Below are 72,089 nucleotides of genomic sequence, written 5' to 3'. Positions count from 1 at the left end.
AATATGATAATTTTGAATTCCACTAAACTTATCTTATGGCATTCCAAACCTATATTTTTCCAGAGGGGCTCCATTTGGGCTCGTAGGGTGCAAAGCCAAGAATGAAGGCCTCTCTTACTGCTTTGAAAGCGTCTTTGTACTACCGAGGGTCCAAGGATTGGAACCATTGCACTGCCTTCATTGTAACTTCCTCGTTGTAAACCATTCGGAATAAAGTAGGAAAACATGGCATTATAATAGCAGAAACCAGGGATTCATCGGCGCCCCGACATATCCACATCTGCATATGAAATAATCGACGTCTCGAGTTACCCATATCAACATAGAGAGTCATCAACGTCTCGATGAGTTACATATGTCCATCCGTAAACCTATCAGGTTAACTATATAAATCACCTAAAGTACGGAACTAGAGAAAGAAATGCCAACAAAGGAAGAATCCAAATTTCCTTATCCGAACACAACAAGATAAACTTGTTTGAACTTTAAAGAAAGAGACAACAAGTGAAAATGCCGATGAGATTACCCTCATCAAAACATGTAGGCTATAGATAAAAGATGTTTATCTAGAGAATGCCCACACTATAACTTCTAGTGAATTTAGAAAATAAGATTGTCTTTGAATGTTGAGGTCAACATACTAAGTGATGTAAGCAAAGCAACAATCTTGAGCCCAAATTATCCCATAAGATAATATATGTGAGGGATCACTAGCGTCCCATACCACCATGATACCACCTATACATACCTTAACAATTTGAAACTCCCTAATATGCCGTCTAGGAAATATGAATAGTATAAAAGGAATAAGATGGCCTTATCCAGACTTTCACATACTAAAAACCTGTCTCTATATACCTGAGACTACATCAAGGAATAACTCCTTCCGAGTACATCATTAGAAAAGAAATTGAATTATTGGTGCCTTTCTAATGATAACTACCAAAAACACAATAAAGTTAGGGTAGAAAAATAACTCACCTAGATATATAAGCAACTAGGTATCCGAGTTGGAATATGTACAAGAGTACATGAAATATACTCCAAAATTACGTGCAAAAAACGAAGGCAAATGCTACCTTCAAAGCACATGTAATTATTCAAAAGATCAAAAGATCCTTATAAAACCATGGATAAAAGCATAGAAGCTCCTCGAATCCATAAAGACCATAGTTGATCATAAAAATCAATGCATACCATCTAATGGTCACATTAATCATGCCAAAAGAAGCATTAAAATTGGTGGCCAACTCATCAATCCAGAGTATATGAACATTGTGTTGTTCAAACAAAACTCCAAAGTAAGAAAGTGAAACACATGTGTGTAGCACTCAATAAAAAAAACCCTAGCCATAAGTGATCTAGGCAGAACCTGATGAGTCCATATAAAACTTGGAAAACATCCAATAAAAATCCACCAAAACAAACTGATCAACTAACCCATGATAGAATTTGTCTTAGGCTTAAGAAATTAAGCACAGTCCACACTTAAATAAGTGCAAAATAAATTATCATGGAAAAGTGTCAAAGGTGAAACACACTTTGAACGTAAATTATAGCCATCAAAAGAAATTAAGAAACATGTCCAAAAAGAATGGCTAAACAATGGTAAAAAATCATGAATACATCGTTTAGAATCAATCGAAACATAAATATCCATTAATACGAGGTATAATCGTATTAATAATATGCGAATAACCCGCATCTATCTAATATCAGCACGAGAAAATGTACTTCAACATTAAATAACTCTCGAAAATATTAAATTCTTGAGAAAAATAATTATCATGATTTTTTTCTAATTTTCCCTAATTTTATAGGGCCTCAAAATATGATAATTTTGAATTCCACTAAACTTATCTTATGGCATTCCAAACCTATATTTTTCCAGAGGGGCTCCATTTGGGCTCGTAGGGTGCAAAGCCAAGAATGAAGGCCTCTCTTACTGCTTTGAAAGCGTCTTTGTACTACCGAGGGTCCAAGGATTGGAACCATTGCACTGCCTTGTCTTCAAGGCTGAGTCCAAGGAGATGGACTTTAGTTGCACATCATCGAAACTGATAGATTTGGTTAAAGACCTCTATGTGGAATACGGGGTCTCCAACTCCATGGAATTTCGATAGAAGTTTGAAAATTTTCAACCACATAGGTTTTATATGTGATGTTTGTGGGTGCAAGTGTTGTGACACTCCCCTTCCTAGAGCTTGTGCTAAGCTCAGAATGTCAAGTTGTGACGCAAGGGGAGGTGGTGCAAGGGCGAGGTTGGGAATAGATCTATGGATAGAGAAGAAGATACATGAGTGTGCTCAGGGCGTCTATCCACGTTGGGGTGCATGTATGTAGGGGCCCCACTAGATCATAAATCATTTCACCCTCACACGACCAAACATGTGTGGCGTAGCGACCACATGTGAATGTGCAATGGTGGCCGGGGTGCCGCCAAATGGAATGGAGGCACTGGGGGCATGTAACCATGATCGAAAGAAGTCCATGGTGTGCGGAGAAGCCTAGAAAAGTTTCACTGGTGCACGTGCATGCCCAAAATAGGAGTTTTGACTCCATGCATGAACGCATCCCCTTAAGGTAAAAAATGGTCTTTTGAGGCACTTTATGCGTGTAAAAATGACTCTACTGAGTCGGGGAGGTAGACCATAAGTACCACTAAAGATTTGGAAAATTTTTGTTTAAATTTTTAATTTTTTTTCCGAGATGGTACGTCTATATGCTTTAGGTTAGTAAGGCCATGGCAAGTTTGGTACGATTGTGGCACATGTGGTATGGCCGTGGTATTTTAAAAAAATTTTGAAATAAAAAGTTTTTTTTATGGTACGCCCGTACGCTTAGGTTGGTACACCCATGAAGTTTGGTACGGCCGTGGCAGTTTTTTTTGAAAAAAAAGGTTTTTTTTAATTCTTTTGGGTACGATTGTATGCTTACGAGCGTACGCCCACGACCTTAGGTGTGAACGGTTGTGGCACTTTGGAATTTGAATTTCAAATTTGGAGGGACGTGAGTGGGAGACAACTAAGATTCCCATTAATGCAAGCAAGGTAGGTGGGAAAAGGCTAAAGTTAGAGGTTACCTCTAAATTAGTGGTTTTTTACTAATTTAGAGGCACTCTAGCTTAACTAAAAATTAATTCTCTTAATCCCACTATTAATCACCTTTTAACCCTCTTCTTTGCCCCCTCTAATTACTCCTAAATGGTGAGGAGTTTATGGATGGGGATTTGATAAGTGGATTAGAAATGTTTAATCTAATCCAATGATGTGCTCACTCTCCCTAATTAGGTCTCTAATTAACCCACTTAAAAGAGAAAAAATTAGGCAAATGAGACCTATTTAATGCTAATTCTTGCTAATTGAGGCCTAATGGGAGTGGACCAGGCATGAAATTAGGTCCAGACAAGTGTTTAGAACACTAATGCCACTTTAACTAGTCAGTCTAATTGTAAGCAATTAGATTTAATTTTTTGAGTTTTTAGCTCTCTTTAAGTTTACTAACCAATAGATTGGTGAGAATTAGTGAAAATTAAGAGATGGCTTATATTTTTTTGGGTGGATTAGGGTTCTATCCTATATTCCTTAGCTACTTATGTACACTAACTTAACACAAAACATGTTTGAAAGTAAAAAATTAGCAAAGAACACTTTATGTTTAAGCAAGAAAAACTCTATGTTTAAGCAAAAAAACACTCTACGTTTAAGCAAAAAACCCTCTTCTTTGAGCTCTCTAATCACTTAAATGTCAAGATTTTTGGCTCAAACTCTTACTAATCCTACTCTCAACTCCAATCTATGCACAAAATCAAAATAAAAACAACAAAAAGACAAACAAAAATTTAAAAAAAAACACAAAAACCAAAAGTCATATCTAATTACTTTGCACCGAGCTATGGAGACTCTGTCGGATTCAAATCAAAGAAGGCTTTGGACAAGTAGCGGATTGGCACTCCCCGACAGCAGTGCCAAAGATGTTAAGGAAATCTTACCCTAACTATCGCGGGAAGTTGCTGATCCGCCGAGCTCGAGCTATCCTTAAGAGCTCCACCGTCTTCCCGCACTCATTGTTACCCCGAGGCGGTTGCTCTAATCCAACAGGTAGTGCAACCTCTCTCGCAAAGATCGTGTGGGATCTTCAGGACGACCATCGTGTTGGTAGCCTAATCACTCAAGCAAGAGGGACATAGAGGAAGGAAGAGAGAACAAGTGATTAGCACTAATCAATCCCAAATCCTAACCCTAAGAACAAGTGATTAGCAGTAATCGCTCCCAAACCTAATCCTAAGCACACCACACATGTTAGATTAGAGTTGCAAGAGAGAGAGAGAACACTCCATTTCTATTGCACTAATGGGAGAATGAGTTACAAACAAGAGAAATTGGCTTTTATAGTTCCAAGCCTTTTCCCACTAGGCCATAATGATAAGGCAAGAGGTTTAGAATAAAAGCTCATATGATCAATCCATTAGATAGAGCGCCTTTTTATAGGCTTGAGTAGATCTCCATTAGCCATTAATCATGGCCCATAAGCTTGATTAAGTTCTCCCTAATCTTTCCTATATTTAAGTCCCATCTCCCTCTTAAAGTGAGCACCCACTTGGCATTTTTGCCACCTTCTTCTAGGTGCCCACTTTTGGCCTCCACAAAAACTATCTCCTAGCCCTACTGCAATAATGGCTAGAGCTCTCTCATCTCTTCCAAACCAAAACCTTTTTTCTTTTCGTTTTAATCCTGAACATTTATCCCTTCCACTTGCTATCCCCCAAAGCCCATCTTTCATGAGAATAAACTTAAGTTTTACTTGCCATGTATAGAAACCATCACCATTAAATTTATTAACTATGAGTGTATTTGCCATGGTTTCCTTAAGGGAATGGGAAGGTCTTTACAATGGGATTACCCAATGCTGGTGTCTAGTCCCTTACAAAGCTGAAGATATGCTTTTCATATGATTAATATTTCCCAGTTAGCTGTAAACTAGAAAATACCCTGATTTGAGAAAGGAATTTGGAGTACGAAACTAAGGGGCAAAAATTGATTTTGATACAAGTGTTGCCAACACCCCAATGGTAAAGTAGAACCCTCGATGACTCAACTTGATTGTAACTAATGCTAATTATCTTGTTAATAGAGGTAATTTTGATTCATGATAGCCCCCTTTGATGCTTAACAACTTTCTAGCTTATTAAGGAAATGATACATAAATAGCTGCTTAAGAGATGATGGGTGGCTTTGATAACAACTTATGATTTGTATCTAAAATGGATTAGGGTGTGTAGAATCAACATCTTAACATGCTAGAAATATAAGAAAGAGATTAACACTAATGACAAAAATAAAGCATAATGACAAGGCAAGATGTTTAGCATAAAAGCTAATATGATCAATGCATTATATAAATTACCTTTTTATAGGCTTGAGTATATCTCCATTAGCCATTAATTATGGCTCATTAGATTGATTAAGTTCTCCCTTATTTTTTCTAGATTTGAGGATCATCTCCCTTGAAGTATGTAAGCACCCACTTGGCATCTTTCCCACTTGGCATCTTTCCCACCTTTTAGGTGCCTACTTTTCACCTCCACGTGGGCTGCCATTCCACATATTCTTCTATCTTTGGGCTTCCTTAACCTTTGAAATATAGTCTATGACTTATGTAACTCATACAAAATTTTGGCGGTTACATACCACTCCCCCTTACTTCTAACATTTATCCAACATCACTTGCTATTTCAACATGCATGTGCCTATACATCCCTACCATCCCATCTATCTTGTTCCATTGTAGGAGGCAGAGGTAGATGCCACAATTACATCTGAACTAGTATCACCATCCAAATTACCTATACTATCATGTGCTAGCAAGATATGGTATACCTCAATGCTAATAATAATATTCCAAAGCCCTTTGGTAACCAATAGATGATGCATCATATAGGACCACAACGGGTAGTTGGTCTCATCAAGCTTATCCTCAGTGGGTGAAAAGAATCCCAAATACATCACTACCTTCCATTTTAGCCCTGCAAAATAACACAAAATACAAATATCCCAACTACCTGTAGGTATTATCAATGCCCACTAAATGCAACCCAATGCAATCGTAGATGGTTGTGCCAGTAGATCATTGATGACAATGGAAACTATCATGTAGCCTATAACGGCATGTGTGAGTTGCCCGTAGTGGCAACGGAGCTTTATTAGGACGCAGAGTCCACATACCGGAGTGTGTGTGGCGAGTGTGTCTGGTGTTCACGAGTGAGGCACTCGGGTCGGAGGACCATGGGTGACCGAGCTAGTGTGGGCAGGCAGGCCACGATATAAGCTCGACAGTGTGGAAACTTATCCACAATTCCTCTACGGTTGGGTGGTGACCTAGAGCTCCTTTCCCTCCTTGGCTATGGTGATGACTATCACGATGTAACGTTGGTATCAGAGCCAAAGAGTCTAATAGTGCTTGTATGGTCCTAGATTCATGAGACGATCTCTTGGATGAGGACGTACTAAACAACCGCAATATTGTGCTACTTTAACAACCAAAGTATATTATGCTTGGTCCGCAGAGATGCAAGTGCTCATGCATGGTTTGTAGAGATAAACTGTTCTAAGATTTGTAGTAATCTTACGATGAGATTCGTAGCGTGGTATCAGAGCCGAAGAGTCTGACAGTGCTTGTATGGTCCTAGATTCATGAGACGATCTCTTGGATGAGGATGCATTAAACAACTGTAGTGTTGTGCTACTTAACAACAAAATTATATTATGCTTGGTCTACAGAGATGCAAGTGCTCGTGCATGGTCCATAGAGATAAATTGTTCTAAGATTTGTAGTGATCTTAGAGTGAGATCTATAGTGATCCTTAAGTTTGGACGTAGAGAAACCTATATTGATGACTTAAACTTGGTTCAACATGACTTCTAGAAAGTACATAGCTACTTAACCTACCTATGGAGCATGTCATTGCTCCTTTTGTTTAAAATGAGAGTATCCTTAAGAGGTCTTGTTCTAAAGCTAGCTTTTCTGGCTAGCCTAGGGAGCATGTCATTCCTCCTTTTGTTTGAAATGAGAGTATCCCTAAGAGGTCTTGTTCTAAAGCTAGCTTGTCTGGCTAATCTTTAATATCTTAAGAGCTTGGCTTGACTACCAATTTAGGTAGCGACCCATTGAGATCTTACCGGATTACTTTATAGATTGAGTATTGGAGGCTGTGGAGCTTGTTATCTCTCCTTAAATTATAGCCATGTTGAACTTTGGGATAAAATGTATGTCATATACAGTGTTACATAGTTCATATAGTGCAAACACCCTTGGTTTGGATGCGCAGTCATCCATATTCTTGAGATCTTGTAGCTATTTCTCAGGGAGAGGAAAAGAGTGCACGTGTGGCACAATGAGCTTCATGCTCACTTGATGGTATGGGACGTCAAGTTCTCATAAAGTTCATTGTGGTCTTGGTGGTATGGGACACACCAAAGCTCGTACACAGAGGTTGACCCTTTGATTGGTTGTTTATACGCTTGTTCCGTAGTGATCAAGTTTTGGTATACTTGTTCCGTAGTGTGATCAAGTGTTTGGACAAGATTGAGCTTTGAAACTCACTTGATAGCCTTTGTTGGAAAGAAATCCAATGATAGAGTTCGGAGAAGCTCTGGGTAGCATAGCCATGATCAAATACTAGTGCTGACAGAGTGGTTTCTAGTTTGAGAATCCTATAGAACCATTGGTGAGCATGATCAAATTCTAAGTGAGAGCGCTTAGCGGAGTATTTTAACATGTATGGTGAGTTTAGGATTGAACATGGTGGTTTAGAAGTAAACTCAAGGTTTGAAGCTAATCTGGAGAGATTAGAGGTAAACCACACTAGATTTGGCATTAATTTAGAGTGATTACACAAATCTTGATCTTGATGCTATGCCTAGCAGTTATTTTGATCATTTTTTATACTTTGGCATGGTATTGTTGTATGCGCACACACTTTCCAACAATCATCACTTTCCTTGTTAGAAAGGTGTGCTAATCCGGAGAGATTAGTCAAGGTTTCTATGAGAAGAAGAGGAGGACTGATCTAGAGAGGTCAGAAAAATATCTTGGGTTATGTACTAAGACAGAGCGCTCAGGGATAGACCCTTCATGCCCGCTTGACCTTGTGTCAAATGGGGGTGATAAATTTATCGGAATAAAGTGATAGATTCATTCTTAGAGTTTCAGCTCCCATTGTATAAGATTCATAATTGCCTTTGCATTCTGGTAGTGCATTGTGTAGGAAATGAATGGATAAGATTTGTGTGGAAGTAAAGAATCGTGAGAAATTGGTTGTGTTTGTTGTGTATGTGTGTGTTGGAGTGGTTTTAGAATAGAGCTTCACTATTTTTTCTAGTTAATTTTGATAATTGCATCACTGGAATCATCAACATGAACGAGCAGGTTGGTGTTCTGTGTTTCTTCTTTTCTAAAAATTAACAAAAATCTAAAAAATAAGAAGCTATTGACTGTGCCTTGAACTTTTATTCCACTCCTTAGACGTGGCACAATAATTTTGGGAACTATTAGATAAGTATTTTGCACCTAGAATCACATTAGTCGACGCGAGAAGTCCCACGTGAAACTGCAAGAAAATGTTCACGCCGTGAACCATTTTCTACAACTTCACGCCGTGAGTTGCTCCCGACATCAGTGTCGCGATTAATGCCGCAATTCACAGGATTACCTTGCCAAAAATAGGTAACCTTATCCTGACACCTTTGACGCCACGAGCTTTGACAAAATTAAGAATTGTGAAAGTACAAACAATCATTCACGACGTGAACTATTTAAAAACTCTTCATGGCATGAACCAATTTGTTCACGACGTGAACCATTTTAGAAACTTTCACGGCGTGACTCATTTTTTGTTCACGACATGAAACCTTATCTTTTCACGGCATGAACTTTTTTCTACAATCTAACGCCTTAATCCAATCCAATGCATGAGCTTGGTATAGTCAGGTTAAGGCTATGAAGGTCTTAAAAGGATTGACACCCACAACAAGTAATGAGGAATTCTGATCCCAAGAGAAAAAGAATTTAAACATGTGAAAGTGCAAAAAATCATTCACGACGTGAATTGTTTTCTGACAATTCACACCATGAACTGTTCTCTGCAATCTCACGACCTTAGAAATAGGTCAACAGAATCAGATCATCAAAACTTAATTGGGACATCAAAGTAGCTTATTAAATCATACATACATGCACTTAAGATCTGGAAAGGCCGCATCAAATTTGCCCAAACAAGAAGTGGTTCATACGCACCAACCCCAACAAGTGATGACTGCTTCGCCCAATGACATGCCAGTACTCACTTGTACTAAATGTGGTATTGATCATTTGATCAAGGATTATCCATACTACGTAAGTGGTTCAACTTCCACTTCTAATCAGGCCACCATCTGAACCATTAGTGTGCAGCTTGGAAATATCACACCACTCAATGTCCTAACACGAGCCGAAGCCCAGTTGTTGGGAGACAAGGGGAAGAACCGAGCAGGTGCAACCATTTCCAGAACTGGCCGCAGGAGAAGAGTGAAAAAGTGGGTAAGGGTGACACAAGGGTCACAATCCAAGATGGATTCGAAGAAGATACGATCGACACCGAAACCACCCAATCAAGAGACGAAGGGGATCAAGGGATCAACCACCACAGAGCCGGACGTAGAGAAGCAAAGGGAGCAACCACCGACTCCTAAAGGAGTCGATGAGTACCCTAATGCCGATAAGGAGATAAGAAATCTTGAAGATGCCAGGGCCTTAGTAGAAGAATGTCAACAGCTTCATGAAGCCAAGCTAAGAGCTAACCGGGTCAGGGATACAATGTATGCACGAAACGAGACAACAAGGGAAAGGAAATTATACGTACCTACTCCAATTCTAGAAGAAATAGAAGAGGGATCTCAAGCAAACACAATGTCCAGGATGTTTGAGAAAAATACGCTGGGTGAGTCCATCCATTCCTTCCCTAGGGATGAATACGAGACACACACCTGGGGAGAACCCTCAATCTCCAAATAACCCAGAGACATAGGAAGTCTCACGGCGGCTGTATTGTCCATGCCTATGCAAATGCCATTGGGGCAGCTATTACGCGGTTCACCAACCCTATGGACAGACATAAAGGAATGCATAGAAGGCGGACTAAAGCCAACCAATACTACAAAGGAGGTTCTGCCACCTCTGGCAGAAAGAACCCTAAGACACACAAGGAGAACCCGAGTCGTCAAGATACCAGTTAATCAATTGGGGCGTTATTATGAAAGCGATGACACAAATGCTACAATCTCGATTCATCATGGCGGGCACCAAGCACTGGCTATCTTGGATGGTGGGGCGGGGGTTAGCATTATCACAAAACGTTGCTGGGAGAATTGGGGAAAACTCGATCTAAAAAGGGTAGATCTAATCATTAAAATGGCTGACAAAACATCTTCAAGACCCATTGGACTTTTGGAGAATATGAAACTCAAACTCTTTACGTTTTGCTACCATCATACATTTGTGGTAATGGACTTCTTGCGCCAACCTAACTCATATGACATAATATTGGGGAGACCCTTCATGAGGGAATCCAAATTGGTGCATGATTGGGCATTAGATCACGTGTATGTGCGTAGGGATTCACAAAATTTTAAAGATAGATTTGAGAACATGGAAAGCACACCCCATGGAAGAGCAATTGTTTGATAATGATTCGGTCACAACAGAGCGGACCACATCTATACAAATATGCCAACCCACAGTGGAAAATTCCAATGAAGAAGAGGAAACATAAATGTATGTATCACTTCCTCCTCCGGACTCCAGTGAAAACTGGATGCTTGTGCTAGCTACCATAGATGTGATGGGACCCAGTTTGTGGAATCTGGAATTGTCCCTACTATGACCTCTATCTGTATGGTTAATTGGCAAACCATTGATGAAGAATTAGAAGAGGAGACCTCTAGCATAGAAGGGACCATAACACGATGCCGTACCAACACTCAACGCCTAAGAAGATGACGAAAATAGAAACGATATATTGCCCGACGAAATGCCCTATTATGAAGAAAACCCACGGATGCCCAGTGGCTGAGATACCTTGAGGCCACTAAGGTACACGATGAGTTTTCCAAGGATTGGGGTGAGGAATTGAGTAAGATATCACTGGAGGGAAAACACAAGGAGAAAGTCACCCTTAAAGAGCCAGAAACACCTAAGCTTACGAAAGCTAGGCATCAAAAACAGAATAAAGCTTTGGTAGAAGCCGAATGTGAGGCTATAAAAGTCATGGCTAAAACAAAAAGTGAGAATGAGGATAAACCAGACTTGCTCTCAGTACCAAACCACTTCAAAACCTACACTGTTGAGACGAACGGAAAATGGTTCAACTGATGGCAACAAGGGTTAAGGAGGATGGGCTATCCACATTATACGATGGCCCGACGGAAGTCAAGGAAGTTTACATTGTGGGACCAGGGGAGGAAGACAAACCCATATACATTGCTAAGGACTTGACTTCGGTTGAGGAACATGAGCTCATTGCCCTCCTTAAGGAATTTAAGGATTGTTTTTCCTGGAATTACAAGGAGATGAAGGGTGTACCGCCAGAGGTAGTGCAGCATACGGTTCCAATCATGGAAGGATCAAGACCAACCAGGCAGAAACCATACCAAATGAATCCTAAGTATGCGGCAATTGTAAAGGAGGAAATAGACAAGCTCATTGCTGCGGATGTGATCTATGAGATAGAACACACGGATTGGTTGTCACACCAATCGTAATAGTGCCAAAAAAGAATGAAAAACTTAGGGTATGTGTCGATCTTAAAAAGGTCAACGTAGCTACTAGGAAAGAACATTATCCATTACCCTATATAGAACATGTTTTGGAGATGTTATGACTCACCCTAATCCTCCTTGAAACACATCCAAAAAGAGATTACCTGGTGAACCATTGCAACTCTCGTGAGGATCTTTCCAATGGCCGAGCTCGTGACCCTTGAGGTCTCCAAGCTCTACAACTCCTTGAGAAGCAATTCTATTGCATCTCTTATGAGTGTTGTCACACCGCTGCAACTCTCATGAGGATCTTTCCAATGGCCGAGCTCATAACCCTTGAGGTCTCCAAGCTCTACAACTCCTTGAGAAGCAATTCTATCGCATCTCTTGCGAGTGTTGTCACACCGCCGCGTTGCACTATGGGTGCTCATCCCTCCTCTCACCTCACTTCACTCACACACACTCACTAGGGTGTCCATTGAACATGGGGTAGGTGATGTAGGGGCATCGATGGGTCGGCACATGACAATATACGATGACTCATATGCCTATGTGGAAAACGTGTCATCGTATTCATGTGGCCCCAATGAGGATGATGAGTGATGCTTTGTGTTGACTCTAGCTAATGGTCAAATGATGTTTGATGTTTATGCATCAAAGCTTAGAATGATGTTAATGCAATCTCTGCAAATTTATATTTGCTATTATTAAAAGATTGCTTATGCTTTCTCAATATAGTTTGCGAAAAAGGTTGAGCACACATTTTGTTTGAATACCACATTTTTGCAAATCTCCCAAGATTACTTGTGCCTACTCGTATGTAATGTACAAAGGATTACTTGCATGAGACATGGAGTGAGTGTAACAATCGTTGACATGTTCGCAAAAAACAAAAAATGCATGTTATAAAAAAAGATTTACACATGCTCATCAAAGGTAAGTATATAAACATTTATGTGAATTGAAAACATCACATTATCTTACAATTTCAATTAAAAGTATGTAGCTTTTACAATCACATGAGTTTAAATGTACATTAGTTAAAAAGAAAATTAGATAAGGTAGAACAAGGCGCAAAATTTTGATTTATATTTCAAAGTTTGAGAACGATTACAAAGCCAAAACTAGAGTGTGCATACACATCTACGGTTTCAAAGGCACAAATACAAGGCTCACTGCACCAGTGTTTTCAGTAACCAACCCTGGATGTCTACACGTAATCTCGCCACATTCTCATTTGCAAACCTGTCACACGACCAAGCTGCAAAAAGCAAGTGAAGAATAAGAGTTAGCAACACAAAAAAAACTATAGCAAATAGAAGGCTTACCCAACCCCTAGGCATCTTTCGAGTGAAGATGTCCTCTGCCAAGTGCTTCATTGCCATCATGGTGTAGAAGCCACAGTCAATGGCATTGGGTTGTTGGGGCCCCTCAATGGTTTGAAACTCGAAGCCTGATGGGGACGCCAACAAAGCTGCAAGTGATGGCTCCGAACACATCTTGGCCATGCTTTCCATCACCCTATACCATAACGGATGTGGGTAATGTTAAATATCAACTCGAGCATACACTAACACACGGCACGAATATGCACAGACAGATGGTGGAGACACTTACCAGTGGGAAGGCAGTCTTTCAGATTAACAAGGCTGATAGAATCAAAGAAGAGAATCTCGGGGTTCACCCTGGGAATCCGTGGGACCCTCTTATGTGAATTGTTATATAGTGCAAACAAGCACCAATGTCCCCTGCATAGAATCGCAAACCTTGCATTGAACAAGTGACACAAAGTATACAAAGAGAGTACAAGTTACCTCCACAAGGCCCTTACCGAATCAAAACTGGCAAGAACATAAACACATAGGACATGAAATCGATTCCCTCAAGCATGCTAACCGATTGCGCCGTTGTTATCTTCTGTGAGTTTGATCGAATCGTCACGCCAAACCACAATGAGCCGACAAAACAAACTCTTCGGAAGGAGGTCCACCACCGCAAGGTATTCATCATGCATAGGGCAAACAAGTTCGTTGCCTTGGTGCTAGCCTCACACCCCAACAATATATTTATGAGGGCCTTGTCAATCTCCACCCACAATGGGAGGCATCCTCGTGCCCTCAAACATTATGGAGCAAGCCACGTCCAACCTGCATGTAACAAAAACCCATGATCAATGTGATAGGTAAACCCGAGCACATAGGCCGAATTACATACAGTGTGCCTTGCTTGTACATTGAGAAGCGGGAGTCATATACTCACCTCCACTTAGCCAAGTGCTCCATTAGTTGGCTCACTTTATGCCCGATCTCCATGGGATCCACGGCTTGCCCTATGTGGAAGGAAAAGTTGAACCCGACCTCAGGCACGAGGAGACTCATTATCGTAGGCGAGGGGCACATCATTCAAGTCCTCCTCAGGCTTATGGAGATATAAGCAACCACGTTGTTTGCCTCCTCCTCCTCAATCCCCTTGTCATTGCCCTCCTCGTTCGCATCCCTACAAGCCTCCTCATCAGCCTCATCAGCCTCATCATCCTCTACGATGTAGTCGTCACTCATCACCCTGATCATCCTCCTCACTCTCCTCAACGTCCTCACCCTCCTCACCCTCCTCACCCGACACCCTCATCAACGTCCTCCTCCTCCTCACCCTCATCCTCACACTCCTCATCACCCTCATCAGCCTCCTCATTGGCCCCCTCATCATTGTCCTCATCACCCTCATGGTCCTCACCCCCTTCTCCTCCTATGCACTGTCCATCATCCCCATCAGCCTCCCACCCCTGACACCACCATCACTCTCCTCCATGGTGCCTCCACAATAAGCTCATGACCCTGAGTGTCCCCCTCATCATCCTCGGAGCTAGATTCTACATTTTTGGTCCACCTTATATGCCTCTGCAATCCAAAAACCCGAGGTTATGAACAAATCACACGACACATGCAAGCATTCCAACAACATTTAAAAAGAAAGTGTTTTCATACTCACATTGGCGTCATACCCATCCTGTATACGCCTTCGTATGGCCTCCTTCTTCTCCTTTTGCCTCTCTTCATACCAAAGGACATGCCTCTTCATTTAGCCATCGATGAATTTTCCCCGTAGCATAACGCACTGCTCCTTGGGGATTTCATCCCATGCCTCGATTGCCCTAATACGACCCCTAGCCTCCACTTCATGAATATTTAGTTCACATTTGCGATCCACATTTGTAAATCGATCAATTTCCCATGCTTGGTCCCTTGTTGACAACCTTGGGCACCCGCAAGCCTAGAGCCAGTGGGTCTACCGCCAATCTTGCATAGGATGTCGACATTTAAGCCATGTGCACGCTTTACATGTTAGACCATCCTCATGCGCTTCTCGATGCACGTGTTTCTCTATGGACACGTCGAGGTGGCATGACATTGCTTGACAATTTTACCCCAGAGGTACAACTATATATAGGGCTGTAAAGTAAACACAGTTTCAATACACAAACCAGTAGTGGAAAGAGGAAGATAACCCAATCACAACAAACCTTCTCTTCGTGCGGGAGGATGGCTTGCAAAATAGTCCTCTTCATCGGGCATGGCGTCGGCTTGCCTCTCTGAGTGCCTTCGTGTGTCATAAGCTCCTTCCCCTTCCCTTGGCCCGGCTGCAATAAAGGGATGTACGGTTCAGTGGGAGAGAGAGGGGGGAGGGGAGAGAGAGAGAGAGTGGGGGGTATCAAACCTTTTATTGAACTGTTTTTTATTTAGCTTTCAAATTCCCTTCTTGGACAGTCGAGACTCCTTCTCCTCTTTCTTTTGTTAATTTCCTCCTCCTCTGTCTTTATGCCCCCTTCTCCACCTTCTTCTCCTCATTAGGCTTCTCCACCTATAGCACAATGTGGACCCAACATCAAATCCATTGTGTACAGATAACCCATGGCATATACAGGTAAACCATGCACCAAATAGTTACCATGGGGGGTGTGCCCTCCATCCTTGCTGCCCCCGTTCCCTTTCTCTTTTTTCCACTATCACCCATCTCCTTTTTTTGCTTCTTCACTTGTAGCACAAGCACAACTCGCATCTTATCCACTATGCACAGGTAAAGCCGACCAAACTCATACACCTTAAACTCAGGCATTTACAGGTAAACCCGAGCATTTACACGTAAACTCGGGCATACACAAGCAAACTCGGGCATACATAAGTGAGCCTAGGCATCGAATACTTACCATGGGGGGTGTTCCCTTAGTCATTGCTACCCCCACTGTTCGTTCTTTGGGCCCACCATCACTGTCTAATTTTCTGAACTTCACCACCTACAGTTTGTGCAGCTCATACACCCTAAACCCAGGCATACACAGGTGAACCCAGGCATCGAATACCTAATATGGGGGGTGTGCCCTTGGTCATTGCTACCCCCGTCGTTCATTCAGTCACCTCACCATCACCATACAATTTTCTCAACTTCACCACCTGCAATCCATCCAAGCAAAAACCCAAACATACAGGTAAAACCCACGGCCATATAGAAAAATCCAAACATACACAGGTGAACCCAGGCGTCGAATATGTGGGGGGTGTGCCCTTGGTCGTTGCCGCCCCTACCATTCATTCTCTAGGCCCACCATCACCGTCTAATTTTTTGAACTTCACCACTTGTAGCCCGTCCAAGCAAAACCCAAACATATAGGTAAAACTCGCAACCATATAGAAAAACCCGAGCATCTATAGGTAAACATGCGCGTCGAATACTTACCGTGGGTGTGCCCTCCGTTGCTACAGTAGATGCTAGTAATTTTTTTCTCTTTGCAACATCATCGTCTAATTTTTTAAACTTCTTCACAAAAGTAGAACCTAACATCAAACAGTGCTCATACACAAAAACACAGGCATGCAGAGGTAAATCTGGGCATGCAAAGGTAAACCCAAATCCAAACACACAAGTAAAAACCCGTGGTCCCAAAAACTAGGCATATACAAGTAAGCCCAGGTGTTAACATGTAAAGTTGGGCATCTATACAGGTAAACACGGGCATCGAATACTTACCGTGGGTGTGCCCTCCGTTGTTGCTACAGCAAGTGTTGGTCCTTTTTTTCTCTTTGCAGCATCACCATCTAATTTTTTAAACTTCTTCATAAGCAGAACCCAACATCAAACGACGCTCATACACAAAAACACAGGCATGCACATATAAACCTGCGATCCCACCCAAAAAAACCGAGCATTTATAGGAAAACCCTTCTAGCATCAAATACTTACCAAGGGGGGTGTGGCCTCCATCATTGTACCTCCGCCATTCGTTTTCTCTCTCCACCGTATATGTCCAATTTTTTGAGCTTCTTCACCTGTATGCAGCCCAAGCAGCATTCAACTCGTGGTCATAGAAAAAACCTGGGCACAGACAAGTAAACTCAGGCATCGAATACTCACTGTGGAAGCCTCCTCATCCATTGTTGCTTCCCCTGTTAGTTTTCTCTTTTTTCTAGCATCACCCGTCACCTCCTTACACTTCTCTACCTGCAGCACAAGCAGTTAGTCACAGAAAAACCCGGGCGTGCCGAGGCGAACCTCGGGTTGTGAATACCTACCCCAAGGGGTTTGTCCTTTGTCGTTGTTGTCCTCGTTAGTTTTCTCTTTTTCCCAACATCACCCATCGCCTCCTTACACTTCTCCACGTGTAGTACAAGCAGTTAGTCACATCAAATCTATTGCGTACAAAAAACAAAAAAACCCGAGCATATACAGGAAGCCTATGGGGTTGTGAATACCTACCGTGGGGGGGGTTTCCCTTAGTCGCCTCCTTAGACTTCACCTGCAGCACAAGCATTTAATCACATCAAATCCACTACATACAGAAAACAAAAAAACCCAGGCATATATAGGAAGCCTATGGGGTTGTGAATACCTATTATGGGGGCTTTGCCCTTAGTCATCTTGTTGCCCCCATTAGTTCTCTCTTTTTTCCACCATCACCCATCCCTTTTTGAGACTTTTCCACCTGCAAGCACTGGTAAACAAACCCAACATCAAAGCCACTATATACAAGTAAACCTGGGCACCAAGTGCTTTACTGATGCTCTTTGGTCTACGGAACGTTTCGTATTGCCCGTTTCCACCTTCATCGTGGGGGGTGGGTCCTCCGTCCTCGCAGCCACTCCTTTTCTCCTGCCAGACATAGTGCACACGCCTCGTGGGACTTGAGCGTACAAGGGGCAAAGGGCGCTGATCTGCACCCAGCAACCAAGCAATCCCTAGGGATCTAAGGTGCCCCGCTCAAAATAGCCAACCTTTTGAAGTTCGCAAGTGAGAATGAAAAGCAACACAGAATGAAAAGCAACATAGAATGAAAAGCAATGCAGAGATCTAAGGCACACCGCTCAAATTAGCCAAGTTGCCGAAGTTCGCAAAAAGCAAGAATGAAAAGTAATGCATCTTGCCTTGGGTCTCAACCCAAGCACAGACGCTACGCGAAGATCGCCTTGGTTTGCACTATCATGGCATGTGTGGGTCCCATGTGCCTACTCATGCCCTCATTACTCCAAGCAGCATTTGGTAACTGGAACCGAAGTGCTCGCATCTCTTTTTTGGACCGCGTAGACCACAGGCCTAGCCCACTTTTCGACCCCGTCCCGCTTTTTCCGACGAGTCTCCTATGCCCGGGTTTGCAGAAAATGTAAACCCAAGCCACTTGCCATGTGTACGCTGGTGATCTCCCCTCTTTCCATGCCCCGCTTCCATGCGGTTGATCCCTTCATCGGCCACATTAAAGCCTACGTGGAGATAGTGCTGAGGGGTGGCGAGACGGCAATCACATAGAAGAGCCAATCATGGGCGTGGCGGCAGATTTTGATAGTGTGAAGATTCAATGAGCTGCATGTTGTCCTTAAGCTCGCAGGTTCAGGTTTAAAAAGCTATGCAAATTTCCCTAACTTGAGCTACATACAAGAAGCTCTATAAACAAGCTCAAGTGTCAGGCATTTTGTATAGTGTTTAAAACGTTGTGCAAAATGCCTTATTAACTTTTAGTTTGATGAGGGTGTGAGCTTCAATGAGCCTTTAATGAAAAGATTCCCCGAATAACCCCTAATTCTCAGCAAGACCTCCATCCCTGCACACATCGCAGTGTCATGAGATGACTCTCACTTGCCAACATTGCACTGTCATGGGTTTAAAATGTTTCAAGTGTAAGGCATTGGCATAACATTTTAAAACATTGTCCAAAATGCCTTACTCACCATCAACGACCGGCATGACTCTCAAACTACCATGACTCTCATTGCCCACATCGCACTGTTGTGGGGGGTATAAAGCATTTCACGTGTAAGGCATTTTGCATAGCGTTTTAAGACTTTGTGCAAAATGCCTTACTCATCAACATATATCAAATCTCTCTCTCTCTCTCTCTCTCTCTCTCTCTCTCTCTCTCTCTCTCTCTCTCTCTCCTTAAGTTATATTAGAGCACTTCAAGTGTAGGAAATGTATACAAAAAGCACATATTCGAAATGGAATGATACTTTTTGTAGTTTATTCATGGGAGAGAGGAGACTATACTTTGTTTTTTTAATCCACTTGACCATGAAACGCATAGATTTATCTACCTATGTTGATCTCTGCACCGTTATGCACCGTCGACATTGACATCACCATTGCGCGTTTTGCACCACTGCATCGCGCTGCCATAGTGAGCCACTACATTGTGCCACCGCATTGCTATATTGCACCATTGTAGTGCGTTGTCGCACTGCGCCCTTGACACATGTAGTTATGTCACCACCGTCGATTGTCATCCTCGTCAGATCGTTGGGGAGAGTCATCATCGTCTCGCAGAGCATGCTTTTTCAACATAGGCCGACACAACTCCAGGATTTTCGGGTAGCTAGTTCCAATTTCTTTATTTATTTTATTTGTATTGAATATTATTTTTCATATACTCAAAATTTAAAAAAATTAAAATTAAAAAAAACATGAAAATGACATCTAGTGGGGGTATTCCACCACTTATCCCACTCTCGCCATGATCTTTAAACTTTATTCACTCGCAGGAATTCCCTTCGAAATAACATTTCAAACGTTGCCCAAGTACGAGGATGTGTGGCAATGTCGACCAAGCTCATCCACCTCTTGTATGCCTTACTTATCAATGACAGGCTTGCCTCTATGGGCCTTACCTCATGTGGCAAACAACTGCCTGAGGTTATGAACATCCGACCACTTCTACAGGAATATATTCAGTGCATCCTTGTTGCGCTCTTTCTTCTCCCCCCGAAGGTTGGCGTCTTTAGGTCCTTGAGGAAATTAGTAGATGCTACAAACTACTTCACAAGCATTGTGACTTGATTACCATCATAAGGCCCTGTAACCTCTCGAGAAGTAAATTGCACCCTCCTCTGCATGTGGATTTCTACGCAACAGTGCTACCCATGGGTGTGGCCAGCGTGGCATCCAAGTGAGCGTGAATGCTCCTAAGCATGGCTAAGATCTCACCCTGATTTTTCTCTAGGAATAGACCTAGACTCATGGGAGATTTCCATCTCAAAAATTTCCACATCCATGTCTGTATATAGATAGCATCGTCTCTTCATTGTACTTCTCCTCATCGAGGAGATCATCTTAGTGGAAGGGGATCCATTGACTCACACGAAACCAACAGGGCGGGCTACTGCGACTTGGTGCATTCACCCAAGCTTGGCCTACGAGAGGTCGAAATTCAGTCTGGGTCCAATGCCTCTCTGTTTGACCTTTCTAGAAAGTCAACTATGCATGGTTGTGACCACTATATCTCCCTCACCCAACATATCTCTAACTACCGTGAAATTGTCTTGAAGTTAAAGGGAATAGATGAATTCCAAACTCTATACGGGTTCACAAGGGGCTTGCCCCCTGATTATGAGGTTTATGTTGAGCCTAAGCAGCCCAAAGATTTCAATGAAGCAATTAAATATGCCCATATTTATGATGACATTCTACATTAAACCAAATGCGGCCTTAGTAAGACAATTGATGAGACGAGAAGGGTGGTAATTTTAAAAGAAAGTCATTTCGCAAAGTAACAACAGGCAGGGGAGTCAGAGCAATCAGAAGGGATAAGGTGTGCGTTGGTTGAAGAAACCATGCCAGAGAAAACCAAGCAAAAATCCAAAAGCACCAATAATACGTAAAAGCTAAGAAGGAAAATTTGTGCTTTAACTTCTTTGAGTCGGGACATAGGAAGGCATCATGTCCTAAGTTGGACACTGGGGAGGGAGTTTGAGTGATGCCAAAAAGGATGGAAATTCTTGAGCCAGATTCATACTATCCAGTGATTACCTCTTAGTTTCACAGAGTTCAGAGAGGTCATGGTTTATCATATGGATAATGCCCATGCTTGCTACGTGATACAGTCTATGTGGTAGCCATCATTCGGACCACATGATTTGGTTTGATTATGTGGCAGGATAGGTGGCCGTAGAGTCACCATCATGATTGATGATGGTGACACACGCAACTTCCTTAACTGTGCATTGGTTAAGAAGTTACAGTTACCTGAGACTAAGAGTGAACAAGACCATAAGTATATGGTCTTGTTAGCTAATGGTCACAATAATATTGTTTGGGACACGTTGGTCTTAGGGGTGTCACTAGCTATGTGGGATTACGAAACTTCATTAGACTTTCAGGTCATGCATTTGGCTAGAGCCGATATTTATCTAGGCAGGGAGTGGTTATACAACCTGGGCTCTACCCTACAGCATAGCTACTAGGATAATACCCTAGAGTTCATGCATGAGGGGAAATTAGTGAGGCTACAGGGTGAGCGTGAGAGGGTGAGCGTGAGGTACCAGCTACTGCACCCGTTATTTCATCCCTAGAGTTGTGCCATGCCAACGAGTTGATAATATTCATGAGGTATATCTTTGTATCCTCTTACATAATTTTGTTTCCGTAGATGAAGCATATGTTGATAATGTTGTTTCCGTTGATGAAACAAGTGTTAAAGTTAATGTTTTCGTGGTTTAAGCAATGAAAATGTAAACAGCCTTGGAAGACACCCCTATTCGTTGAACACTATTTTGTCATCATTGTGAACAAAATCTAAAGGTCGAAACCAAGTGAATAAAAACTATCAAGTATGGAGCCATTTTCAGTTCTTTATTGTGAGAGTTTAGGGATGTTTTTCTCGATGATTTGCCAGATGGTGTTCCACCATCTAGGGATATTGACCATAGCATTGAGGTGCTCCCTGGTTTGAAACTTGTAAGCAAGCCTGCTTATAAAATTAGCCACTCTGAAGTATAGAAGGTGGAACGATAATTAGTCAAGTACGTGAAGAAAGGGTTCATAAGACCAAGCTCTTCACCATGGGCATCACCCATTCTTTTGGTAAAAAAGAAAGATGGGTCTATATGGATGTGCATAGACTATCGTGCTCTAATTAGATTACGATTAAGAACAAATACCCAAATGCCACACATTGACGAGTTGTTTGTGATAGAATGTGCAGCAGAAGAAGGAAAAGTGGAAACACAGGAGAGAGAGTGAGAGAGAGAGAGAGATGGAGAGGACACACAGGTGAGAACCTGCTCTCAATATCATCATCCAAAGGAATACATGTCTCGAGCAAGAGGGGAGAAAACCTCGTATGTGAGGGACTGTAGCAAACAATGCTAAGCAAGCAGTGGAGAATGAGGGAGGCAAGCCACCTATATATATGCCCATATGAAGGCAGCCGACTAGGGAAAAAGTCCTCCACAACTAGGTAAAAATACCCAAGACTCCATAAAATGGGGAATAATATGGGAAAACATATGTGGGGCGTGACCATCCCCTCTAGTTAACATGGTCAGCCCTAGAGGCTAAAATAGGACACCAAACAAGAAGCCAACAAGAAGGGGATGATGTCTAACACCCCCTCTCAGCACTGGGGATGCTGAGTGAACTCCAAGAAGCAAGAGACGCTATCCTCGATCAAAGATGAAAGACTACAGAAACAGGTACCAAGAAAGCTCCACAAGCAATCCCCTCAGCAACTCAGCTCTACAAAAACAACAGAACAAGCTGCCAGGCCCTGGAAGAAAACAATCATGTAGGCTGCGACGTGTTGCTCCAAATAATGGTTCCAAACCCAAGTGTAAGAACACTCCGCAAAGTCGAATGTCGTGTGCCAACCTGGAGAAGGTATGAAAAACCTTAAAACCAACCAAGACCAGATCTTGTTGTATATAATCAATCCTAGGAGAAGCAAACTATTCCTCACTGGAACCCTCAAAAGAAATAGAGTCAATCTACTCCAACTCTGTACTAAGAGTAGCCAAATGCTGTACAAAAGCATCCTTTGAAAAGGTCGGCATCACAAGATGTAAAGACTATGTAGAAAAGATGGGGTCCATCTACTCAAACTCCGTACCATGAGTTGCCCAATGCTGTACATAAGTACACGCCCACTGAGGTGGGCATCGCAAGATGAAAGGACTCCACATCCCCCTTTGAAAAAAAAAGTCGTCGGACTGGTACAAGCCCAACCTGATTCTGATCCAAATCCAAAAACTCTGGAAGTACCATTGTGGGCTAGGCACAGTTAGCAACCACAACATCCAAAGCATCCCACCACTGGGTCCAAAAAACCATCCTCCAAAACAACAAACCTACACACTGCAGCAAACCAAATGCTGAACTGGCAGAGGGGCATCCTTAGAAGCATCACAAAGAGATGTAGAGATAGACTCCTCACAATGAGGAAGGGAAGCAGGAATATAAACTGCAACGGTAACAAAGTCCTCAAAAGCATCACTGAGAGCAGAAGACTGTTCCATAAGTAGAATCAGATCCCAAGAATCAGATCCCAAGAATCAGCAACAAATAAATGATCCATGTGAAAGGATCACACCTCAAGGGAAAAAACACCCTCCTGGTTCTGCAAACACTACAAAGAACACAGGCTTAGACAAAATAAACTCTGCTAAGGATCTTTGAAAAGATCACTGCTCTCCTCCAAAATCTGTAAACTCCTGTTCACAGAAGAAAGTCTCCACAGATACAAAACAGCTCCCGAAACTGATCCTCAAGTGAAGTAGCTGGAGATGGGCCCCCTTTGAGTGTAGAAAACTCTTTTGGGAAGAAAACCGCAACCAAAACACTGTTGTCGAGCAAAAATAGCACTCCATCGCCAATAGAAGGCAAGGAACATGAAGAAACTGGTAAACTGTGTAAGCCAGGAACAAAACACAGGTATAAATGCTCCAAAAATCAGCAAAACGCTGCTGAAATCAGAAATTTAGTATCCTCCTCAAGTACCAAACTACCTCCAAAGTCACAATGCAAACAAAAACCCCTCTGCTGGTGATATGTGTCCACTAGAGAAGAAAACGAAGCCAAACAAGGGCTACAAACCTGAAAATTTAGGCCAACCAGTGTCCACACCTCCTATGAGGAAAAACGCTGAAGAGAAGGTACCTTCGGGTCCAACAAACAAAGCCCAGATGAAGGTAGAGCTGCCAGCAAGATCAGTCCAGAAAAACGTAGCAACTATGGCTGCAAATCTGAAAACGCAGAATGATTTGGGATAGTAGATAGGGCAAACTTTGGAAATGGAGAAGAAATAGGTAGATCCAAGCCTTAGATCAACAAATCGACATCAGAAAACCTGTAAGAGAAAAAACACAGCATGTAGGCTGCTGCTGTCCTGCATAGAGTAGGCGGCCAGCACTACAGGGGGGGTAGATGCTGCTTAATACTGAAGACTTGCTGCAAAACTGCTGTAGACAACACCTGTAGAAAAACGCAGCACTCCAAGGTGCTGCTGCCCTGAAAAAAGAGCAACCGATGAAAGAAGGGAAAGTGGAAACATAGGAGAGAGAGTGAGAGAGGAAACACAGGTGAGAACCTGCTCTCAATATCATCATCCAAAGGAATACATGTCCCGAGCAAGAGGGGAGAAAACCTCGTATGTGAGGGACTAAAGCAAACAATGCTAAGCAAGCAGTGAAGAATAAGGGAGGCAATCCAGCTATATATATTCCCATATGAAGGTAGGCGACTAGGGAAAAAGTCCTCCACAACTAGGGAAAATACCTCCACGACTAGGGAAAAATACCCAAGACTCCATAAAATGGGGAATAATATGGAAAACATATGTGAGGGGTGACCAGCCCCTCTAGCTAACATGGTCAGTCCTAGAGGCTAAAATAGGACACCAAACAGGAAGCCGGCAAGAAGGGGATGACGTCTAACAGTTTGACCAACTTAATGGTGCACGTTACTTTTCTAGGATTGATCTTAGATCGGGGTATCACCAAGTTAAGATAAGGGAACATGATATTCCCAAGCCTGCATTTAGGACTGGTTTTGGACATTATGAGTTCCTAGTTATGTCATTCGGCGAATGTGCCCGTGACGTTTATAACACTGATGGACAATGTGTTACGTCCATACTTAGGAAAATTCATAGTAGTTTTCATAGATGGAGCATAGATGGCATACTAGTTTACAGTAAATCCAGAAAGAAACATTTCGAATTACTTAGAAAAAATAAGTTATTTGCGAAGGAAATTACATGCACATTTGTTGCTAAGGAAAATTAATATTTGGGTCATATTATATCCACAGAGGGAATGTGGATGGACCATAAGAAGGTGGAATCCATTCTCAAATGGCCGGAACCAAGAAACCTAGAATAATTGAAGTTTTTCCAAGGCTTGTCGGGGTTTTACCAATAGTATGTCAAGGACTACATGAATATCACAATCCCCTTAACGGATTAGTTAAGGACAAAGGACAAAACTATTCGTTTGGTAGAATCCTCAACAAAGAATTTAAAAAAAAACTCAAAGTAGCCAAAGCCATGGCACTTGTTTTTAGTATTATAGATCCCAATAAACCGTTTATACTAGAGATAGAGGTGAGTGGGAAGGCCATAGGGGTGGTTTTAATGCAAAGGGGACCCTTGTTGCATTTGAAAGCAAAGGCTTAACCACACCCAGCGTAACTACTCGTCGGCCTAGGAGCAAGAGTTACCAGCTTTTATTCATGCTCTAAAAAGGTGGCAACATTATTTGTATGGCACTACTTTTGACATCCAAATGCACCATGAAATTCTGAAATAGCTTTCCAATCAAAATGAGAAAAGCTCGGTGGTGGGCGGAGATCCTACAAGAGTTTGACATGTAGCTTTGTAACCAGAGAGGTAAATTTAACGTTGTAGCAGATGTGCTGAGTTGAATGCCAATGGTGAACGAGTTGAGTTTCACCACAATCACTCCGTGGTATGTGCGAGCATGATCCAGTCTTTTCAAAGGTATGGCTTGCTATATGTGGCCACACTTGTTATCACCTTCCTCGTTCGAAAGAAGTGCTAATCTAGAGCGATTAGCCGAGGTTTTGACGAGAAGAAGAGTGGGAACTAGTTTGGAGAGACTAGATAAGTCTCTTAGGTTATGTACTGAGACAAAGAGCTTAGGGGTGGACCCTTCACAACCACTTAACATTGATTCACTTGGGGGTGATAAAGTTCGTCAGGGGAAAAAGTATAGACACTATTCCATTGACAATGAGTACCTTCTCTACGAGGTTAGAGTTTGTGTACCAACCATTCGTGAATTTGAGTGCCAAATTCTTATTGAAAGTCACAATAGCTTGAGTGTTAGTCATGCTCGGATACAGAAGACCTATGCACTAGTTAAAAGACAGTTTTATTGGCCAAGTTTGTTTAAGAACATCCAAGACTTTGTTCTAAAATGCAAAAAGTGTTAGGTCAATAAACATGATCGCCTCAAGATTGGAGGTTTGCTACATTTATTGGATATTCCCAAAGGGAAATGGGAGAGTATTTCCATGGATTCTGTCACTAGTTTACCTAAAATGACTCGAGGGAATGATTCGATTTGGGTATTGGTTGACAGATTGACCAAGATGGTCAAATTTATACCTACTAAAAAGGAGGTGAAAACTCCTGAGCTAGCTAGGTTGTTTATTGAACATCTCTTGAGTTAGCTAGGTTATTTATCAAACATCTCTACAAGCTATATGGTCTGCCCGTAGATATAGTTTCGGATAGGGATAGAAAATTTGATAGTCACTTTTGAAGGGAAGTCTTCAAAAAGTTAGACACTCCTCTGAGTATGAGTATGGATGATCATTCGTAGTCTAATGGCCGGACAGAGAGAGTCAACCAAGTGTTAGAGGCACATGTTTCTAGTGTATGTTAGTAAAAAGCAATCCACATTTGGAGTTTACTTATAATAGTTCAAAATATTCAGCAAGACGACTAGATTTAGTCCATTCATGTTAATGTATGGTTTCCACTGAGATTTCATGTGGCCATAGGGCTACAAAAGGAGAAGATTCAGTTTATCAAGGATTTCCTTAAAGACATGCAAGATATGCTAAAAATAGCAAGAGATAGCATTCATAGTGCACAAGCTTGTGCAAAAACGTATGCTGACAAGAGCTGTAGAGAAGTGACCTTTGAAGAGGGTGACTTTGTTTTCTTGAAAGTCCTACGAAGTCGGAGACTTAAGATAGGAAAGTGTCAAAAGCTTTCTCCTAGATATTGCAGTTGTTTAAAATCCTTAAGAAGATTGGTAGCGTAGCATACAAACTTGACTTACCAGAGAGCTCTCGAGTACATCTTGTTTTTCATGTCAGTAGACTCTCAAATATCATCGACCATAAGAAGAACATAGTCACTCCTAACATTTCGGTGGAACTTGTTAAATCCCGTGTCTCTTCCACATGAAGTCGAGAAGATTCTTGAATTTAGAGAACAGAAGATGAGGCATATTGTGTATCGAGAGGCACTTATTAAGTGGAAGGATAGAGAGGATGTAGCATCCACATGGGAACGCTTAAGTACACTTACTATCCAGAGTTTGTTTTCGCAAACGAAAACTCTTCTTAAGGGGGAGGTAATGTCACGTAGCGTGTAACACATGTAAGTCTGGACTGGTCTTGGAGTACTCACGACGTCGAATGCGAGCGACAAGTAAGTCGAGGGTTCAAGGGTGAGTCGTTTGGGTCGGAGTACTGCGGGGGGCTAGGCTAGTGTGGGTAGGTAGGCCATTACATATAGCCCGACAAGATGGGGGGATCCCTCATTCTGCTCTATGGCTAGGAGGTGAACATGAGCCTTCTCCATCTCCGCGTAGTCAGAGTGTGTCCCATGTGTGTCCGTAGCGACATCCCAGTAAGAGTGCTTTCATGTGTGGATCAAAAAAGAGGAAAATGTTCATAGATTTTGGCACCCAACACAAATTTGAGATTTCACAAGCCAAGATACATGTCATGGGACACTCTTAAGAATTGGTGGAATGTCCATGGATCCTATGCCCCATTAAGCGGGCAACCCGCCCATTTTACATACACGTGGTCTCGCAAGACCAATCATAACACAAGTTGTCACTCACTACCATGATGAAAAAGAGGCTAATAATACATTTCCTTGGGATTAGGCTAATAAAAGAAATGGCACTTGAATTAGAGTCTAGATGCCCCATAACTAGCTCCCCGTTGTAGCACACAAAGAGCGTGGCTTTGCCCATAGGAAACAACCTGCAAAGAGTGGTTTTGCCCATAGGAAACAACCTGCAAAGACTGCCTACTATGCCCATTCTGCTTTCTATCATGCTGACACAACCTCCTTCCTTGAGGGTAAACCATAGTGATTCGGGAAAGACCAAAGCATTGCCAAATGACGAAACAAAGGAGGGAGTCCAAGAACTCCAGAATCACATATGTTGTGAAACCACATGGTGCAACTACATGTTACTCTTACAAATAGTAATCTACCATTATCCACACCTTAAATTGACCCAAAATTGCATGTGCACACCATTGTACCCTTAGGGAAACCTCTATTTTACAATATTTCCATTGCCAAAGGACCCCCCACATCAACAAGTGGTAGTGTCCTATAAAGAACACATTGAATGCCTCAAAAGATGCAGCATTGACACCATCGTGTCATGGTTATGGAGTAGACCACTTTTACAAAGATTTCCCCTTGTGAGCAATTGCTAATTCCACAATTGAAGGCTTGCATGTGAAAAACTTGAATGTGCCAAGCATTTAGCATGGCAAGATAATGAATGTGCTCACACACTACAAAAGCCTCTACCTCGAAGCCTGCTAAGGAAAAGGCATTTAGCATGGCAAGATAATGAATGTGCTCACACACTACAAAAGCCTCTACCTCGAAGCCTGCTAAGGAAAAAGCTTCTACCTCGAGCCCGCTAAGGAAAAACGTGTGCAAATGATGAATGACAAGCCCACCACAAGTGGCAAAAAGAAAACACTCTCAAGACACACGTCAAAAAAGATGATGATAGAGTTACCATACATACTGGCTTTGAACAGAGCCAAGACTCATTATCTGACAATGAGATCGATGACTATCTGAATGCTTAGCTAAATACTCAAATATCCTTGAGGAGAAACACAAGCTAGAAGAATCCCAATGCTTAGTTGAGAAAGTCCAAGCCAAAACTTGAACCTAAACCAAAGGATCATCACACACGATTTGTGTTGAACTTAAACAAGAGGAGTATCACACAGGATTTGTGTTGAACTTGAACAAGAGGAGTATCAGATTGTAAGAACTTTAAAATCCATTTAAGGTGGCAACAACTAATCCTTTTGCGACCTACTCTTTGGTGGGAGGGAATGGACGCAAGACCCTGCTTGTGAAAACCCAGGCCTTTGAAACCCGTACCTATGATGAAACCTACCAAGTAGCTTCCACAAGTGCTCGAGGCCATTGATGAAAACTCCCAGGCACTATCGGACTCTACAAAGGAATTTGACAAGGACTTCGAACTTCAAAGAGGAACTTCAAGGACTCAATAAGTGCATACACATAATACGAAAGAGCATTCGAGCTCCACATCCCTCCACCCAAAGAAGGATCAGATTGCGATTCCTATACACCATAGCTAGCCCAGGTCATGCACCTAGTAAAGGGGAATACAAACCCAGGGACATTGCTGGTCTCTCTTTCTTATCTTGTGAAATTAAAACTCCCATTGGCACATTGCTACGTGCAAACAAGCCAAAGCCTATGGAAGGATATATATGACTAGATGGAGCCATGGTTCAAGGCCTCAAAATAAGAACCATGGGGTTAAGTTTTAGACAAACTTTTGTGGTGACGAACTTTAGTAGCCAACCATGTGTGTTTTGACATAATCATAGGACAAACTTGGGGGTATCATCCAAGCCCTCAAAACTAGAACCATGGGGTTAAGTTTCAGACAAATTTTCATGGTAATTAATGAACTTTAGTAGCTAGCCATGTGTGTTTGACATAATCCTAGGATGTCCCTACATGCACAAGTCTCGATTGATCCACAACTGGGGCATTGACCACATCTATATTCGGAACAAGCACGAAACGTTAAAGGTCAATCTCCACACGTGGAGAGCACACTCCATGGGAAGACACTTTCTACTCAACGAGTGTGTCATTGCGACTGTCTTCATATATGTGGCCTTTAGGACGTTAATATCATGATCATCGTCATCTCATCAACATCATCTCTCTACTCTTGTCAAGGTCCGCGCACACGTGTGAAAGTCTCTCATTGTGCAAAGGCGGTCAATGGAGCAGCTAATAATAATAATAATAATAATTATAATAATACGCATCGAGCCTATCTATAAAGCCTAGCCATGGGGGATTGTCGTCTTCAAAGCCTCGCTCCCCAAGGGCACATGATACACATAAGATACAGTTGCACAGAGAGAAAGAAAGATAGCCATAGCCATGGCCGTGAATAGCCGACCTTTCTCATATCTAAACCCTAACGCCCCCCTTTTCGTTCCTGCCGCTTTCCTGCAGGCCGAGGACTTCTCCCCCGAGTGGTGGCGCCTCGTCCACACCTGCCCTGCCTTTCGCGAGTACTGGCTCCGAGACCGCTACGACTGCAGCAGCGATGGCGAAGAGATCACTGCAGAAGACCTCGACGAGCTCGACGCCGTTGAAGATCTCCTGGACCTCCAGGTCGACCTCGTAGAGATGGAACGTGCCGAGGAGGCCTGGCGGTTAGGGTTAGAAGAAGACCTCATCTCATCAAATGGTAAGCTGTTTCAATCCGTAAGTATGGTTTGTTGAATCTTCTAAGATTTCTGAAAGGCTAATGGGGGGCTAGTGAGGCTTTCTGAAACCCTAATCCAAAATCTTTCTGAACCTCTTTTTGAAGGGGGAAACCGTAATTAGGGTCAAGTAAGCTTCTTTTACGTAATTTTTTGAAGTTCTATCAAGGCTTTGTAACTGCAGATTTGAAGGAATCTCGTCTTGTTGAGTTTTTCTCTGTGCTGTGGTGTTTGCAATGTGAAATCTTGTCTTGGGTTATATTTATGACTGGGATAGTGAGTTTGTCGTTGTTACAAACGATATGAAGTCTCTGGATATGCAGTAGAAGAGGATCGGTGTAGTGTCTATTCCTGGTAAGCTATATTTAACCCTAAACATGCCTGCAAGGGTGCACAGGCCAGATATTTGCAGGTGCACAGGCCAGATACATTATCATTAGCTATGGTGGTGCAGTTATATGTCACGTTACAGGTTTTTGTTGTGTCCATGATAATATTAGTTATGTTTTTTTGTCGTGTTAATGATGGCTGTGACATTTTTTGATGCAGTTTTGTGTTGACCTCAACTGTCTGATTGTTTTTGGAGCGATGGTACTGGTATGCTTTCTCCTAGATGCTGTGATACTTCCCTTTGCGTCAATGTATCAGGGCGCCCAAGCATATGTGAGAGATTGTAAACAACTCTTGAATCTCTCCCTAATAACCTGGGAAGCGGGGTTCTTTTTGTACACAACACTGTTTACATGTATGCTGGGTGATAGGCCCGGCAGTATGGCTTTTACAGGAGCTCAAAACAGAGCTTGTACAGAAGCAAATCTCAACTGTAAAAAAGAAAAGAAAAGAGTTTTTAAGTGTATTGGCTTGCTCCTCCTACTCTGTGCGTTCTTTTTCTCAGTCCTCTGTTCTGCTTGTTCCTTATAAAAAAAAGCACTCACAAACATGGGTATTAAGCACTGAGCTAGGGTGCAAATATATGGCTCCCTATCTGGTGAGTTATCCATTCCTGTGCAAATGCATGGCTCCTTATCTGGTGAGTTTACCCTTTCCTGTGCAAATATATGGCTCCTTATCTGGTGAGTTTACCTATTCCTTGAGGTACGTGACACCTTTAACACTAAACAATGTGGGTGGAGTGTCACGACCTTTACATGTTATAGCTTGTTCCTGCTGAGGTGTGCTTTTTAATTTGTTGTACAAGGGAAGATTGTTTCTTCAGGTGTGTCTGGTTTGTTGAAGAAGGGCGCTTGGCTTATTGCAGTATGCTCCACTAAACATGTCAACATTATCACATATGCCGGGGGATGGCATTTCTACTGCACTTTGAAAAAATCAAGAGGGATAGTGATGCTGGTCAATTCACATTTCATTGATAGAAATTGAAAATGGCAAGCTAGGTAAATGGGTACTAAGAAGCCTCCTGGGCATGACTTTGATGTGCAGTTTACTGAACAAAGATGGCCGCCAACATTTTGGTGCACAGTACTATATCTGAGTATATTTTTGACTGTCAGCAAATGAATGGGTAGGAAAGTTGAGCGGGCTCATCGCCTGACATGAGTGTCCTTCCATATCTGTTAAGTGTAATTGGAACTGATGCGGATCTTTGTCATCATGCTCTGCTGAAGTAAAATGCTGTGAACAAAATGCGAGCTGTATGATTTAGCTTCATGAGGTGGCTGATCTTTACTTCGTTTTATTTACTGCTTGTTCTTATTGTGTGCCCATCCTTTGCACAAAGGCCTCTAATAGCTGGAAAAGTGAGTGTACTCTCACATCTCAAAAATCAAGCTCATTTAACATGTAAAGTGAGCCTATTATTTGGTAGGGTCATATCATAATGGAATGTTTAGTGTGATGCTCATCTTTCTTTTGGTGACGAGAGTTTGCCAACAATTATGCCATCACTATACGTTCTTTTTTATTTTTTCATTTATTGTTTTTCTCCGCGTGAATGGCATTGCCTCAATGCAATCATCATGCTCATCACTCAGGTAATGGAAAAGAGTGGTCCTTTGGACTTTTTGGGTGACAATCATTCTCTCATGATATGCGGTCCCACCACAATTGCATGTTTGTTGTGTTGAAAAGGTTTATGCAAAAATAATGAAGGGAACCAGTTGACTAGCAACTTCATCATTTACCCCTTGGCTATCGAGAAACAAGTCAAGCTCAGAGATGGTAGCTCTTTTATGCTGCATTCTCTGAAGGTTAACTGATTCAAACACCGAAATATTCCTCCTGTTGTTACATACATATCTAAGCATTAACCTTTCCATAATCCATCAATATGAACATCGGATTATGCACCTGCAGATTAGCTGATGAGCCCTCTCCCAACTGGCTTTTACCGGCTGAACTGTAGATTTGGCAAAAGTTGTCACTCCAAAGCAAGAGGAGCAAAAATGTAATCATGTTTCCTCTGCTCTCCTGCACTCGGACAAAGCCTAGACCCCAGCTCTTTTCTTGGTAGCATTCTTGCCAGGAGCAGACAACTTATTCTTAGGCACGATATTGCTATATTCGTGCGCATTTTCCGTCAATCATCGCCTCTCATTGAAAGGAGTGCTAAATCGGAGCAATTAGCTGAGGTTTTTGTGAGAAGAAGAGTGAGTGCAGGTCTGGAGTGATCAAACAAATCTTTTAGGTTATGTACTGAGACACAGAGTGCTCAAGGGTGGATCCTTCACGCCCACTTGACCCTATGTCGAATGGGGGTGATAAAATTTATCAAGAAAAAGTGAGATATTTTAATCGATATTGGTTTTGACTTTCAATGAGCTCAAATTTTATTGAAAGTCACATATCTAAGATGCTTGTTATTCTAGATAAAGTCCTGAACTCGTCAATTTTGGTGTGACCAAATTGCCAAGAGTGTTCAGTGTGTATTTTGGGTAGGCATGGAAGTGTTTTCACGCTATGCTCAGGCATTGCAACAGTTGGCCATGAGGTGGATCCACAATATTTGGGGCAAGTTCTTAAAGACTTTGCTATTTGTATTCGCACTGAAGCTGAGTCTAAGGCCTCTATCACTGCCTAGTGGGACTCATAGTTAGATATTGAACCGTAGAGTTCAAACATTGGTATAGTTGTTGATTATATGTTAGATCAACAATAATTTGGTGCTAGAATGTTTCATACTTTGTGTCGTATTGCCAAAGGTTTTGAGTCAATCTAGATGAGCACTTCGCCAGTAAGTGCATGATGTTATTTGATGCATTAGTAGCAATTTGTGTTTTGTTGGCATATTTCATAGTTGTACTTAAGGAAAATATGTGCTGTGTGTCTTGTTTCCTTGTTGTAGTACTTATGGACGTTACATGTGTAGATGACCATATGGTCTACACACACACTTGTTTACAACTTTCGGAATCGTTTTCGCGGGCAAAAACTCTTCTTGAAGGAAAAAGTAAAAAGGACAACATTTGACCAACTAATAAGATGTGAAAATATCTAAGTTTGAAAGGCTCTTTATCAAACATCTCTACCAACTATATGGCTTGTCCATTGTAGATATAGTGTTGGGTAGAGATAGAAAACTTGATTGTAATCTTTGAAGGAAAATCTCCAAAGATTAAATATCACTCCAAGTAAGAGTAAGATTAACCATCCGTAGATTGCTGGTGGTCAAACTAGAAACCCAACGAGGTTCTATAGCATATACTTATGCATAGATGAATAATCTAGTAGAGAGGAGTATCTCTCACCTTTGTTTTTTTGTTTTTTTTTTGTTGTTGTTCATAACTAGATTTGCTTCATTTACATTGTTTTATGGAATCTAGTCTGGATATCCTATGGCCGTAGAGCTATGCAAGGAGAAGATTCAACAAGTTGGTAGCATAGCATGGTAGCGTAGTCTACAAATATTTAGTAGCATAGTCTACAAATGGTTGGTAACGTAGTCTACAAACTTAAGTTCCTAGAAAAATCCCAAGTACATCTAACTTTTGTGCTAGTGGCATACAAAAACCAGGGCACGTAGTTTGCCTTGAAGTTCTAGTTGAGAGATCGAAACACGAGGTTTTTTGTGTATCGCGATACACTTGTTAAGTGAATGGACTAGAAAAGGTCTGACGTGAGAACAACTAAATACACTTACCAACAACTTTTCCCAGTTTGTTTTCTCGCGGATGAAAACTCTTTAGAAGGGGAGGTAATGGCACATAGGCACATAGCTTGTAATGGGATCGCCCATTAGCGGCCGATAGAGCTTGATTGGACACAGAGTCCACATGCTGCAGCGTGTGTGGCGAGTGTCTGGGGTTCAGAGTGAGGCGCCCAAGTCAGAGGACCGTGGGTGGTTGGGGGCTAGTGTGGGCAAGCAAGCCACTATATAAGCCCGACATTGTGGACACTTATTCACATTCCTCTATGGTTGGGTGGTGACTAGAGTTCGGAGTCCTCCTTGGCTATGGCGGTGACTATGGCAACATAACACCTTCCATATGTATGTGTGTCTTATCCATTGTTGTATGACTGTGTGTGCGCTTGTTGCAAGAGCTCAAGCTCTATCTCTTCCCCCAATCTTTTCATGGTATCAGAGCTTGGTTCAAGCTAAGGAGCTGATCGGTAAGTAAAGGAAGCTATTGTTATGTAGCTTGTAGCGGCTAGGGATCTCGATCGGCCTCTCAGACCGTCCACCGGAACGTGGGCGGCGAGCGAGCCGGGATTCAAGGGAGAGGGGGCTCATGCATAGTCCCGCGGCGGGTGGTCGTACATGTGTGGGCAGGCATGCCGCTATATATATCCAGTGGTGAGGATCCCTATCCTCATTTCCTCTGCAGTGGTCGGGTGGTGAACAAGATTTCCTTCTCCTTTGTGTTGTTGCTACGTGAGTGTAACATTGGTATCAGAGCGTAGGGTTCTCGTCTTTGTCGCGTGAACAAGGCGCAAAGGTTATCAAGATTTTTTTTTCAAATTTTTTTGGGATGTGGAGAAAAATCATCTTATCCATACTGCAGCAAGTCGACTGTGTGTGTGGTAGAAAGAGAACTTGCCATAGCCCGCCATAAGCTTAAGCCTAAGCTCAAGCTCAAGCTCAACTAGCGTGGCGATTGATGACAAGAGGGACGACCTCACGGGCAATAGTACTCAGAGCGTCGAGCTACAATAGCCCACAGCGTAGGCACCAACACACGCAACCCCTAGTGTTGGGAATGCAGCAGCCGGCCATTTGGGAACACGACTGTGGAGCCGCCATAGCCATTTGACTAACACGAATGTGGAGGAAGCGAAACGCAGTAGCCGGTCATTTCTCTTGTATGCGCGGCAGCCAACGTGGAGAAGAAACCGACCGTTTCTCTTGTATGTGCAACAGCCAATGTGGAGAGCAAAGCAAACCTCCAAGCGAAGCCAGCATAGGCAGCAAGAGAGAACCAAAGCACAACAACCGAAACACAATAACAGTTGGACAAGTCAAGTCGCAAGAAGAAAACACGGGCGACAGAGGGTGGTAAACCTCTCACCATCTATCACAGTGCAGCACCAAAAGCAAGCTCGCCCAGTAAGCGCAATAGGGAGCTGGGCAACTAGCGGCTAAGCTCATCTCTCTCTCTCTCTCTCTCTCTCGCTATTGTTTCGTTAGCCAGCAGGAGCCTAGGGGGAGCAGCCAACTGAAGCTCCCTCTATCTCTTTCACTCTCTCTCTCTCTTTGGCCAACCAAAGGGACCCCCGCCATGACATAGGCGGCAGCCAGGAGCAACAAAAAGGGGGGAGAGAAAGCTCTCTCTGTCTCGTGTCCAGTCTGTAAAAGGGGGCCGTTGAGGCCTTGGGCTGCAGCACGCACAATAGAAAAAGGGTGCGGGACACCTTCTTCCTTCTTCCTTCTTCTTCTTCTTCTTCTTCCCCTTCCCCTCTCTCTCTCTCTCTCTCTCTCTCTCTCGGTGTGCACAACATCAAAGCCTTTGCCAACATTACCACAACGCATTGTTGTAGAGCGCCATTGTTGTGTGTGCTTCATTCTCGACATCGAAAACGACAACGCCATAGTGTTCCGGTCATCCCTTTGAGTAGCCTTGTCGTAGTGCTTAAGACATTGTCACCGACACGAGCACATCAACACATTGACATCAATGAGACCGTGTCTCTAGCGGCCGACACACTCTATGGTACTCGGGTAGCTAGTTTCAATTTCTCTCACATTATTTATTTATTTATCGCATTCTTTTTATTTTATTTACAAATAAAAAATGATAAGACTTGAAAAATTCGACTCTAGCATTGCTAGCAGGGATAGTTCACTGTTGTTAGGTGGATTAGGAGGGTTTTCTCATATGTTGTCTCCCATGTTCAGCCTGTGTTCTAGGCCAAGCTTGAGCATATTCAACATGAAGTACTGCTTGCCAGACCGACGTAACTACTCGGCTTATGAGTGAGAGTTACTTGCTATTATTCATGCTCTAAAAAAATGGCGACATTCTTTATATAGCACTACGTTTGAGGTCCGGACGGATCATAAAAGTCTCAAATGGCTTTCAAGTCAGAGTGAGTTAAAGCTTTATCAGTTAGGTCTCCACGACCTCATTCATAAGACGGTCAAAATGCTTCCCCAGCATTATTGACATAAAACAGTCATTTAAAAACAGGTCATAAATACAGTTTTTATAATGAACTCTCGTCTTTCCACATTGTTCCACATCCGTCCACATTACTTAATCCATCCAATTCATATATATTCCTATTCTCATCCAATCACATCATTTTTCATCTCATCACATCTTTCCTCATTTATACCTATCACATCTCATCCACTCGCATCTACCCATATCCACATCTCATCACATCATATTCATTTACATCTCATCCATTCATATCTACCCCGATCCACATCACATCACATTCATTCACATCTCATCCATTCATATCTACCCCGATTCACATCACATCACCTCACATCATATCCATTTCACTTTACATCTCATTCATTCACATCTATCCCGATTCATATCCCATCACATCCATTTCACCTCATATCTCATTCATTCACATCTATCCCGATTCACATCCCATCACACCTCATCTATTCACATCATATCTCATTCATTCATATCTATCCTATTTCTCATCACATCACATCATATTCATTCAGATCACATATCATCCATTCACATCTATCCCAATTTACATCACATCCATTTCACATCTCATCTCATTCATTCACATCTATCCCATTTCACATCATTCACATCACATATCATCCATTCATATCTATCCCAATTTACATCACATCTCATCACATTCATTCATATCCATCACATTCATTCTCATCACCATTCCATCACATATATTTTATCTACATTTCATCACATCCACATCATATCTCATTCATACACATCCATCCAATCATTCACATATATGATTACCCACATCTATTCATACATTCACATCTATCACTTCACATCACATCAAATCACATCTCTTTACATCACTTCACATCTCATCCACATCCACATCACATTCACATCCACATCTCCTTTCATCACATCACATCTCATCCACATCCACATCACATTCACATCCACATCCACATCACATCCACATCCCCTTTCATCACATCACATCTCATCCACATCCACATCACATCCACATCCACTTTCTTTTATATCACATCACATCTTATCCACATCCACATTCACATCCATTTACATCACATCACATCCTTTCACATCCACATCCATTTACATCACATTATATCCTTTTACATTCACATCCATTTACATCACATCACATCCACATCCACATCCACATTCACATCCATTTGCACCACATTACATCTTTTCACATCCACATCCACATTCACATCCACTTTCCTTTACATCACATCACATCTTATCCACATCCATATTCACATCCATTTATATCACATCACATCCTTTCACATCCACATCCACTTTCCTTTACATCACATCTTATCCACATTCACATTCACATCCATTTACATCACATCACATCCTTTCACATCCACATCCATTTACTTCACATCTCATCCCCATTCATTTCATCACACCACATCCTATCACATCCCATTCACATCTTATTGCATCTTATTTTCATCTTATCACATCCATTCACATCTTATTGCATTCCATTTACAGCTTATCATGTCTATTTATATCCTATCACATCCCATTCACATCTTATCGCATCCTATTTTCATCTTATTACATCCATTCATATCTCATTTACATCTTATCACATCCATTCACATGCTATTCCCATTTAGTAGCCTTTTCTAATTTGATACCGATAATGGGACTTTTTTTAAATTTTTATCAATTGCTTTTAGCCTAGATAAAGATTCTTTTTCTCGACGACTATTTTCATATTTCTTCTCAATTTCTCAATTGAATTATATTCAATATTCCTCTTTTGAATAAAAGAATTCATGGGATTTACAAAAATTAATTCTACCTATATTTTCACTTTTGATAAATAATTATAAATTCAATTATACTAAAAATTCTTCTTCTTTCCATTTAATTTGTTGGATCGAACGTTGCCGATTATATCGGATATCACTAAACCCTTTGAAGTGCCAGTTCTGGGTTAAGCATGGTGTGATATTGGGACACACAGTCTAAAAAAATGGCATATCCGTTGATAATAGTAAGATCAAGTTGATCTTGAAACTGCCACCGCCTACCAACTACAAAGGTGTGCAAAGGTTTATGGGTCATGTGGGTTATTATCGACGCTTCATCGTATTTTATGCAAAGATAGACAGACCCTTGTATAAGCTGCTCATTGTCTTTGAGTGGACCAAAGAGTGTCAAGAGGCTTATGATCATCTGAAGTAAGCCTTGGCAAGCACACGCATTTTGTGACCCCCCAATTGGGATCTTATATTCCACGTACACATCGATGCGTCAAATTTTACAATTGGTTACGTGCTAGCCCAACCTGGTGAGTTCAAATTGGACTATGCAGTTTGCTTTGCTAGTCGTCAATTGAATGATGTAGAGGTGAACTACACCACTACCGAAAGAGAAGGATTGGCCATGGTCTACACAGTCAAGAAATATCGACATTATCTCTTGGCTAACAAATTCATATTTTTTGTAGACCATCAAGCTTTGCTATATCTAGTGAATAAACCTTACACCACATGAAGAATCACACGTTGGCTACTATTATTGTTGGAATTTGACTTTACTGTCACGATAATAAGGAAGGGAACACATTATGTGTTGGCTGACCACCTATCCAGAGTTTCAAATGGAGAATCAGAACCTGGCATTGACAATGACCTTCTTGATGCTTGTCTATTCAAATTGGATATGGTACCTGAGTGGAGTGATGAGATCTCAGAGCATTTGGCTTATGGCTTCTCGCAGGATGTATCCTTAAACAAAGATAAGATGCGGAGGCTTATCAAGTGATTGATGGAGAATTGTATAAACTGGGCAAAGACAATGTGCTCAAGCGGTGCGTAAGAGAGGATGAATTCGTGACCATACTAGAAGAGTCTCATTTTGGGATAGTAGACGGGCATTTTGCTGGAGAGATTACAGCTCGCTTTCTAGAAACTCACCGTTAGCAAGGAAAAAGCTGGAGGTCAGGGTTTCTTGCCAGAGAAAACCAACGGCCACAGCTTGAAAGGTGCTCCAAGCTGGACTCTAGTGGCCTATGTTGTTCGGGGACACCATAGAGTTTGTTAAAAGATGCGAAGAATGCCAACGTTTTGCTGTCCCACAAAAAAGTGACAAGATGCCACTAACCCCCATCATTGTCAGGCAGCCATTTGAGAAATGGGGAATAGATTTTGTGGGGCCGATTAGTCCAGCAGCTCATCCATCATAAGCCCGCTACATAATCGTAGCCATGGATTATTTCACGAAGTGGGCAGAAGCCAGAACTTCAAAGAAAGCTGATGGGCGAACAACTGCAAAATTTGTATATGAGCAAATCATATCACGATTTAGCTGCCCATTAGAATTGGTGAGTGATCGTGGCTCGCATTTCATTAATGAGGTGATTAATCAATTGCTTGCAGGATTCTTGGTAATCCATCATAAATCATCACCATACTACCCACAAGCAAATGGTCAAGCAGAAAGTACCAATAAGATTTTGTGTACCATCTTGAGACGAAAATTGTGGAAGCAATCGAACAGATTGGGAGCATAAGCTTATAGCAGCCCTTTGGGCCTACCGCACATCATATAAGGTGGCACAACAGGATATACTCCTTTCCGTCTAACTTATGGTTTTGAAGCGGTTATGCCCATGGAATACCTAGTCCCAAGCTTAAGAATTGCTATATAAGAACGTCTAACTAAAAATGCATTAGCTGAAAGGCTAATTGACTTGGAAAAACTGGATGAGACTCAATTGATAGCATCACATGGACTCATGGTTGAAAAGTTGTGCTGAAAACATTGGTTTGATAGAAACCTCAAGCAAAAGGAGTTGAAAACGGGGGACCTTGTCCTCATATATGGTGTGGGAAGCGCCAGGAAAAAGAAATTGAAATATCGAGGTCTTGGACCATTCCGTGTATCAGAAATCACACCTCAAGGGTCAATTCGAATAGAGACGATTGATGGCATCCAAATGGAGGGCTATGTCAATGGGAGTAAACTAAAAAAATTACTTTGGACCATTAACCCAAGAGATGCTCTTCCAAGAACACCTCTTAAAACAATAGAAACAATTAGCAAAAGAAAAGATCCAGCAAGCGCAAGACGAGGCTAAAGCTAGGCAAGCAAAAGCTAAAATGAAGAAGGGCCTGATTCATGTCAACATGGCATCCATAACCCTTGTGGACGAAGAGGATCTAAACATTGAACCAGCAAGACTCAAGTTGGGACTCACAACAAACAAGGACATTGCAACAAGTGTTGCATTGATAGATACAGGTTCGAGCCACAACCTAATCTCATATGATACTTGGATAGCCTTAGGGAGACCAAACATTGAACACACGGATGCAAAAGTTCATAGTGTGCACTTAACAACCACAAAGGACGTTGGGGGTAGTTAAATGTTAACATTTCCATCAGTAATAATCCCTTGGTTGGAAAGGTGTTTGTAATGCCTGGAGGTACAATGGAAGAGGAGATGATCTTAGGATGATCCTGGATCTGTGCCAACAAGTGCAATATCCAATGGGAAGACAGAACAACATCGCTAACCATCAGTGAAAGGGTCATGTCCATACCATTATGGACCTTGACAAATCAAGGTAAACAAATCACTGCAGAGGCAGTACCTCAGAAAATAGAATCTACACCCACCGTGTTGGAATTGCCTACACAAAACCCAACATACAAGAGTATATATAACTGGGTACCCAAGATTCACCCCAAGGGTCAACCTGCAAGGAAAGAACCAATGAATGATGAATGTTCTCATGAGAGAACCTAGTTCAAAAGTCAACCATTGCCACCATCGATAAAGTGGCAGAAGGTCAAGCACTTGCAGAACCTCATGACTGTCGTCAACAATGGATCCAAAAGGACCTAGTGCGAGCACAAGGCTACTATCAAGGCAATACAACAATATGGCTACCCAAAAGAAAATCTATGATAAACGCCACAATAGGTTCGAATCAATGTACAAAAGAGGGTGAGTGCTTTCAGCATCAACTCCCCAAAAGGGCACCCCACACCTGCACTTGTGTGGAGAAGGAAGCAAATTCAACAACCTGAGCTGAAAATGACTCAAGCAACAACAATGCCTATAGTGAATACAGAATTGAACAAGATATGTGAAGGACAAAGCAAGGGTGTCCCAAGTATAAGCAATACACATCCAGACACCACAACAAAAATATTTAATTAGGTGGAAGGAACACTAAAAACCTCTCAATTGGAATTAAAAAGATTTCATCAAAGAATGCCTAAAAGTGCTAAGGAAAACCTTTGGTTTCCATGGTAAAATTACAAGAAAAAAAGAAAAGCAATGCATCATCATGTGCATGTGGGAGTGTTTGAGCACAAAAGTTACAAATTCGATTTTATAAACTTTACGTGAAACTGCAGAAAAATGTTTCACGCCGTGAAGTATCCCAAACTGTTTCACGACATGAACTATTTTTTAGTGTTTCACGCTATGAAGTGCCTCAAGAAGCTATTTCACGACATGGATCATTTTTAGTATTTCACGCCGTGAAAGATTGCGAAGTAGTTCACGCCGTGAAATGGTAAGAACTGTGGCACCAATCTCAAAATGACGCGTGGATTGTTCATTTAACGTAGCCGTCGCCATGTCTGATGGCTACGCTATAAAATCGATTTTCTTTCTTGATTTTGTCACTTTACACTCGGTGATTTCGTATTTTCCTTCATCAATTGCTTGCGCACATTCACCTTCTTGCTCTCGACATCGCCTACCAGACTTATCAAGGTGGGAGCATTTTCTTTTATTTTTTTTTCCTTTTTCTTTCTTTTGTATGTATATATTTTGTGATCTGAAAAGGACATGTGTTGAGAATAAATATTTTGCTTTATAATGCATGTTCATGGATTGATCAAAGATTGACATGCATTATCAATAAAATGAAAAAACCGTAAAATGATAATCTTTCTAAGTAAAATCTACATCCATACATAGTTGTAGAAAACAAAAAAGACAAGCCTGCATTTTCACGGAAAGTTTGTCATGTCTGCTATTTCACATGAGACATTCACGTCCCCAAACTTCACGTGGGACATTCACATCTGTTGTTTCACACAACACATTCACGTCCCCAAACTTCATGTGGGACATTCACATTTGTTGTTTCACGCAACATCTTCACATCCCCACACTTCACGTGAGACATTCACGTCCCCAAACCTCACGTGGGGCATTCACGTTTGCTGTTTCACGCAACATCTTCATGTCCCCACGCTTCACGTGAGACACACGTCCCCAAACTTCACATGGGACATTCACGTATGCTATTATTTTCTCCATTTTGATCCTCAACATTAATATACCATAATTTTTTACATGAAATTATGGTGAAACCTTCTCTTTTAACACCGAATTTAATTTATGCATTTTCTAGTTAAAGTACGATGAAAATTCATCTTTTAAATAAATTAAAATATCCATGTTTTGAAATATGCCAAGAATTTTTCTTTTAATATTTAAATTATTTGTATCTAGAATATCGTGGAAATTCCTCTTTTGCATCTATTTTTTTCGCATGAAAAAATAAATATAACAAAAATTTCTCTTTTCTCTATTTAAATAATTATGCATAAATACTATAAATTTATTTTTTATAAATATGATAAAAATCATTCTTTTAGCATAAAAATATCTATGCCTAGAATATGATGGGAATTCCTCTTTTCTTTATTTAAATAAATATGTATAAATACTATAAAAGTATTTTTCATAAATGTAACAAAAATCATTCTTTTAGCATAAAAATGTTTATGCCTAGAATACGATGGGAATTCCTCTTTTTATATTAACAAAATTATGCATAAAATTAAATTTATTTTTTTAAAAAATTTTCATAGTTTGCTACATTTTTCAAGAATTCTCAAAATTCTACTTTTAAATAAATACCCATAATGATGAAATGTGATAGGAACTCCTCTTTTAAACTAAAATTTGATTATGCATACATAGTATAATTATAAACATAATTATATTTAAACCTTTTGATTATTCTTAAAGTATCCATTCATCATTAAATCATTTAAACATTATGAATCATTAAAAAGCTTGATTTCAAGAAGAAACCATTGATTAAAAAGCTTCCCAAGCATTAGAGGGGTTGGGAAGAAGATTATCATTGAGAAAGATAAGAAAAACACCATGGATTAAGGCTTACCCTTGATTTTTGGCTTGATTCTTTCAAAAAGAAGTGAAGTCCACAAACAAGCTTGGCCACCAAGATGGGGAGGGTATACTCCAAGAGAGGATGGAGATTTGTGAAGCTCCAAAGTTTCCCAAAGTAGAGGCAAAATAGAGGGATAATAGAATTACACTAAAATGAAGATAATACTGGCATTTAGATACACAAAGATGAAAATACAAAGTAATGAGGGTCTATTTATAGGTGAGGGAGACCACTAACCAAGTCCAACTAGGATCTAGAGGCTTCCACCTTCAGTTTGATCCATTTTGGACAAGTTTTGGACCAGTTTGGCTCACTTTTTGATCCAGTTTGAAGAAGGAGAGAAGAGATAAATATCCCAATTTTTTTGAATTAAAAATGCAAGGTAATGATGAAAGAAAGGTGCCTTCTTCATGAGCCCTTTCCCTCCTTACTGAGGTGTCAACATTTGATTTTTTTTACTAATAAACCTTAATTTTTAACTAATAAACCCAATACTTAGTCAACTCTTCATGTTATGTGAGCATTTACTCATTTTTGGGAGATTTTCTCTTATTCTTTGTATTTTTATTATTGAAACACTTGGGTTAATCCTATTGGCCCTTTAGAACCTATTTGGACCTTAATAAAAAATTTCTTAAAATGTGGACTCTTAGGTGTTAAAACCTAAGATCTCTCTAGATAATTGTTATGCATAAACATGCATAAATGAGGCATAAACATGCATAATCATTTATGCATAAACATGCATAAATGAGGCATAAACTCATCCACCCCGACCACCCCCGAGCCCAACGGATGCACACATGCGGATGCACACATGAAATATAATGAAATACATCATACCTTTACCTTGATGTCCTATACCATCAAGAGGTATAACTGCAATCCAATAGCATGTAGCTATAGTGTGAAATGGTAGGTGAGTAGTTATGATCCTCTACACAAGAGAGTATAACATAACCTAGCCTCAAGCTAACATCAAGAGACCATAGCCTAAGCCTCCAAGCCTCAAGATAACATAGCCTTCGCCTCCAAGCCTCCCTTGAGTGTGCCCCATGTCCCTATTATATAGGAGGGCCCTCAAGTGACTCTTGACTCTCCATTTCCCATGTGTGATCCTTACCCTAACCTTAACCCTTAAGGTTAGTCCTAACCCATGCTCCCATGCTCACAAGCCTAATGTGGGTTAGCCTCCTAGTATATGCACACATAATGTGCATATAACATAGCACACATAATGTACATATAACATACTTCCCCTCTCTCAAAACATTGCACTCTTACAATGAAAAGAAGGAGAACTGCGCTGAAAAATCTCAACCGACTCCCAAGTCGAATCCTCTATTTCCCTAACTTTCCACCTAATTTTAACCTCAAGGATTAGTCAACTACAAACTTTCCTTTCCCTGAGTTCAAGTACCTTATCAGGTTCATGTGGAACATAGGATAATTCTTCGACTTCAACGAGTTCTTGAGGAGTAACCGTGTTATCCTCACCTCCCAGTTTCCCTTTCAATCTATTGATATAAAAGACTGGATGAACTCTAATATGTGGAGGTTGTTTAAGTTCATACGCAACCGTGCCAATCCGATGTATAACTCGAAATGGACCACAATATCTAGGAGATAAATTCGAGCATTCTTCTATTGACAAAGTCTGAGAATCTTTAGGAACTTTTAAATAAACCAATGCTCCTGGTTCAAAAGACCAAGTTGATCATCCTCTATCAGCATAGAACCATGCCCTATCCTGAGCACTCCTGATAGAATCCCGAGCTTCGATCAGCATTTCCTGCATATCATGCAAGAAATCCCTCGATGCATCAAGCTCAATGTCCTTAAGACCGACATCAATAGGTGCCCTAGGTTGATACCCATACATAAGCATGAACGGACTAAAACCAATAGCCGTATGTTTAAAACTATTATAGGCAAATTCCATCATTGGAAGATATTTTTTCCAATTTAATGCTTTTCCAGAGACATATGCACGAAGCATATCCTCTACAATCTGATTCATACGCTATGTTTGCCCATCAGACACTGCGGATGATCAGAGGAACTCATACTCAAAGTAGTTTCCTCGTAAACCATTCGGAATAAAGTAGGAAAACATGGCATTATAACAGTAGGAACCAGGTATCCATCGGTGACCCGAAGTACCCCACATCTGCTCATGGAATTATCGGTGTCCCGAGTTACCCATATCAACATAGAGAGTCATTAATGTCTCGATGAGTAACATATGTCCATCCGTAAACCATCAGGTTGATTGTATAAATCACCTAAAGTACGAAAGTAGAGAAAGAAATGCCAACAAAAGGAAAAATCCAAATTTCCTTAATCCGAACACAACAAGATAAACTCGTTGAACTCTAAAGAAAGAGATTTCAACAAGTGAATATGCTGACGAGAATACACTCATCAATACATGCAGGCTATAGATAAAATAAGTTTATCTAGAGAATACCTACGCAATAACTTTAAATGAATTCAGAAAATGAGATTGTCTTTGAATGTTGAGGTCAACATGCTAAGTGATGTAAGCAAAGTAACAATCTTGAGCCCAAATTATCCCATAAGATAATATATGCGAGGGATCGCTAGCATCCCATACCACCATGATACCACCCATACATACCTTAACAATTTGAAACTCCCTAGTATGCCGTCTAGGAAAAATGAATAAAATCCTATATAAAAGGAATAAGATGGCCTTATCTCAGACTTTCACATACTAAAATCTCTCTATATTCCTGAGACCACATCAAGGAATAACTCTTTCCGAGTACATTATTAGATAAGAATTTTGAATTATTGGCGCCTTTCTAATGATAACTACCCAACAAACTCAATAAAGTTAGGGTAGAAAAATAACAATTCACCTAGATATATAAGCAACTAGGTATCTAAGTTGGAATATGTACAAAAGTACAAGGAACATAGTCCAAAATTACGTGCAAAAGACGAAGGCAAATGCTACCTTCAAAGCACATGATATGATCCAAAAGATCAAAAGATCCTTATAAAAGATGAAAGCATAGAAGCTTCTCGAATACATGAAAACCATAGTTGATCATAAAAATTAATGCATGACACCTAATGGTCATTAATCATACCAAAAGAAGCATTAAAATAGGTGGCCAACTCATCAATCCTCCGGAGTATATGAACGTAGTGTCGTTCAAACAAAACTCCAAAGTAAGCAAGTGAAACACATGTGTGTAGCACTCAATTAAAAAAAACCCCTAGACACAAGTGATCTAGACAGAACCTGATGAGTCCATATAAAACTTGGAAAACATCCAATAAAATCCACCAAAACAAACCGATCAACTAACCCATGATAGAATTTGTCTTAGGTTTAAGAAATTAAGCACAAACCACACTTAAACAAGTGCAAAATAAATTATCATGGAAAAGTATCAAAGGTGAAACACACTTTGAACGCAAATTATAGCCATCGAAAGAAATTAAGGAACATGTCCAAAAAGAATGGCTAAACAATGGTAAAAAATCATGCAAACATCATTTAGAATTAATCCAAACAGAAATAACTATTAATACGAGGTATAATCGTATTAATAATATGCGAATAACCCACATCTATCTAATGTCAGCACGAGAAAACGTACTTGAATATTAAATAACCCTCGAAAATATTAAACTCTCGAGAAAAAAAATTATCATGATTTTTTCCTAATTTTTCCTAATTTAATAGGACCTCAAAATATGATAATTTTGAATTCCATCAAACCTATCTTATGGCATTCCAAACCTATATTTTTTCATAAAATTTTTAGCAATTAAATTTACCAAAATACCATTGATATTTTAAAAAATACCAATTTCTAGGATTTTTAAAAATAATTTCTAGAATATTCCTAATTTTTTCTGAGAATCCCGTCATTCACGAAATTTCCAATTCCGCCCAACAATTCTTAAATCCAATGAAAATTTATAATTTTAATGGATTTTTTAATTTTCTAGGTCAAAAAATATATTTTTAAAGGAATTTGAATAGTCACGGGTGCCCGAATGGACACACCATATGCCAAACACCAACCCCACATTTTCCAAAAATTTAAAATAACCTTTGTCTAATTTTCCACTAAATTTCAGAAATTTTTTAAATTTTTTAAATTTACCCCGAACGCGAACGGTCAAAAAATTTCGAAATCCCAATGGTTTTCCCGAAATACGGAAAGCCAATAGTTTCGGAAAAATGAAAAGACAAACAAAAAAAAACAGAATGTGAAAGGTCAAAAGTTTTCGGAATCCAAAAGGTCAGAAGATTTTTCGAAATTCGGAAAGCCAAAAGGTTTCCCGAGAATGCGGAAAGCCAAAGGATTTCAAGAAAATAATTTTGAAAAAAATTCCAAAGATTTTTTTTCTCAAATCCCATAGTTTCTCATAATTTTCAGGCTTTTTTTTCAAGGTTTTTTGCAAAAATTTCAAAAGCTTAATAAAAAAAAAACAAAACCAAACTTTAATAAGCTTTTTTATAAAGCTTAGAAAATTATTTTTTACGGGGGGGTGGTGTTTTTTCCGCCTGCCAGTGAACCCCCCTCCTGCGTGCGCAAAAACTCCCCTCTCTCATCTCCTTCTTCTCCAATCCATTTCTCATTCTCCACCCCCTCCTTCTCTGTTAACAGAGAGGAGGATTAAGCTTTAATTATAATTTTACTTAATCTTAATTAAATATTAATTATAATTAATGTTTAATTTAAAAATCCCTATTAAAAGTTCACACGGGCGGGAGGGAAATAGACAAGAAAATTTAGATTTGAGAGGCAAAGAGGGTCCCACGCATACGGGAGAACATTCCATGCATCAACATGCTGCCCCTACTATATTTCAGCAGAAAATCGGTAAAAATTTGATCGCATATCCAAGAAAAAACCCCCAAAATGTATAAAAAATACATTTTAAACCATGAAAATGCTCAAAAAACTTCTAAAAATTTAGGAAAAAATTCCTTAAAATTTTAGAAATTTAGGGAATCTATTCTACCAAAAATATCCACAATAAAATATGTGGTATTTTGATAAAAAATTTTCATTAATGCTTATTTTAAACCATAAAAAATAGAAAAAAATATCATTAAACTCACGAAATTCCCCCGCAACATCGATTTGTCCATTGAATAGTAGTAACACACGTTTCAATCGCCATATTGATGATCCACATGCAAATCATCATCACAAATCAATAAAATAATATTTTTATTTAGTAAATATTAAAATTTACTTCAAAAAATGTTAAAAATTTACAATAAGAAAGAAAAAATAACAACAATTAACTAGAGATTGCCCCCCTGATACCACTGTTAAAACCCTAAGATCTCTCTAGATAATTGCTATGCATAAACATACATAAATCAGGCATAAACTCATCCACCCACCCCCAAGCCCAAGGGATGCACACATGAAATATAATGAAATACATCATACCTTTACCTTGATGTCCCATACCATCAAGAGGTATAACTCCAATCCAATAGCATGTAGCTATAGTGTGAAATGGTAGGTGAGTAGTTATGATCCTTTACACAAGAGAGCATAACATAACCTAGCCTCAAGCTAACATCAAGAGACCATAGCCTAAGCCTCCAAGCCTCAAGATAACATAGCCTTCGCCTCCAAGCCTCCCTTGAGTGTGCCCCATGTCCCTATTATATAGGAGGCCTCTCAAGTGACTCTTGACTCTCCATTTCCCATGTGTGACCCTTGGATGCCTGACCCTAACCTTAACCCTTAAGGTTAGTCCTAACCCATACTCCACTAGAGCTTTTTCCCATGCTCCCATGCTCCCATTCTCACAAGCCTAATGTGGGTTAGCCTCCTAGTATATGCACACATAATGTGCATCTAACATAGCACACATAATGTACATATAACATTAGGCTAAGGTCTTTAATACATATATTCAATTAATTTCTAATGCACATTCGAAAATTCTTTTTGAACTTTTGTTTTAGGGGAATTCATCTTAGACATTAGGAGAAAAATATCTCCAAATTGAATTACCTCTCTTCTCTGGCTATGCCAAAAACAAGGCAAAATAATGTTTTCTTGCATTCTTAAATAGGGGATGATTACAGGGGACTGACAGGAGAGCTTATACATCTTTTAGGAGCTGAGGAGGAACCTTACATCCTCTCCCACTTAAAAAACGTGAGATGTCCTCATCTCGCAAAGTGGGGGTAATCCTTTACCAGCTCTTCTTCTTTCTCCCAAGTGGCGTCCTCTAAAGGGTAGAACTTCCACTTGACCAAAAATTCTCTAAGAACTCTATTCTTGAGAACCTTCTCCCGAACATCAAGGATTTCTTAAGGTTGGAGTACCATCTAACCTTGAGTCACAGAAATCAACTGTTCATCATCAAGCACGTGACTCGGACTGGGTACATACTTTTTAAGTAAGCTGACATGGAATACATTATGTACTTTGAGGTGGGGAGGGGGTGTACGGCCCACAGTATCTCGGAGACAGCTTTTTGTACTTTCCTAGAGATAAAGAACTTCTCTTAGATCATACACGAATGAAGACCATATCTTCTTCTTTAAACACTCTCTCCGATCTCTTCTTGTCAGCATATTGCTTTTGTCTATCCTGGGCAGCCTTGATATCTTTGCGAATTGCCTGCATTTGCTGCTTCATATCATCAAGCATCTATCTGGACATCTCGACCCTGATCAATGGGTCGAACCAAGTTAATGGTGTGAGACAATCTTGTCCATTGAACAAAGCTTTGAATGGGCTCATCCTGATACTTCAGTGATAAGAGGCATTGTAAGCAAACTCCACTAGATGTAAGTAGCTTAGCCACTTTTTGGGTTCCCTGCCACACAACATGACTGAAGAATATCTTCAATTACTTGGTTTACTCTTTCAGTCTGACCATCTGTCTCTGGATGATAAGCTATACTGAGATCCAAGGAAGTTCCTATTGCTTCTAAGAATGCAGTCCAGAATCTTGATGTGAACTTAGAATCTTTGTCACTCACTATTTTTCTGGGTAAGCCATGCAGCCTGAAAATCTCCTTGAGGAAGACTCTGGCAACATCCACTACAGAGTAGGTTTCTTTTACTGGAATCAGATGGGTAACCTTGGTTAATCTGTCAACTACCACAAAAATGGAGTTGTAACCGGATTGCACTGATGGTAATCTAGTAACAAAATCCATACTAATACATTCCCACTTCATTCTAAGGGATGCAGTTTTCCTGGCATCTTAACCCTTTCTGCCTTGACTCTTTGACATGTTAAGCATTGACGTACATGATTGAGTACATCCCTTTTGAGTCATGGCGGCCAGAAGAAGCTCTTCTTTACAGACATGTAGGTCTTTATGAACCCTGGATGTCCAGCTATCGGGCTATCATGGGCTTCCCTCAGAATTTTTCCCTTTGTTTCCTCATCATTAGGAATGTATAGCCGATTATTGTAACACATGTATCCTTCGTCCAATTTGTACCCAAGAACTCGACTCATTTCTTGAGGAGTCTTGCTTTCCTACATCAGTAGGGTAGCATAAGGGCAAAGAATCTGTCCTGCATGATCTTCTCTCTTGCTTCACTGATCAATGGATTTGACACCAATATTATTGCAAGCAAGGAGGCTTTCCTACTGAGCGCATCGGCTACCACATTTTTTTCCCTGTTCAGTATTTTATCTCAAAGTCAAATCCCTGCAGGGTCTGCATCCACCTTCTTTGACGCATGTTGATCCCTTTGGGTGAAGATCCACTTCAGACTTTGATGATCTGTCATCAAGGTGAATCTCTATCCCAAGAGATAATGTCTCCACAACTTCAGAACATAAACTACTGAGAGTAACTCCAAGTCATGGACATCATAATTTCTCTCATGCGTTCTGAGTTTTCTGGATTCATAGGCTACCGCATGACCTTCCTGCATAAGAGCACCTCCTAGGGCAAAACCACTGGCATCTGTAACTACCTGAAATGGTTTAGAAAAATCTACCAATTTAAGGATAGGGTTGGTTACTAAAGCTATCTTCAGTTTATCAAAAGCACTCTGACACATAGTGGTCCAATGAAAGAGGGTACTCTTCTTGAGAAGGTTAGTCAAAGGGGATGCTATTTAAGCATACATGGGTATAAAGATTCTATACCATCCGGTTAATCCCAAGAATCCTTTGACTTCTTTCATTATTTTGGACTCTGACCAATCCACGACTTCTTGGATTTTAGTGGGGTGAGGAGAAATCCACGACGGCTTGGATTTTAGTGGGGTGAGGAGAAATCCCATCTTTAGATACTATGAATCCCAAGTATTCTACATGGTCAGCAGAGAAAGTGCACTTGCTCTTTTTTGCAAAGAGTTGGTGCTTCCTTAGGATCTCCAAGACTTTACGCACATGATCTTCATGATTAGTTACATTCTTAGAGTATACCAGGGTGTCATCAAAGAAGACAAGAACAAATTCATCCAAGTACTCTCTAAGAATGTCCTACATGAGGTGATTAAACGTCGCTGGGGCATTAGTTAATCCGAACGGCATGACTGTGGATTCATAATGCCCATAGCGAGTATTGAAGGCTGTCTTTGGGATATCTTGTTCCTTGATTCTGATCTGGTAATACCCAGATTTGAGATCTATCTTTGTGAACATTTGGGTTCCACTTAACCGATCCAAAAGTTCATCAATCCTAGGGATTTAATGCAAAAGTTCATCAATCCTAGGGATAGGATACTTAATTTTTATTGTTAACTGATTTAATGCTCTGTAATCAATATAGAGTCTTAACGTTCCATCTTTCTTTTTTTGAAAGAGAATGGGTGCACCCCAAGGTGAAACATTGGGTCTTACGAATCCTTGCTCTAGCAGTTGTCTTAACTGCTCCTTAAGGTCTATGGCTTCAGGAACTTGCATTTTGTATGCACGTTGGGCTACTGGCTGAGCTCCGGGGGTTAGCTCTATCTCATGATCTACTTCACGAGTCAGAGGCATCTCAATCAGCTCTTCTGGGAATACATCAGCATACTCACTTAGCCATTCTGGTTCTATAGCCTTGCATTTTCTGTCTACTGGATTCATTTTAACGACATAGACAGTTTGCCTCTTTCTGAGTCCCTTCAGCAATTTAGAAGCTTTAACTAATTGCAAAACTCGGGATCCAAAAATTCCAGTTCCTTGGACTTGATTCCCGTGCAGGTCAAGGAACGAATGGTTTCATTGTGCAATGAATGTCAGCCTGCTTCTTATGGAGCCAATCCATTCCAAGGATTCCGTTCATAGATTCCCAAGGGTAAGACTCTGAACTGGCAGTCTGTCGCGTTTCCATCTAGATTAAACTGAATGTGGTATGTCTCATGGTGTGTGAAAAGAATCTTCTCACTAGCCAATTCTACTTGCATAGGTTTCCCTATTTTTTGATCTTCTAGGACTAACTTACGCAAGCATCCAGGGGAAATAAAAGAATGTGTACTGCCTGAATCAATCAAAAGCTTAAATTGCTTACACTTGTATTCTGCTCGAGTCTGAAGGACTGAGAACTGACGATTTTGCCCTTGATGTTCAATGGCGGCATAAATGTGTCCTCTTTCTTCCTCCACTGCATCATCTATTGTGACAGCTCTGGCTGCTGCTGTCTGGGGTGGGACTCTCTCTCAATGGCTTCCCCAATTCTGAGAGGGGGTTCTGAAACTGCTTTGCATTGAAGCTACAGGCTGAGCTGGCACTCTTCTAGGGTTGCCCTGATTTTGGCGAGGGGGACCTTGATTGGTTTGATATGAAGGAGTCGGTCTATGCATTCTAGGACCTTGGCTTCCTTGGCCCATTGACATAGAAGGAGTTGGGCAATCCTTGAGCTGGTGCCCAAAACCTTGACAACCAAAATGCCTGTTTTCACTTCTAAGCTCTTCCTTCTACATTCTGGAAAGAGACGGAGTTCCTGAAAAAAGAGCTTCGAGGAAAAGTTTTTCCTTCATTTCTGAAACTTCCCATCTCCTGGTTCTGATTGGGACCTTGGTGTCTTTTTGGAGGTGGAAGGTTGGAAGTACTTCCCGAGGTTTGGAACCTTTTGAAGGGTGAGCGAGCTGGCTTTGGTAGGACCTTAACAACAAAGGCCTTGGCGAAGTCCATCACCATCCGCACTAATTCAACCATGGAAACTGGCTTGGCATTCTTTACCAGGGTGTCCAAAGGTTCGTTCATTCCTCAGATGAACCTAGCCATCAGCTATTCCTCATCCAGCGGTGGTGAGTATTTGAGGAGGAGAGCTGAAAGATCCTTGCCCCTCCGCGCAACGAATTCTGGGGTGCTAGCAGCAGAAGTAGCACTTCTTACATAGGGTAGAACCTCTCACTTGGGGCCTCGCCCATGAATATCTAGACAAGAGACTAATCCCTCGATTTTTCCAAAACCGAACTCAGAAAAACTTCCCTCGCCCAGAAAGCACGTCCTCCAAGATATTTTATTCTAACGTAGTCAAGAGCCTTAACTAACCAAGCTGATCTGACCGAACCTGTAAGTCACATGGTCTGATCAAGGGAAGAGACTTGCACTTGGATCATAGAGACCAGCACTTTTTCCTCGTCAGAGGCACATCCGTTGATTCTTTTCCATAGAACAAGGACTATCTGGGATTTACTTCAACTATCATAACTTAACAGAATTGAGTCTCATTTTAGGGATCCATCAGTCCAGCCTAACCCCATCCAATCCTATGGGTTAGCCAACCGTCCAACCACTGTAGTGATAGGATCCATTTAGAAATTTGGTTATATTTTGTCCCGGGTACCAGGGAAAAGAATTCCCAGGTCCCCTAGCCAGCGCTTCAAGCAAACTTCAAGATAGTCACACCACTTACACACCCAATATGAAATTGCCTGTTTCACAGATTCAGCTTTAAAAGAATCTTTTAATGAAACCATAGTATCACTGATCATAATCCTCTAAAATATCCAGCTTAAATTCTAATTTCCAATCATTCCTTCATCGGTGTACCTATGGCATCATTGGCAACCAGAACGCTCACCACCTTTTCACTCAGGGGCCTTTTCAATAGTTTCTAGCTCATAGTACTCGGTAAAATTATCACATAAGAAAATCCAGATGGACTCTTCGTTGTTGAAGATCAGCAAGATCAACCAATAGATCCATATAAAAGAGCCATGGACTCATCCGTTGAGGACCAGCAAGGACAATCAACCAAACCCATACCCGAGTTCAGAAAACAACTCTAACACCTTGTTTCATTTTTCTTCCTCGACGCACGCGTGGGTATCTTCGGTGACCCAGAGCCCAAGCACCGTTTGGTCAGCACCCTCTAGGCTCCTTCACAGGTAACCTAGCGCTTCACTCATAGGCTGCTTCCTTAGTCCCTCATCCACCATAACCGAAAGCTCACCATTTAAATCGAACCGAGGTTGGTCAAGACCTCGACCGACCTTGCTATGCGAGACGTCCTCCGTTGACTCTCCGTCAGCTGTTGCAACTTTATCACTTAGGTCTCCACAACCTCATTCACAAGATGGTCAAAATGCTTCCCCAGCATTCTTGACATAAAATAATCATTTAAAAATAGGTCATAAATACAATTTCTAATGAACTCTCAATGGAGCAAGCAGCCCAGGAGGGTGTGTATGCCAGCAATGAAGGTTGTGAAAATTTCTGACAGGGAGGGCAAAGAAGGGATGCACGAGGATGCTGATACTGAAGCCTCTCCAGATGTGATGCTGAGCCAATTTAAAGACAAACATAACAATAAGCTTCTAGCAACGAATGGAAGAAAGCAAAATACAAATAAAGGTACCTTGTTTTTAATTTTTAACGATATTGTAATATCATTATTATTGTTATTGAAAGGCTATCGTGTTTGTAGGAGCCAGCCCTCCAAAGAAGACAAAGCTAGCACTAATCGATGGTGATGAAGAGATGGAATCATCCCCTGCAGTGTTAGAGCAACCCAACCAAGCAATAAAATTACTAGACCCAATCCCATTGACCCCCCTTCGCACTTACATAAGCCCCGTGCATGCAAGAAGTTGTAAAGTACTTGTTGTATGCACATGTCCATATCACTGGCACCTGCCAATTTTTGGCCTCTTGTATTTAATGTGCATCTATAAGCATTGCTGCCCCTGTTTGTATTAGCTACCCCTATTTTAATTGCATCTTTTTTTGAAACTCCTTGTCATCTATGCCTCTTTTGAATGCATTGAGTCTCCTTACATAAAGTTTTGATAAATTTAGGTTAAAGTTTTGATAAATTTAGGTTAAAGTGACAGAGTGCACCACAATATTAGACTCCATCAAAGTTCATAGATACAGAGGATCTAGATTGAGTGGCATTGGTTCTTGACTTGCAAGGGGTTCTTTTGCAAGCATTCCATTTGAAGAAAGAGGAACCTCCAAAGCTAGATATTAATGATTACATACAGGTAAAGGAATCAGGAGAGGAGGTGATCCACTTTGTGCGCAAGGATGCGGAGCCCTTCTTGCTAATGGCATGCAGATTTGTGAATGTTTATATTTGGAGTTCTGCCCTCCTCCAAAACATTGAAAAAAGGATGGAGCTTTGTTTCCCTTGTGCTTCGAAGTGGTTGTGTGCCTTGATTGGTGGTCAAGAGTTATCTGATGTTGCAGATTTCAATTTTGATTCGGGCAAACCAGTTTTCTTCAAGAACCTTTATAATTTTTGGAAAAGGTTCCCAAGATACAATGAAAGGAACATTCTCTTGATTGACGACAACTACTATAAGTGTAGGGTGAATAGGCCAGGTACATACTTGATTTTGCTACGAGAGAGGAAGCATAATTACATGGTAAATGGGCTTGGAAAATGGCTTCTCAAATGGCTTCAGGCTGTTGATCACATACCATTTGCACAATGTTGGGATAGGTTTGTTAGCAACAAATTGAGAAAAGGTGGGGTCATCTTGTCGTATGATACATCAAGCAAGAAAGGTAGTCCCGTAGGTAGCACTTAGATGTATGCACGTACAAAAAAAACTGTAATAGAACCAATTTTTGTATGTACTCGTATTATGAGAATCTTATTAAAACCTTGGATATTTGTAAACACTTTTTGGATCTTAAGTTTTTGTAAACTCATTTTGTATTTGACATCTGTAAACACTGCCATAATTTTAAACTCATTTTGGATTGAATGTACAAGTAGTTTACAGTACTTGAAATGTTCTACACAAGTAGTTTTAAGTGCTTGAAAATATGAGCTTACTACTTTACAGGTAGTTTTAAGTACTTCTCAGGTAGTTTTAAGTTATTGCAAATTTGTGCTTACTACTTTATAAGTAGTTTGTAATAACATGAAATGAGGGTATTTTTAATTCAATAGTGGAGTATTTCTCTAGATTTAATGTAAAAATATTTTTTTGTACTTCAAAAGTAGTCTATGGTACCAAATATTTTACAAGTGGTTCTCAAGTGGTTTTTATTACTTGAAAATATATTCTTACTACTTTTCAGGTAATTTGCAATGAGGATATTTTGTCTTCAAAGCAAAGTATATCTAGACTCAATTTGGATTTAATCTACAAAAAGTAATTTTAATTCCTTGAAGAGTAGTCGACAGTACTTGAGAGTTGGAAGTTAAAAACTTTAGAGGTGGTTCTGAAGTAGTTTACAGTACTAGAAAATCTGAGCTTACAACTTGATAGGTAGCTTGTTATAATCTGAATATAGGTGGTTCTCTTTAAAAATGGTATACATATATGATTAGAAGATTATGGTCCTAATAAGATTGTTTGAAGTAGTTAAAAATTAGTTCATGATACTAAAATAGTAGCTACAATACAAAAAAAGTAGTTTATGTGCATGCCAAGGTAGTTTACACTTTTTATCAAATGAATTGACAAAATGACTTCAAATTTCATTCGAAAATGAATACAATCTTTCTAGAGCTCAAGGGACATGCTATTGTAAATGTTTTCTTGGACCTCCAGTGGACAACCTAAATAGGTTATGCTTACCATGTATACATTCCATTTCAAACTTAACAGCTCTTACTAGGTGTGAGGGTAAGAGTACAGGAGGTTGATTTGTTGGGATGTAGTACAAGTCATTTTGGCCATCAACCTATTCATAATAGTATTCCTCAACCAGTTATGAGTATGCCAATACATAGTTAACCCCACCCATCTTCACGTTCTCTCGTTGTTTTGCACTTTGCCTTGGAGCATTTAAGGATGTAGAAATCAGCATTTTTCTCTGCACGCACGGTTGGTTGGCAAAGTTATCTCCTACACATAAAGCATCGTGGTGACCTACATATATAGGGTTATTGTCAACCTCTTCATCACTTAAGTCTTCATCTGAATAATCAACGGCCAAGGGAACAATTTGACGATACTCCCAGGCATCTACATGTGCTGGATTGCTACATCTTCTCCAACGTTGCAGCATACATAAATTACAGAAGAAAGTGAGTTGTCTACATCTTAAGGCACACTTATCAATGAGACCGAGTATCCATTCACACAATGCATTGACTGTGAACTGATCACATGCTTGCAATCCCACTTCTTTCCTCTTTGTATATCACTCTCCTTGATTTCCCAAAAGATCCTACGAACTCTTGCATTGTCTGCACCACAAAACTTGTGTCTTAGGAAGGCAACCACATCTTCCGCGCACTTTAGATGCCAACCCATTTGGCTTAAGTTGTTCATATGTTAAGTGTTCTCTTGATAACTACTCCAGCTCCATCATGCTCGCCCTTTCTATGGCTTGAGGCAAAAAAATTCCACATCATCTCTACTCTTGTTAGTTGTTTGGAAGTACCTTACAATGAAGTAAAAAGGTCACTTTGCTTTGAATTGGGAAGCAGCTCCATCTGACCATACCCAATGTCTCTTTCGCATAAAGTTTTGTTGCTTGAGCCACCCTACATGTAAGAGCAAGCATTGATGGACAAACAAAGTATCATGGGTCTTGTCATTAGAAATATAGAAGTGTATAGCCTTTTGCACTTCATTTGACACCTTGCGAACATATGTGATGTGAACCAAAATAGTGACCTGAGAAGAATACCAATGCATTGACTGTATTTCCTTTTGTTCTTTCAATGAATAGTTCTCTGCAAAGTCAACTACAAAGACCACCACATCATTTGGAAACTTTACCAAGCAATTTTTAAATTGTTGAGCCTACCACTTGACTATGAAGTTGTGCTTGGTGAAAGAGGCAATATGCTTCTGAAACAAGCCTTATGAAACCCTTGCCTTTCAAATATCTAACTACTAGATCCTTTTGTTTCTTCTTGTTTCCTTCTTCATCATAGTGTCCTAACTCAATGTCTTCATAGTCCTTGACTGAAAGTAGCAAATCATCATTGCTTTATTAGGGCATAGCATAAGCCTACTTGTGCCACAATCATTGCACTCTCCTAGCAAACAAGACTTTGCATGGAACTCTGAAGATGTTGGCTTTGGACAAAGTACTGACTCCCAAAGATCTATGATACTATGATGTGTATGCTGAGCAGCTCTACATAAAGTGGGAGCTGCCTCTGGGCTACATACCAAACACCTACATGTACAAGAAGGACCATGAAGCCCAAATGATTGATCCTGCATGTGATTGAATGCATCTCTTAAAAACGTCATTTGCACATGAGCAATGCAACAGCAAGTATAACGATCTTTTAGTTTTTGCACAAAGAAAGGCTTCAATCCCTCAAAAATTCTTAGAGAGATCTGTAAATGTGGTTGCTAGTCTTGAAATCTTTTAAAAAACTCCACCTACCAGACAAAAATATTTACAATCAGTTATAAGTGATACTACTGCAAACTACTTTTGAAAGTATTATAAGCTACTTTTGAAAGTAATGTAAACTACTTTTGAATTAATTGTAAACTAGTTTTGAATTATCTGTAAACTACTTTTAAATTAACTACAAACTACTTTTGAAAGAACCATAAACTACTTGCAAAGTAGTTTGGACTGCTTATGGTCTATTTGCAAATTACTCTGAACTACTTCAGAAAGTGCAAGCAATTGTTTTGTAAAGTACTTTAAGTATCCTAAAAGTTTTTTGTAGACTCCTTGTATGAAACTTTGACTATTTTAAAATCATGTAAACTACTTTAGAGAGTGTTTTAGAGTTTTCTAAGACCTCTTTTGTACTTTGGCCTACTTATAAGTAGTTTTTGTTGCAAGTACTCTATATTACAATAGAAATCATGTTGATAATTTCATAGTGATGGAGACCAAAGTATTTTTTCCTGCTTGTAAATATTTTGGATTACTATATAATTCCATAAACAACTTAGAATTTTTTTTCACCTAGGGTGAAGTATCTGGGACTTGTGTTATTGACACAATGATTCCTTGTGAAGTACTTTGGACTTGATCTTGCTGAAAGTTTTTTCTCTAGTACTTGTATAGAAGTTTGGACTATTTTCAAAGCATTATCGACTACTTCAAAAGGTGCAAGACACACATTTTTAATCTTTGGACTACTTATAACATAGTTTCTATCTATAAGAACATTATACTTCATCTAAGTCATGTGGATAATTTCAAGGTATTGTGAGCATCATTCAGAGTGTTTTGCAATACTTTTGGGATAATTCTAAAGCTTACAAACTACTTAAAAGTCATTTGCACATTTTTTGAAGTCCTTTGCACTCATGCTAAAGTATTGTTGACCACTTTTTAAATACTATAGACTATTCTACAGTAGTCCAACTATACTTTTAACCACCTTGAACATGTGGAGATATCACTTAGGCATTTTTTAGCATTCAAACTACTTTCAACATTTGATCAAGAACTTTAAAGATTTTGTGAAATATGTACCTGGGGTTCATCAAGCAAAGGATGTTGCATGATAGATTTTCTCCCTAGTTGCTTTTGGCAAACATCCTTTTTGTTAGATGAGACTTAGGTAGATCAAACATCCAAAAGGCAAAAACAAGGTCCTTGACCTCATCTGTGAGGATACTACGTTGAGGTGGCTGTCTTTGGCATGTTTGCAAGGGCAAGGTGCCATCATCTCCGAGCTGTAAGAGCGAGAATTCGCTATAACAAGATTTCTATGATGGATGCCTAATAGCTTTGCTGCTTGTGAAAAATTGACACGTTTTGAGTTGCTGTCCGTCACTATTCACCATCATCATACAAGCTGATCTCTTGAGCAAAAGCTCATCTCCTCCTGATCAAGGGACCTCTACTTGCATCAAAGTGTTATGTATGTTTGACAAAATAACTCTTTCAAGACCTGAACTTGAAGGTTGTAGATTCTTAAAAGTAGGATGGAGAACGAGCTGTTCAAAAATCTCCCTATGAGAGTAGTGATGCCAATTCCTTGGGTGGCCTCTTGCCAGAAATTTGCAAACAAAAACCCTGCAGATCTTCTTTTGTTGAAATTGTGCAATTTCAACATCCTCCCCAAAGCTCTTCTCAATGACCTTCTTCCGTGTTTGTTCCTCCCTCTTCTTCAAAGCCCAGTACTCCTTGATTGCCCTTGTAGCGACATGGTGATTTTCCATGCTTTCCCTAGCTATATTTTCACCTTCTACAGCCATATTCGCACCCTCTCCAGCCATAATCTGTAGTGGTTGTACATCCATGTACTCTGTAGGTGCCAAAAGCTATGTATTCATATTCTCACTGAAGTCCTCCATGTTTGCTACACACAAACACACAGATTCTTTACTGTGATGAGGAAGCATGAAGAGGGCAGGAGAGAGAGAGAGAGAGAGAGAGAGAGAGAGAGAGAGAGAGAGAGAGAGAGAGAGAGAGAGAGAGAGAGAGAGAGAGAGAGAGAGAGCAAGAAGCATGAAAAATGGAGCGTTGGGCAAGAACCCTCCACCTACTGAACTGACCACATAAGAAAGAAACATAATTTTTTTACAAATGTGTAAAATTATAAACTTTCACATTTATTTTCCTACTTGGAAAGAGATGTCAAAGACATTGATTTTTGTACCACCTATCCATGCTTTCAGCCTATTAGGGATAGATTAATTTTATGAAGCAGGGTGGTAGACACAGATTAATATTAGTGATAGATTAATTTTAGGAAGTAGGGTAGGGATAGATTACATTTAGAATAGTAAAATGTTAGTTTAGTTTGCTAACGGTCCAAATAGAGAGTGTGATGGAATATTTTACATTGAATGCTGGGCCGCCCCAATCATACTGCCTTTACATCGAGAATCATTAGGACTCTTGTTAGAGGATCCTTGTTTTTATTTTGACAGATGTGACATTAATTATGCCACATGACACAAAACGTCTATAACCCTTTATTCATATGTTCTTCATCACCTGAATTCCATTTTTTTTAAAACTCCCCTTGCGGTATCATCACTTGCACTCATTGAATCTTTTCGATAGATAGAAACATAAAAACGTAAACATCACAAAAACCTATAGTTTCACACGGAACTTCCATGGACCTACAATTTCATGGAACCATTAAAAAACCTGCAATTTCATGCTTCCAAAAATCTCATGGGATTCTGTCTCATGGAACCCCCTTTCATGTAACAAACTCTCTCACGGGATTCTATCTCACGGAAATCCCTTTCACGTCTTTAACTTTTACCACGTAACAAACTCTCACGGGATTCCGTCTCATGGAAATCCCTTTCACGTCTTTAACTTTCATGTAACAAACTCTCACGGGATTTCGTTTCACAGAACTCCCTCTCACGTCACAAATTCTCACGGGATTCCGTCTCATGGAAATCCCTTTCATGTTTTTAACTTTCATGTAACAAACTCTCACGAGATTTCATCTCACAAAAATTCCTTTTACGTCTTTAACTTTCACGTAACAAACTCTCGGGGATTACGTCTCACGGACATCCCTTTCACGTCTTTAACTTTCACATAATAAACTCTCACGGGATTCCCTCCCACGGAACTCCCTTTCACGTCACAAATTCTCACGGGATTCCGTTTCACGAAAATCCCTTTCACGTCTTTAACTTTCACGTAATAAATTCTGGCGGGAATCCGTCTCACAAAAATCCCTTTTCACGTCTTTAACTTTCACATAACAAATTCTCACGGGAATCCCTCCCACGACCTGTAGGTTCACAGGACTACCAAACTCTTGCACCTTCATGCCACAACATTGACTTGTTCAATTAACACACCTTGTTTATTGCTCCTACACTAACACACTTCTCACCTTAACTAACCATTTTACCTTTTTTTTTTAAATGAGAAAAGAAAAGACAAGAAAAAGAGTAGTATCTACCAAACCAGTCTGGAGACTGATTTTCTTTTCATGTATAGATGTCAACCTCAGACACTGAAGCAGTAGAGAGACCCTTGTAGTCGCCTAAGCCAGCGCTACAGGCTCATCGGTGAGTCAGAAAGAAGAAACCAATGCGGGGACCAAAGATGAACTACTTGGGCCCATTTGCCCAAGCCTTCCATGGGGCCATCATCAGTAAGGAAATCCATACGGCCCATGGAAAGGTAGCACTGCAATATCATAGCCAGAGTGCCTCCAAATCTTGGAAGAGGCAGAGGTCAAAGAAAAGCTAGAGAAAGTGGGCCTAGGAAGAATGGCACGGATTCTTCCAAAGAACATCGACACGGAGCTCTGTGCGGAGTACATAAAGACTTATGAAAAGCCACCAAGCGTGACACCGTCACAAAGGCCGACGGCACAACAGAGCAGATCTTAATCACAGAAGAACTCATAGCTCCCACCAATAATCAAGGTCCATTCCCATGCCTTTGACAAAATGCCTTTGGACGCTATGCTGAAGAAGAGTTCGTATAACTCCAATGGGGCAGAGTATGAGAATATCTGGGATGAGGTCACGAAGAAAGCATGCAGAGCTATGTTGCTGATCATGCAGGTGAAGACAATGGACCACTACAACAAGGCCCCACTGAACAGGATTGCTAAAGTGCATGAAGAGAAGGAAGGGGACTATGCATATTACATACATAGGGAAATGGAAAACTATCTCAAGGCCCACATCAATCCAAAATATGCAACCCTTACCTGCTGACACAGGTCCTCAACCAGGTGGCAAAAAGGCTGTTCTTCCATAACTCGAACCAGTAGAGCAGATGTAGCTAGCATTATTGCCAAAGCAACCAGCACTGACAGCTAAAGAGATGTAAGAGGGCCGGGCTGTCCTAGTGGAAACACAAGCCATAATGAAAGAGATAAAGAAGGGGAGGAAGAAGCATCATCGCAGACGTGGCTGCTCTGTAGAATCACAAAGGCTAGAGGTTGAGTTGGCACAGGAAATAAGATCATACCAGGAAGTATTGAGACTGCAAAAGAAGCCACAGTCAGTCAGGCCACTCAAGAGCAACCACTCAAGAGCAAACACAATAGATTACTCCTCCGACGAGCATGGCACAACTTATCTTCACGAACTTGTCCCCACTCAAGGATTCAACCTTGGTAGAAAGATAGAACCAAAACTAGCAACATTAATTCTAGTGCCGACTGAGGAATCGCAAGAAATTGAGACAACAACGGCCCCATTGCAAGATCCAGCAGACCACATGGATATAGGTAAAAGGCCAAGGAGTGAAGAGCCATCGAGCCTGAACAATAGAAGGCATCTGGAGGATGAGGGAAGAATACCCCAGTTGTCCTTCCTATAAAATGTTTATTATGAACAGTTCATGCAAGAAACAATGGAAGGTTTAGATGAACTGTTAAACCTATCACATGTTGGACTAGAAGGGGCCGCAAGTACAAGTGCACCACTATGGGAGCAGGAGCAAAGAGTATGGTGTTGCCACCTCCTCACAACACACATGCTGCATGATCGTAACGCTACACTTTGGAAGCAGGTTAACGAGTCAAACACACAAGTACAGACTTTAAAGGAACACTTGGCAGCAGCAGAAGCAACGCATCGAGAGGTCATCATGAAGAGTTTGAAGGCCACTGAGGAGCAAGAGACCAGATACAAGGCACTAGAAAGCAATAATTTGGTTCTAAGCCAACTATTGTTCAGATAATCAAAGAGAATACGAACCTTAAGGCAAAGTTGGAACATGCTAAGAAGCAACTCCAGAAGGAGGTTACCCACAGCCCTTCATGCCCAGCAAGTATACAAGAACTCCAGCACAAATCCATGGCCAAAGAAGAGGAGCTGCAAGCCAGATCCAACAGTTATCCTCAAGTCTAAAAGAAGTAAAAGGCAGAGCCACTCACTTACAACAAGAAAGAGAATAATCAAACAAGGCACATGCAGAGAAAGTGAGAGCACTTAACAATGCCATCAATGCGCCAATCAAGTTGAGATGCAAAGGATGGTGTTAGCACACCAAGAGGTAATGGCACCAAGAGGAAGCAACCCGACGATTCGAGGAGTTGGATGCTGCAAGAATGGTCTATGAAACCGCAATATCCAACCTCCTTTAGCACCAATGACTCTCTTCTACAAGAATTGGAACGCCAATTGGCAATACAGGGCCAAAGTTAACGAACAAGAGCCTACAGATGACATGCACCTACTCCTTAGGTCAGTTTTGCCAGTAACCCCTCGGGCCCCTCCTCAAACTCTTACTCTATTTTTGTCTACACTAACCATCTCCTTACTTCAATACAATATAAATCTGTCTGAGTACCTAGGCCTACGTGAACTAACCCTCATTAAGCAAAATACTGAACGCGTGCTGACCCCACTATTCTGTGGGGAAATATAGTATTAACTAATCCATACGATATCTTCTTTTATTCATTAATCCTATTGTGTTAAACCTTTGTAGTTGGTGTCGGTGGGTACTACAAAACTCTGAAATTCTGGACAACAATGTCGAAAAATTAGACCTGTTTGTTCCAGATGACATTCTCGAGACATCGGCCAACTACGAGGTGGTAGCACCGGCTCACCCCGTACACACAAGAGGCGGCTATGCCACTATTATCAAAGATGAGGAACATCCCAAATTAGAAGATTTTGGAATACAGCCGGCGGACTGGCAAAAAGAATACTTAACAATTCCATAATACAGCCAAGTCTATATGTGCGCACCACCAACTCAGCGAGTTGACCCATTATACATGCCACTAAGATGGACTCCACTGGAGTTTCAAGAGGCCAAGCAGCGTGACTCCCATGTCTGTTACAATTTCTCAGTCTTCATGCCAACAACCTTTACAGACATATGGGGGCAAAGGATACAGATGCTCACTTGGATACGTGCATGGCGTCGTATCTTGGACCTAGCAAAGGAAACAGATGCTCACTTGGATACATGCATGGCATCATATCTCGGACCTAGCAATCATGGGCCAGTGTTCGATTTTTTAAATTGCTCGTGGTCCTGATTGATCAACCCAAATAGCCCTATGATGGATATGAAGCTAAGCAACTTCAATTTGACATGAATCAAGGCCCATCTAATCGTGATATGATGCTGTATTACCATCCGCTACGGTGTCTTTTGGTATACATGCATGTTATGTTCGAAGACATGGTGGACACAGGGTTCAAGCGACGTTCATACTCAGCATTCAGAAGAACCCTCCAAAAGCTTCAGTCACGCCAAAACTCCTACCATCATGAGTTTGGCGACCAGGTCTTTAGACCTCGGGTAATAGGTTTTGAGGACAGAACCTACATTAGGTAGGGGGGATGTTAATCCCATTTTGGATTAACAAGTATGCTCCTCCAATTGAGGACATTAATAAGTGTCATGAAAAGGCACTATAAAAGTTGTACATTATGAGATATTGGCCACCCAAGGCCTAGTTAAGTAAGTTTTGGGCACCCAAGTGTGTAAGTTTTGGGCGCCCAAGTGTGAATAAGGGCCAAATGTATGTAAGGCATTTTCTTATAATGAAAAGACACAATCCCCCTTTGTGCTATTGAGAGCTCTTCTTTGTGTCTTGAGAGAGAGTATTCTAGCATTGTGTGCCTCTTCTATGCTTGTATGATTCATGCTTGTGTGGGAGAGTGAGAGAGAGTGATTGCCTTATGCAACGGTGTGAGAGACTCTACGGTGATAGCATAGAGGTGGAGCTTGGAGGCCTCAAGGGACTCAAGTTTGAAACATTGGTAAGTGTCCTACGACAGTTGTGTTCTATTGCTCATCCTTTAGGTGAATGCATTGAGTTCCCTCTTGGAGGTGTGGTAGCCCATAACAAAGTCACAAACCTTAGGTGCTTGTTATTCTAGATAAAGCCCTAACCTTATCAATTTGGTGCTAAACCAAATTGGTAAGAGTGTTTAGTGTGTAGTTAAGTATGCATGAAATTGTTTTCACGCTATGCTCAGGCATGGTAGATGGCCATGAGGTGGTACCACAAAAGTTTTGGGCAACTTCTTTAGGGACTTTGCTATTTATATTCACACTAGAAGTTGGAGTCTAAGGCTATTATCACGGCCTAGTAGGACTCATGGTTAGATGCTAACTGTAGAGTTTAGGGATTGACATAGTTGTTGAGTGAATGTCTTTGAATCAATAATAATTTGGTGCTAGAATGCGCCATACTTTGTACCGCAGTGCCTGAGTCAATCTAGATGATCACTTCATATAGTAAGTGGGTTGAGCATCTTGTTAAAGATGGATCTATGGATATTCCAACTCAGAAAGGGTGTATCCATGAGTACAGAGTTGCTTGTAAAAAGTATTGAGTTACTTAACCAAATTGAGGAAAAATTTGGTATTTAAGATAGATAGGATAAGTGGCGAAGTCCAACTTTAAGATAGATAGGATAAGTGGCGAAGTCCAACTTTACTAAAAGACATAAGAGGATTCACTTGTACAAATTTATGTTTTGTAATGTGTTTATGAAGTGCGTACAAGAGTGGCTATTTTTTGTTGTCATCACTATAGTTGGGTAGTATATTGCCACCTATATGGGTAGGTGGTGCCTTGCCACTATCATGGGGAGGCAACAAAGATTATTTATATGACAGACTTCATATTGGTATTGAACACAAATTAGATGTTTTGTTATTCATGTCAAATCAGTCTCAAAGTACAAAGATTGATTTTGTTTGTTTATCAGTGTAAGGTGTGTTGGAGGCATACCTAATCCACATATCGTAGCATATGTATATACAGACTGGATAAGCGATAAATAATTTTTCATTTATTGCTTTATAGTAAATAATTTCCCATAATTGAAATGGTTTATGATATTGTTTCACATAGTAGAGGTGTCCAGTGAGACCACACTTGTAGAGGTATATCTGGATGGTGCTATTAGCTTTTGGATGTGATCACATAGATAGCCCATAAACACGTCCGTAGAGACATGGTTGGCTGTAGAGACATAGATAAGTATTGCCAAGCAACCAAATTGGCAAGAGTAAACATGCGGATAGGCATGTATCTACTCCATGGGCTAGGAATGGTACTAGTGTGTAGACACTATACATCACATAGATGTTGTCTATGTGGAAATCATCTTTGTTGCAAGATGTGTAAACTGTTATTGAAAGAACACAAGAACTTTTGGAGAGAGGAAAGTGTAGCTTTTCTTAAACTATGTGGTCAATTGAACTTCACTACATTATAGAACAATTTTCTAACGACTTGTAATAGTTGCACAAATTTGTTGAATTAAAGTCCATGTGGTTTCTAACCACAAGAGATAAACATCTTTGATGTCGTAGGACATGTAAAGGAATTCCTTGAATGTCGAAGCACATTCATTATTATGAAGTTCTTGAGGATTTAATAACTTTTGGCATATACTAAAGGCATGATGTTATTCAATGCCTTAGTAATTTGTGTTTTATTGACATCTTTCATAGTTGGAAGTGGCAACTATGGTTTGGTGTTCCAAATGAAACACGAGTGGTGCATGTTTCCTTAGTCATATTACTTAAGGAAAATATGTGTTGTGTGTCTTTCTTTCCTTGTCATAGTACTTAGTGAAATTACAGGCGTAGATGACCATATGGTCTACACAGAAACACTTGCTTACAACTTTGTGAACCGTTTCGTGGATGCAAACTCTTCTTAAAGGGAAGAGTACAAACTTGAGTTTCCAGAGAGCTCTCGAGTACACCTAGTTTTTCATGTCAGTGGCATGTGAAAACAATGTAGCACCAAGAGAATGTAGTTTGTCTTAAAGTTGTAGTTGAGTCCTTAGAGTTACAACACTTCCACATAAACCAAGGAGAATTCTTAGGTTCAAATACTGGAACACGAGGTGTACTATGTCCCGATGAGAAATTGTTAAGTGGAAGGATAGGTCAGAAAAGGTCTCAAGTGAGAACAACTATATATGCTTACCAATAACTTTCCCCAGTTTGTTTTCATGGACGAAAACTTTTTAGAAGGGGGGTAATGTCATGTAGCCTATAATGACATGTGTGAGCTCTTGGATGCCTTAGCTCATGGCAACCATGTCCATATATATATCGTACGTAGTGTGGTAGACGCATATATAACGAGGGCGGTTACACTACATAGACATGGTCATCGCTCGCGTATCAAGAATGCAGCCCACCAAACACCGTCCACTAATGATGGACCTGGTATCCGAGGAAATATTCTAGGGAATATTCCTCATACCATTGCCAGCTAATGCTCGTACCCATAACCATCATCAATGGTCATAATAATGACCCCATCGGCATCTGAGCCGGGGTTCCCACTAAAGACATATGCACCATGGCTACTCCTCATAATGGGGGCCTAACAAATGTGCATTATACATCAAAGTGAGATACATGCTGAGAGGTGGGCATTGAGTGTATACTAACATCCCCCCTCCCAAAGATGGACTAGGTTTTGGCCCAACTCCAAGTCGATGAAGATGCCAAGTGAGTTGGTCCTTCCCAAGAGCCTTAGTGAAGATGTCGACGCAGTTTTTCTCTATAGAGAAATACTCCAGCTTCACTATCTTATCCTGTATCAACTCCTGCACATAATGATACTGAATCTCAATGTGATTCATGCGAGCATGAAACACAGGGTTCTTGGAGATATCCATGCAACTCTGATTGTCGCAAGGCAAGACTGTAACCTCCCTGATCTGAACTCCCATGATTCTCCTCAGCCATACTGCCTCACATGCCAACCAAGATTCTCCTCAGCCATACTGCCTCACATGCAGTAAAGCAAGCTACCTTATACTTAGCCTTTGTGGAAGAAAGTGCTACTGTAGGTTGCTTTTTGCTGGTCCAAGAGAAAGCATTGGGACGACCAAGCGAAAAACAATATCCAGAAATTGATTCCTAGAATCACAATCTCCTGTCCAATCTGAGTCACAATAACCTGTCAAAGTGTCACCCATCTCAAGAGTACCTCTGATGTACCTAAGTACCCTCATCCCTTTCTTCCAATGACTCTCTCATGGCTTGTTGGAAAGCCTACTCAACACACCAACTATGAAGCTGATATTAGGTCTAGTGTTAGTGAGAAAAATCAAACTCCTCTCACCAACTTCTTGTACTTCCGAATGTCAACAAGTGATGAAGAATCCTCTGCAGAAAGCTTTATGGTCACTTCCATTAGCGTAAACACATGCTTGCAGTTTGTAATCCCAAATGCTTTGAGAATCTCTCAAGCATACTTTTGCTGAAAAATGAAAATTTTACATGACTCTTGCCAAATCTCAATCCCCAAACAGAAATGCATGAGACCTAAGTCTATCATCTCAAACTCATGGCTCAGTATATCCATTGTCTGCTGGATCATCTCTTCATTGTCACCTGAAATGTTTAAGTCATCTACATACAAGACAACCAAAAACAATCTTGCCATGCCTTTTTAGAACATATAAGTTAGCATCCAAAATTACTTCTTATAAACCCAATCTTTTTGAAAAATTGGTCTATCCTGTGATACCATGCCCTTGGGGCCCGTTTCAAACCGTACAATGCCTTCTTCAGCCTCCTGCAAACTTTATTTTCTGATCCTAGCATCTCAAAACCTAGTGGCTAAGCTACATATACCTCCTCCTTGAGATGGCCATTCAGAAATGCTGATTCGACATCCATGTGAAACACTGGCTACTTTTGGTGAGTACAAGGCAAGTACCGTCCCTGATAGTTATCATGCAAGCTATGGGAGCAAAGGTTTCATCAAAGTCAAAACCCTCTACTTGTGCAAATCCTTATGCAACCAACCTAGCTTTGTATTTTTCAAGTGAGCCATCAACCTTATACTTAGCTTTCCAAACCTATTTGGTACCAATTACCTTTCTGTTTGGTGGCTGGTCAACTAGCTCCCATGTGTTTTTCTTTATGATGCTATCATACTCAGACTGCATCGTAGCTTTCCACTTTGGATTTGCTAAGGCTTCATATACAAGGTGGCTAGCTCCTTCATTGTTCCCATTATCTTAGCCATTAAGGCCATATTGACAATAAGATCATATACTCTTCTCTGCTTCTCTATTCTCCTTGATCTACGTGGTCCATCTGCTTAAGATTCTGGCTTCTTGCTCATCAAAGAATTGTGCCCACTTTGGAAGTGGCTTTCCTTGTGGTGCATCAGCAGGCTGTTGTAATGTGTGAGAGTTTTCATCCTCTGAAAACTCCTCCTCCTTGATAGGAAATTTAACTGATGGGTTGGGCTCATGGTG

At 40.7% G+C, this 72,089-nt stretch overlaps 2 protein-coding genes across 7 annotated transcripts; one reads left to right on the top strand and one right to left on the bottom strand.

Moving 5' to 3' along the window:
- Nucleotides 1-12,892: 12,892 nt before the first annotated feature.
- On the bottom strand, nucleotides 12,893-18,374 carry LOC147623660 (uncharacterized). Of its 5 annotated transcripts, none has more exons than XM_086820868.1 (17): nucleotides 18,143-18,371; nucleotides 17,674-17,995; nucleotides 17,541-17,580; nucleotides 17,357-17,434; nucleotides 17,199-17,285; nucleotides 17,028-17,113; nucleotides 16,815-16,898; nucleotides 15,997-16,240; nucleotides 15,738-15,856; nucleotides 15,507-15,650; nucleotides 15,313-15,429; nucleotides 14,781-15,241; nucleotides 14,052-14,689; nucleotides 13,624-13,939; nucleotides 13,410-13,540; nucleotides 13,121-13,313; nucleotides 12,893-13,053 (listed from the first exon to the last, which is right to left on the bottom strand). In XM_086820868.1, the coding sequence occupies exons 14-16, from the start codon at nucleotides 13,800-13,802 to the stop codon at nucleotides 13,309-13,311; spliced, it is 315 nt and encodes a 104-aa protein (XP_086676994.1). In that variant the 5' UTR covers nucleotides 13,803-13,939; nucleotides 14,052-14,689; nucleotides 14,781-15,241; nucleotides 15,313-15,429; nucleotides 15,507-15,650; nucleotides 15,738-15,856; nucleotides 15,997-16,240; nucleotides 16,815-16,898; nucleotides 17,028-17,113; nucleotides 17,199-17,285; nucleotides 17,357-17,434; nucleotides 17,541-17,580; nucleotides 17,674-17,995; nucleotides 18,143-18,371; the 3' UTR covers nucleotides 12,893-13,053; nucleotides 13,121-13,308. The 5 variants fall into 4 exon arrangements, with proteins under 5 accessions (XP_086676996.1, XP_086676998.1, XP_086676994.1 ...); XM_086820870.1 differs by having other exon boundaries at nucleotides 18,143-18,374; XM_086820872.1 differs by having other exon boundaries at nucleotides 16,815-16,895; nucleotides 18,143-18,374.
- Nucleotides 18,375-30,415: 12,041 nt separating this feature from the next.
- On the top strand, nucleotides 30,416-32,681 carry LOC147623659 (uncharacterized). 2 transcript variants are annotated; one of them, XM_086820249.1, is made up of 2 exons: nucleotides 30,416-30,811; nucleotides 32,268-32,681. In XM_086820249.1, exons 1-2 carry the CDS (start codon nucleotides 30,499-30,501, stop codon nucleotides 32,273-32,275), a joined length of 321 nt encoding a protein of 106 aa, XP_086676375.1. In that variant the 5' UTR covers nucleotides 30,416-30,498; the 3' UTR covers nucleotides 32,276-32,681. The 2 variants fall into 2 exon arrangements, with proteins under 2 accessions (XP_086676375.1, XP_086676374.1); XM_086820248.1 differs by lacking the exon at nucleotides 32,268-32,681 and adding an exon at nucleotides 31,377-31,683.
- The last annotated feature ends 39,408 nt before the right edge of the window (nucleotides 32,682-72,089 follow it).

This window comes from Cibotium barometz, chromosome 26 (assembly GCF_041138505.1).
Source record: "Cibotium barometz isolate CiBa-2024 chromosome 26, ASM4113850v1, whole genome shotgun sequence".
NCBI classification, from domain to species: Eukaryota; Viridiplantae; Streptophyta; class Polypodiopsida; order Cyatheales; family Cibotiaceae; genus Cibotium; species Cibotium barometz.
This window is presented reverse-complemented; position numbering and strand designations above follow the sequence as displayed.

Coding starts and splice junctions, on each gene's coding strand:
- LOC147623660 (XM_086820868.1), bottom strand. CDS start 13,802: ATGATGAATACCTTGCGGTGGTGGACCTCCTTCCGAAGAGTTTGTTTT. Junction 13,541..13,623: donor TTCTTGCCAGTTTTGATTCG/GTAAGGGCCTTG, acceptor GATTCTATGCAG/GGGACATTGGTGCTTGTTTG.
- LOC147623659 (XM_086820248.1), top strand. CDS start 30,499: ATGGCCGTGAATAGCCGACCTTTCTCATATCTAAACCCTAACGCCCCC.